This window comes from Biomphalaria glabrata, chromosome 17, assembly GCF_947242115.1.
Source record: "Biomphalaria glabrata chromosome 17, xgBioGlab47.1, whole genome shotgun sequence".
Lineage (NCBI taxonomy): Eukaryota > Metazoa > Mollusca > Gastropoda > Planorbidae > Biomphalaria > Biomphalaria glabrata.
In genome coordinates, this window is record NC_074727.1 from 9030171 (window position 1) to 9101841 (window position 71671).

Genomic DNA, 71671 nt, shown 5'->3' on the forward strand with positions numbered 1-71671 from the left:
GATTCTTTGTTGTTGCATTACTGAACAAGGAAAAGAGCCTATTCTTGCCTAGTGAAAATGCTGTTTTCACTGTCTCATGTTGATCACCGTGGAACGAACAATCATTGCGTTGCCCTGCACACAGATTCAGAAACAAGTATTTTAGGCTTTTGGTACATCCACACAATGTAGGCCATGTCGTCTGAAGCAAGTATATATCAGCTTGAAAATCTTCAAAACTAGCAGAGAAATTGTTTAGCTTAACATAATTCATTTGCCACCCTAGCATCAGATTAGCAACACCTCAATTGCATCACTCTCTTCTTAAAAACAGGTAGAGATCTCAAGATGTTATCTTATCTTATATAATACAGACGTTACTTCAAAAAAGATGATTACGTCCTACGCGTCATGCATTTAGTCATGCATATTAACCAATGACTTAAATTCAGCCAAGTCACTGGTTTTCCTGGCTAGCTCAGGCAACCCATTCCATGCTCTAATAGCAATAGGGAAGAAGGAGTGTTTGTACAAATTTGTCCTAGCATATGGGACGAGGAATGTGCCTTTATCTTTGTGTCTTTCAGAGTATTTTATTAAATTTTGTTTTTGTATTTGAAGATTATGGTTCAGTGTTTTATGTATGGTGTTTATGATGTTTCAACATACATGTAGCATTACACAAGAGGACAAGCAGCTAAGGTTATAAGAATTGGTTTAAAACAAAGTATTGAGTTTGATTTATTACTTTTCAATTGCCAGTGAACTCAAAAGTTTTGCCATAGTCAAAAATAAAAAAAAAATATTATAAAATCAATAATTTGGATAACTTTTCATTAGAAACTTGTGAATTAAAATTTCCAGGAAGATCACTTCATAATTATTGAATTAATAAAAATGTTTCTTTAGTGTCAAAGCCCATTGCTCCATCTATGAGACTCAGAAAAGATTATATTTTATTTTTATCAGCAATAGTTCTTTTGCTTATGCGCCCCCCTTTTCCTAAAACAAATTATCAAAATAAAAAAATATGAATGTTTAGTTTACAACAAAATGTATAATTTTTAGATTATTTGTAATGAACTAAATCACCTAGTTTAATTGTGGTTAGGAATATCACTAACCACTGTGAATTTACTGTGTTGAAATGACAGTTTCTTACAGAAATTTGCTGTATCACATTTTATCCAATTACTTTATATCAAAATGCTTGCTGATGGTGTGCTAGAATAAGATTGTGACAATTTGACTTGGACCCAACATATTTCTAGCACCATCTTTAGCAGTGCTTGTGGAAGAAGGCTATACTTTTTCAGACAAAGATTACTAAAAGTTTGATCTGTAAGTCTAAAGAAACCTCCATTTGATTGGGACTTGCATACCAACAAATCCAGAAAGTTCTTAAATATTGTTTCAAAGCTAATGTTTATTCCCTCCTAATTCACAACTTAAAAAAAAAATAAAAAAAATTCAACTTTCATTTACTACCGGTATGTCTTTTTTTTTCTTAAACTTTATATTTCAAATTTTTAAAAATTTATTCATTTTAAATTGACTTTGGAATCACCAAATGAAAATCTTGTTTATTAAAAAGAGCTGATCTTAATGGTTTTTACTAACGTTAAACAAACATTGATATTGACCACACTTTAAATGTTAACAAAGACATCACAATCAAAGGTTACAAATGTAATTGTTTTAATTCATCCACACTTTCACATTAACCTCATGTTGAAATAGTGAAACAATAAATTAACACAACATTCAAAGTGTGTAGACCAAAGAAGCCTAATCAATGAAACATTTAGAAAGTTCTATCTTTGTTAATTAAGGCTGTTACACAAACTAACTGTAGAGCTATGTACGACTGATGATTTAAAAAGGCCGACCCTTATAGATGCATAGACATCATTTTGTGAAGAAAAAAAAAATGTGTGACAACTAACTTTCTTAATGTCAATCTATTTACACTAAACTCTAGGACAACAGCAAAATAATTTAAAACATTCGTAACATTAAAAACTTTTCAATCATTCATTTAAAAAAAAGCAACAAAAAAACAAACAAACAAAAAAACATTTTTTTAGAATGATACTAAAAGTTTCCACAAGTAATGAAGGAATGTTTTAAATTTGATAATTGACTCTTTCAAGGTTTAGTAAGGATCTCTTAAAAAAAAAAACAACTTTTTTTTTTAAATAATAGGACTGAACATTTTGTTGGTTATAAAATTTTGTAAAAAATAAAAAAGTATATTGTAGGAGACAGAGAACTACACAATCATCTACACAGCTAGAACACACACTGAACTACTAGAATCACATTGATTTCAATGGCTAAGGTCAATATGGTTATTCACATTGTTAGGCTCCATACACCCATTCAAGAGTATATCACAACTTTAAAAAAAAAAAAAAAGGCTTTAAACCAAAGCCAAAGTTAAATTATTATTTTTTTTTTTGACAAAGACTTTTGTCTCTCATCTGGAAAACAAAATGGAAAGTTATCTAGAAAATGGGCTAAAGAAAAGGGCAAGGAAGATACTAATTAAAGAAAAAAAAAAGAATCTTGTAGTTAAGTAAAGTAATGATGATAGTATCTCTACCACTGTCTTTGCTATGGTACAGCATACTATTAAAATGCAGTGGTTAAAAAAAAAAAGGTTGTTCAAACCGTTTTATTAAAGGTTTTCATTTTAAAGAAAACACATTATTTAATTTGAAATACCAGCAAATTAGGGTATATTTGTAATAACTTTTCTTAAAAAACAGGCTTAAATAAGAACATCAATTATTTATGTAGATAGAAACTTGAAGCTTTTAGTTTCAACTGTCTGTAACAGCAAAGGGGGGGGGGGGGGGGAAATTGTAACAGCACTATGTTTATTTTCAAAAATATTTTAAAACAATTTCTCATTTGTAAAACCCAATGCCTCTTTTAGAGCTATGCTATATTTCTCCTTACAGCAACAAAGAATGAACAGGAAGAATGGCTAACTAGACTAGCGCACCAGTGGTGTCTGCTTCAGTTGAAGTAAAATCGACCGGAACCTGGATACATCTTTACTGTTCTTGGAATTTTTGGGGTTGAACTCGCAAAGGCGTGTAATTTTTTCCCACGACTGGCCTGGTATCTTCTCATCCCTGTCTTTCACAAATGCATTTTCCGCAGCCCTTAGATGAAAAAAAAAAAAATGAGAAGAGTTTATTTTAATAAACTGAGCACTGAGATTTAAAGTTTTGTACCAGAGAAAAGAGGAACTGACACATATGAAAGAAAAATATTACTGTGAGCCAAAAACTACAGCTACCAGAACAGTCAACTATCTTTGCTGTCATTCATAAACTGCAATATTTTTTTTTGTTAATCGCTTTAGCTGTTCAAAACATTGTTTCTGCTAATACAGTAGTAAAACGAGTGTGAGATTACAGGGGCTCTAGCAAAAAAAAAAAGAAATCTCTGAACTCATTCATACTTTGGTGAATGGTCACACAGCTGGTGATAAGAGATTTGCAGGTACCATTACATGCTACTGTAGTTAAGTGTAAAAAACAAGAAAAAAAAAACAAAAATAAAAACTCCAGTTCATATCTACAGAGCTTCTAATACTGGACAAACAAATCTGATACAAATGGCAATTTAGTACAAGTTCTCAAGCTAATAAAACAACTGTTTTTAAAAAAATAAAATAAAATATTCAACGAAATAACCCAAATTAGTAATTCTAGTAAGTACATATTTTTCTTGAAAGCTATCTTTTTTTTGACCCACACCTATGTCTCCATGCTTAGCATCATTCAGTTAATCATGTTTGTAAGACTGAGGGGCAAGGGTCGCCTATGAATGCCTATGAACTACCGGTACTTTAACAGTACAGTGTTCTTAAATTACTACACTGTTGACTAAAAACATGTACTTGCATTATTAATAGCATTCCTAGAATGATTCTAGGAGGATAGTGCAAAGCTTCCAGCCCATAAAAAGACTGCTTCAATATTAAGAAATGAAACAAAACAAAAAAACAAACAAACAACACTGTAATAATAGAAAATTTAAAGCTTATGTCTCTTCTTGATGCCTGCAGCAAATCTCACACAACTAATACAACACTAAAAAAGCAACAACAACTGCATGCAGACATCAATTGTGATTTGAAGTCACATGTCTAAAAGAAACAATTTTACATTGAAGCTAGACATTATACATGGAACACTCCAAACATTGATTTAGTTTCTATGTTGTTAATTGACCATCACATTTTCTACAACTTTCTCCCATGAAATGTTTCAATTTTAAGAGGTCAAATGACATTACCAGCTAAACATTTGATATTTGAAAAGCAATATGAAAAATGCTGTAAAATAAAACAACAACAACTTACTAACTACATATAGCATATTGATAAAGCAATGGCTTAGTGAAATATATATTATAAATATTATTTTTGGTGCTCAGCTCAATCTTAACCTACAAGTTCAATTGAATTTCTTTACTGATCAAGTTTCTAGTTTCACGATATTTGCAAAAACTGCGCCAAATCTCTTAATTATTTTAAAACAGCATATCAATACTAATTGTGCATGTGATAGCAAAGAAATAAATAAATTTACTTTTAACATAACTTTTAACATACAGAGAAGCATGTGAGTGTTTCTACCAACAAATTTATTAATATTAGTTTAACTTTTCTATTTTCTAAACAGCGAAGAAATAAGAAGACCTGAACAAAAGTGTCCATCTAGCAAAAAAACTATACCACAACAGAATTGTATATATATATATAAAAATATAAACCAGTCTTTAAAATCTACATGTAAGAGAGACTGGATAAAAAGAATAGCAGTTTAGTAGTATCTTAGAAGTTGAAAAAAGGGAAGGGCTCTGACTGTGCTGCTAGTGCCTGAACAGATAACATGTACCACTACACCTACACCACAATAGAATTATATATATATATATATATATATATATATATATATATATAAACTCCTGTATTATTTAAATGGAATTGTATACTTAAGAACTCATACCCCTGTGACTCAGTAACATCATTATGTTTCCTGGAAAAGTAGACACATGTTAAAAAAAGCTGATAGAAGATGTCAAGAATGCATGAAAAACAACCTACCAAGTGATACAAAGTCTGTCTGGAATGTGTTATGGAGTAAACTAGTTTAAAGTAAATAGTAAACAAACATAAATATATGTCTTTGTCAGAAATTACTTGCTTCATTGTTTTAGATGGCAATAAAATTATGATTCCATATTTAATCAAATAGTATTTAAAAAAAACAACAACCACCAAATATTTTTAAAAGAAAAAGTTCACATTATTTTGTTCAGATCTATAAATCAGCTATGTCTTTTGTTCAGCCGTTAAGAGGAAACTCCTGGCATTTAGCTTGCGAATAACGGTGTTTTGTTTTTGCTAGTCATTTCTTAATTCAATTTTATTACTGCTGTTTTTATTATTTATATATGTAATAAGAACATTGCTATTCAAAACAATAAATGAAGCCAACAAAAGCATGGTGAAAGCCTCAACCAGATATTCACACATAGAAATTATAAATAAGAATATAAATAAGAATATATAATATAATAAAATAATGACGTTAAAATGTTAGACTGTGATCTATTACAATTGAAGCCGACTTATTTTGTTAATTGAATTCTGTCAAATTGTAACTTCTTTCTATTTTATTTCTATTTATAAAAAAAATAAAAAAAAATAACCATTCCTAGTTTTAATGAGAATAGGCCAAGTAAGAGAGCATGGGTAGCGCCATTGGATGCGGTGAAACAAAAGCATAGTAAAGAAACAGACAACAAAATGTGTGTTTGGCGTGTATGTGCATGCCTCGAGGCTACACAAAATGCTGGAAAATAAAACTAAGCAAACAAAATATTTCAAATATTTGATAAAAGACTGAAACTACTCATTCAGAGTATGAATATGAAAAACACTTTTAAAAAAACAAAGCTTATGCTGAATAAACTAGCCTCAATTATTTTGAATCAATCATGTAATTAATTTTAAATAGATATAGACTAACAATAATACATTTCTGCAATTGAAAGTATTAAAAAAATTCTTTTTGCTCAGCGCAACTTCCATGCTTATAGCATGCTGAGTGCACTAAGGTCCAATCACTTTTGTGGATCAATTGGAGGGTGGAAGGAGAGAAGGTTTCTGTACTGCCTTTTCCACAGCAAAAAAAAAAAAGTTGCTCGAGTGTGAATTCAAACTTGGGTCTCCATTATGGTAGGCAGACGTGATTGCCACTGAGCCATTCAAGTAAATAGAAATAGAAGGTTTTATTAGTCTATTGTTATTTAAAAAAACTTTTAGCGCACAAGCTAATTCTCCACACAAAGCTAATCTCCACTCAGCTCAGCACATTTTCTCTATATAAAATAAAATAAATTAAATTAATTACGACTGATTCACTAATTGGTTAGATTTTTTTTATTGATTCATGTGTTGTTTTTGACAATAAATAATTGTTCAAAGTTTCAACTTGATCCAAGAATGGCAAGTGGGAGAAATAATGTGTACAAGATTCTCAACCCAGACAGACAAAGTGAGTTCATATAAGCTTTGAAAAACACAAAAACATCACCAATTTTCAAGCAATAATTCATGTTACAGCAAGGTGTTGAGCGAGGTACACAAACTTTGCACTTTTATATTTCTTTGTTACCAATGGCCTGATAGTAAGACAAATTTCCACAAGGAGAATAAAGATTATAATTATTATTGAGAAGAATAACTTCACTGTGAGACCCTGAATTTTTTATTAGTAAAGTAAAAAATTTAGATAAAAAAAAAAAGGTCCAGCTACCCAAGAGAACCCAAACACCCAATAAGTACCTGTTATTTTCTTTGGTCTTCTCCAGTTGTTCTGCATGATGCTTGTACCAATCATCTAACTCCTTCTTTGCTTTTTCTTTCAACTCTAACTTGCGTTTTTCCTCCTCAATATCTGTCACAGAAAAAAAAACAATATCGACATGAATTGGGTGTGTATTACATAAAACAAAAAGATAAAAAGATGAAATATGATACAAAGAGAATATGCAGAATATCTTAAAAACTTGTTATCATTTAAGAAAGAAAAAAATAGTGTCCATACAAATTTTTGTAGATCACCAAACCAAAAATATTTACCTTTTTTTTCAAGTCTGCTTTTTTGTTCTTCTCTCCAGATTTTGATTTTTTCAGGCACCGCCCGCAATGTGTCTTGTTGTGAAATAGCTTCATACATATTACTGGGGCCATTTTGCTAATGGTTTTAAAGAAGGAGAAATAAATAAATAAATGCATTTCTCAAATCTGAAGATTACAAAAAAAAAAAATAAAAATAAAAACAATATTTAAAAAAATAAAATTCAAAAGCAAGCAGAAGGGTTAATATGTGGCATACCGAAGTCTAAATTAATCATATCATAAAAAAAAAAGGGTCTATTATCTAAGAAAAGACAACCCTAATATCCTGTTAGAAAATGAAAAAGCCAAATGCTATAAAAACTAACATATTTTATATAAAAAGTTTAATTTATAATTTTTGATAACCAAAGCACTAATAGCCCACACTATCTTGTTTAAAAGAAAAATGTAAATGGTTCGTGTATAAAAACATAGATATTACATAGGAGTCCAATAATGTGGTACATTAAGAGGATAGAGGAATAAAAGTAATACTTAATTATTAAATAGGGATGAGCATGGCTGACTTAATTAACAGGGATAGGCAATGTGCTAACTTATTTTATACAGGAATAAGTAATGCTGTGATACCTGTCAAACACTCTATAAAATTACTATGGCCACTACCACACATAAGTTAAGAAACATAGCTAAAATTTCAACCTATATGTTAAAAGTAAATTTGTCTTCCTTCTGTCTGTGATAAAAAAATATTTCTAAAACAAACAAACAATAAAACCATCCCCAAGATGACAAGAACTACAGCCCTAAGTGTCAACATTCAACTAAATATTACATTAAGCCTATCTAGACTAACCTAATTGTGCATACAGTAAAAAGCAGACAAAAAGCTACCGTTAGCCAATAAAAAATCAATACCCTTGTTACAAAGCCTTGACAGAGAGAAGTCATATACATAAATATAACATTTCAGTTAAAGAGAAAAACGACATGTCACTTGCATTGCTTAAATTAGGATTTTTTCCCTCTAAACTCAGATTTAATGATAACATTTTCAACACGTCAGAATTTTACTAACAACATTTGGGAGAAAGAGCCTAGAAAAAAAAAAAATAAATAAATGCCAAGCAGGATAAATGTGATACATTCTTTCTGTATAGTGTGTATAAAAAATTTGGCAGGAAAAAAAAAAAAAGACAAAACAAAACATTAATTGCTTCCTCACAGAAAGTTCATTTTGACTGATGTTCTCATTAAAACCCATGTATTGCTGGGCTCCAGAGTCTGCGCCAAAGCCATCAATGCCACCACCTCCTCCTAATATTTCAAAATCACCCAATCCATCAGAAGTATTCTGGAGCGAAAAGGTTTTTTTTGTTGAGGGGGGGCAATGGGCCAAAATATGTACAAGTTATTTCAAGACGAAAATGAGATAAATAATAGGGTAAACCTTATTTTAAAAAAAACAACAATATGTACCTTTAACATTAAAATAAAAAAATAAAAGCCCTTTAAAATGTAAAGAAGAAATATCTTAAAAACAAAAAAGTTGTTAATATCTTTGAAGTAACTGTAACTAAGGAAGAAGAAAAATAGAACTGATAGTACTAAAAAAAAAAGTTTTCTTGGCAATCTTAAAATACTTAAAGCCTGTTTCAAAACAAGGTTCTGCCAGAGGGTATAACAGAAAACATACCTGTTGCAAAGCTAATGGTTCTTGTCCAAAGGAGTCGAAATCTTGACATAAGAAATAAAAATTGTTAAAATATACACATTTTATTTACAATATCTAAACTAACACAATTATTTTGGTACAATTGCTTAATTACATGGCATGAAATATCCTAGAAGTCATATTTTACATCCTTCCCCCAACTCCCATGAATTTTAAAAAGGCCCTTCTATTATTCACTGGAAGAAATACTTGAAATTTAAATTAATTTATAATATATTTTATTTTGTGTTTTTTCTGCAATATCAGAGTATTTAACAAACTAATTCTATGCTAGCAGAAGGAGATCTCTTTCAAAGACTGAGGGGGTGCACATTTGAGACCAAAAGGAAATCTACTGGCCAAGGACAGGTGTGGATGGGGATAGAACTTCAACCAATGATTATATCTGCGCTGGATTAGGCAAAATATGATCACAGCTAGGACTATGTAGCCATGTGAAATACAGCATCCTCCTAAATTTGCCTAGTCAAAGACATGCCTTATTAGTATTGTACTGTTTTATATATTCAAGATTTCTACATTATTTTTTGTTGTTGTTTTAGAGTAATTTTTATTTTCCCACTCTATTAAGCAGAATGAACTAGACCATAATACCAAGGGTACTTAGATTTAATGTCTAGGTGTTAGACAATTTATTTATTTTATATACAAAAATATAGTATGGCCTTCTTTAAAACTCTACATCTAGTCATAAGGATATAATTATATTGTCTAGAAATGTTGTAATTCCTCATTTGATTGAACACAATTAGAAATTATAAGATCTATTAAACACAGACGATCCTCAAATTACTGCATCCTGTGAATTAATTAAGTAATTATTTGTAATTATTATAATATAAAAATGTTTGTAACATATAAGAGATACATTCTAAATTTATTGATAAACTTTAGATCTAGATTTATCTCTTGATACTTTAAAGTTATGAATAGGAATTTGATGCACAAAAGTTAGGATTTGTTTGTTTTGTTATTTTGGGTTACTTTCTAAAGCGTAGCGACTATAATTTCATAATAAAAACAAAGATTAGAGTTATATATTATATAAAACAGTTTTTATTTTAGCGTAGTTAAGAGCAGTATTGTTCATTTAGCCGTTTTTTTTATTTTACTTAGAATCAAGGTATTTGTTTAGCGAAGACATATGGATTTATTCATTGTAGAATTTAATGTTCTGAATTGTCACCACTATTGATTGTCTCATTTTATTGTACTTATCTGGAATCTAATTATATAGGGAGGTGAAATTCCTGTGCCCAAAAATGGTGTAAAATCTTGAGACAGTGTTTTCCTTACTGCTACACAGGTCTTTGTTTGAAATCGATTATGTTCAGTATATGTAAAGATATACCATTGCTAAAATTTTGTCAGTGACAATTTTTTGAAGACAAAAATTTATTTAAATATTTTGCATTGAAAGTATATACATTTTTATTTTTACTGATACTCATTACTGGTAAGCCGTACAATGTTTATTTTTTTCCTGCTAATAGTACATGATGTGTCTGGCTATATCCTACCAATTGTTAGATTGATTCATTGCCAACATCGTACAAACTTAAAAAAAAACAAAATAACACTGACCACAATGGACATTTCAGTTTTTTTTTTATTTTATAGAAGATGTATGTCACCAGCAAGTGAAATTATAATCTTGTTTAAAGAGTTTTTACCTTGCAATTTAAAAAAAAAACGCATTTGAAAAAAATTGTTTCAGGCGATTTTGATCCCAATTTTTAAATATTATGGTATTTTTTTCCATCACAACCCCGCTATTTTGTCCACGCCTCTCTAACATTTCTTGTAGCTCTAGACCCGATAATTTGTTTATTTTATCAATATTTCCATTTTAAACAAGTGAAGTTCACAAATATAAATGAAATCAGATTTAAGAGCTAGAAATTTACTACGAATATTGGCCTCCTTCAGTCGTAGACAGCTATGGTTTAGCTTCCTCGTGTAGCTGTGGAGCCCTATTTTCTTATTTAATAAGTAGATTTATTGTCTCAACTCAATTTTAACTTATTAACTTTTGACCTGGGGGTGTGTCTCACCCGGCTGAGCCAGCAACAAGCTTTCTCCTCACTTATTCCATGTCAAATATGTTAGGTCAAAACGCCACAAAAAAAAAATCATAACTTTCTAACTGTTAAACATACAGTCATTTTTATATACCATTGGAAAGTTCTTTTAAATTATTTTAATGATGTACAAATGAAAAATTGTTTTTTCAAAAATATTTTTTTTGATTTCACTTCCCTAAATTGTAGGCTTTTGCCTTGCCTGTATTTGTGTTCAAGACATTCAAGTGTTAATTAAGTTGGAAGTTTAGAAAAAGTAGTTATAACCTCCGCTTGAACATATAGTAGATATGTGAAAATCCGTAAGACCGGAAGTAAAAAAATGGCGTCAAATTTTGAGTTCCCTTTTTCTTACTTTCTGTTCATAGGCCCCTGATTGAAATCGTTATGATTTTAAATCTATTGAAATCGTTGCTAAAATGGGTGAATATGGATACATTTTGTATTGAGGAACATTTTTTCATGTGGACTTTAAAAAGAAAAGGTGTATTTTCTTACTTTTTTTAAACTTGAAAGTATACGTATTTTTATTTTTACTGATACTCACTTCAGGTTACGTTTTAGAACTTGATTTTTTTTTGTGCTAATAGAATATATATCTGGCCATATTTCTGCCAAGTTTATCACGATAGCATGCTCACTTTAATTGTTATCGATTATAATGTTGATGCATAAATTTGCACTGCTCCCTATGGGATTTTTAATTTTTTTTAAAAAACTAAACTATTTTAAGAATAAAATCTTGCATAGGCTAGTAGATATAGCAATTATGTATAGGTCTAAATAGATTTTAAAAAGTTTTTTTGACCACTTCTATTTTTTTTAAATTTTAAAGCGCATTTGAAAAAAATTGTTTCAGGCGATTTTGATCACACTTTTTAAATATTTTTTAAATTTCTCCCATCACAACGCTGCCATTTTGTCCACACCCCTCAGACATTTCTTGTAGCTCTAGACCCGATAATTTGTTTATTTTATCAATTTTTACATTCTAAACAAGTGAAGTTCATAATTATAAATGAAATCAGATTTGTGAGCTAGAAATTTACTTATAATGCTAGATCTACTATTTAATTTCTTATTTAATAAGTAGATCTATCGTCTATGAAACTCAATTCCAACTTTTTAACTTTTTGAGCGGGGGGGGGGGGTGTCTCACTGGCTGAGCCAGCCAGACGCTCTCATCTTCATAGTGCCATGTCAACCAATGTTAGGTCAAAAAGCCACAAAAAAAATCATAACTTTCTAACTGTTTAACTTACATTCATAATTTATACACCATTGGAAAGTTCTATCAAAGTATTTTAATAATGTTACTAATGATCTAATGTACTAACGAAAAATTGTTTTTTCAAAGATAATTTTTTTATTTCACATCCCTACTCCTACATATAGGCTAGAGCATACTCAAGGCACAGCGGAGGTTTACAATAATTACAACAAGACTCTAAAATCTAAATCTTTCTAGAATTAGTCCACATCTGGATCCAGATACATACTGGCATATAAACAAGACCTAGTCTAGATCTCTAGATCTAGGCCTTTGGCTTTGGTGGGCGTGTCATGCGGCGACAAAATAAAAATTGTAAATTTTAATTTGAGATGATCCCTGCTTTAATACAAAATTAAAAAAAAAATAAATTAAGTACCCTGGTTACCAAACTGCTGGCCTGAATTGAAATTCTCATTATCATCTTCTAATCCAGCTAATTCTGATTGTTCTCGAGCAAGAAAATCTGCAGCAGGATCCACTTCTTCGCTTGGAGCAGATTCGAAAGCATCAAAGTCGGCCATTCTAGATTTGCGTCACTCACGGAAATGAATGAATCGAGAACTAAATGATATCCGCAGAAATAATTTATTAACGTTTAAAAACAGTACTAGATCCATATATTAAAAAACTAAAATGATATAAAGCTATAGCTTTTAATTAAAAATGTACTAGGTATAATAATTTAACGAATTTTAAAAAATGTGTAAAACATTTATCTAACGTTTATTTACTGCGGCATTTAACAACAAAAGCGCTTGATAATAACAACAAATCAACGCGACACAGTTACTAAAAATAGTAATATTACCTCAAACCAGTGACCTCAAAAGCATTCTGAAAGAGTAAAACGAATCTGCAAAAAGATCAGCTTGAAAGCAAAAAATAGTTGTAGAGCAATATCAAAGTTAATCAAAGTTGCATGATTATTTTGTAAATTATGGAATGCATTAACATAACAAACATGAGAGCCAACGATAAAAGAACTCGACGAAGAAAGAAGTCATTTACAGAAGCATTAAAAGAAAAGTACTGTGCGGAGAATGAACCAACGTTTGATTTCATAATAATAAGTCCCAAGCGAAGAAATAATACGACTGCAGAATTGGGCCATTTGCAAACAGTGGTAAGACAATTTACTATTTTTGTTCTAATTCTAGATCTACATCTAGATTTAGATCCATCTTGATTTAAATATATAGAGTTCTAGTACAATATCGAATCTAGAAATTTTATTAAATTATTATAATGATTGTGTAATTATGTAGATTTAAATCTCTACTCTAGAGTATTAACTACTCGGGGCTACAAATAAATGCATTCAAGAAATGACGGAGAGTCTAGACAGAGAGGCCCAATTATTGTAACGCTTGAAATTAAGAACTTCTGTTCATGATGTAGGTTGTCAACAACTTGTCATCTTTCTGCTAGTCTGTGTGTTTATATAAAAAGATAAAAAGGATTGAATCTGATTGATAGATTAAATGCAATTGCAATAAGCAACAGATAAGAACTCTGACATTTTCATCTGTTAGGCCAATGCCTGTGGGACTGAGGATTCGACCTGAAAAAGGAAGTTTGTGTCCTTTTGCAAGATATCTCAATATTAATTTTTATAGATTTTATATAAAAATTAAAGATATCTATTAGTTTAAATCCAGTCTCATTAGTATGCACTACTCAACAAAGCACTGGTTTGCCAAAGGAACTCTTGCCTATATAAGCTCCAAAATATCTCTCTCTCTCATTAATTTTGTGTCTCTCTGTCAAAGTATGGTCATTCCTAACATGTAGCCTATAAACCCAAGAGTCATTGTCCCGGCCATACAGTGTGCTTGTTGATGTTTCCTTAGCCCTATTGTTGTCTACTCTCTACAGCAGTGTTTCCCAAACTGTGTTTCACAGAACACTAGGGCTCTGAAAGTCTTGAATACGTGTTCCATGAACTATTGGAAAAAATAACAAGAATAACAAGTAGGCCTACACATGAATTATTCCAAAGTATATTCTAGATCTATCTAAATTAAAAATCTATATGTATATTTTTTTCTTTTTTTTTTTAAGAATACTACTTTTGCATGTGCCTTTGTATGATGTTATATGAGGAAGGGTATCTGGGAAAGACTTTTGTGATGCTTTTAGATGCTCAACAAAGACAAGTATCTCAGGATTTAAAATTCCAATGATCTCATGACTTTCAGCTCAGCAGCCAAAGGTCCCCTTAAGTTTTTGTATGACTCATCTCACAATGTTTTTCTTTGTCTTGGATCTTGAGGCCTTTTGAAAGTTTTATTGCTGTAAGAGAACATGACTGTGTGATTCTAAATATAAAATATACTAATCCTGTTCTTATTGTTTAATGTTGATGTCAGAGCTAAAAATAAATGTCTATTTAAAAATGACTTAGAGGAAATCAGTTCAAATTTTGACCTTTCACCTTAGCCTCTCAGGTTAATCCTTGTTGATGGAATGAAAAAAAAAGAATGGAAATGTACTATTAAAATAGGCTGAGTTAATCTTGGAGTAGTATTTTTTTTTTTTGTGTATGCATTTTCTTTATATTTTATCAGAGGTTATGATAAAGCTCAATACTCTGTCTTGCTTGTTATTTATTGCAACTTAATTGACCAAATCAGAACATACAATTAGTTATGGTAAAAAGTATAGTAACAAATAAGGGTTTCCTTTTAAAAGGAAGTAGTTTCTTTTTCCTTTTTGAAACAAAAAATACAAGAAAAACTATATCTCTATCTTTTGCTTGGATCCACAACTCATGTCCAGAGTTTCTGAAGTCTGCCTACTTCATTTTCAATCTGTTGATCTCACTCTCCCAAATCTTTTCTTAAGTGCTATGTGAGGCTGGGTGGCATGGCCACAGAAACATGGCTCTGTACTGTTTTGATTAGTAAAAGTAAAGTCCCCCTTTAAATCTGTATGGCAGATGATGTTAAGGTCATCTGTTTCTACTACCAACGGTTAACAAGCAGGGTTTCATGTGGCTAGCACAACAACCAACAGCCTTTACTTCCCCTCTACTAAAGTCAGGTACCCTTTAGAATTGGGTTGACTCAGGGGCACCCTAAAAATCCCAAAGTTCAAAATTCCAGTCTTCACAGAGATTCGAACAAGGTTTGGAAGCCAAGTGCTTAACCACTCAGCCACAGCGCCCCTGTTTTGATAGGGTTAAGGTTAATTTATTGTTTTTTGCTACAGTGATGCAGAATGTAATGAATGTAAGTGTGGGGCTGCACATAAAATCCCCATCCCCCTCAGACTGTATAAAGAAATACCATGGACTTCAAAAGTTTTAGCTATTTAATGTCCACTTTTTTTTTTACCTTTCAATCAAATAAAAGTAAATACAACTCTTAAGATTTAAAAAATAAAATTTAAAAAATTTAATTGGATAGATTAGAAGTTTGCCGTAACATTAATCCCATGTGAAATATTTCATTCCACAGGTTCTGAATGAAATGAATGTGACCAGAGCTGATATACCATGTCATGGACTAATGTCATTGTGTCCCAATATAGTTGACCTTGACCTGGCCAACAATCTGCTGGACAAATGGACTGAGCTCTTGGCCATCCTCAGTAACCTGCCCAAAGTCAAATATGTAAATGTCAGTCGCAACAGCCTTCGCTTGAATCCGGTAGGATATATTATTGTTTTGAAATGAATAATAAAATTCTACAAGTGTGTTTGTTACATATTGCAAAATACATTTAATCCTTATTAAAAATTCTCTTGAAACATAAAAATGCATAAAGTCAAGAATAAAATTAAGGCAATATTTTTTTTTCAGTATAACAACATTAACATAATAAAGAAAATATGATGCTATTTCAGTTTTTGATTAAAATTTCTTATAGGTAGCCAAAGAAATGTTACTATAGATATGTTATCAATTGCCCTTTGTCATAAATGTTCAACTTATAATTTTAATATTGTACAGTTAACACAAGAGGTTAAACTTTTTTTTTACTAGTTCAAAATGCTGGTTCTTAAATATATAGAATTTGTAGTATTATTAAAATGACTAATAGAAAAAAAAGTGTTTTATTCTTGTGATGCGATAATGAACACAATAACAGATTCTGATAATTTTATCTCAAGAATACACTAAAATCTGCTACTATCACTTTAAAGCAAATGAAGACCAGCTTTATATGTAAATATATATCTAAGGAAATCATAAACAAAATAGAGTTGATTGCAAATTTATTGGAAATTTCATTTGCAAAATTTCAGACAAAAGGATATGAAAATTATTTTGCCTTTAGATTAAAACTGAAGGTCACAAGTTTTCGTTTAGATGAAGACTTGATTTCTAGAATTCTAAGTAACCATTCTGTTTTCACTATCATATAAATTATACAATAGATAGCGTATTAAAATGAACAAATAAAAATTGTCTTGTTTACAAAATAGCATTTTAATAAGGTTTGAATGTAAATCCTGTTTTCAAACATTGTAATTTTATAGTGACAGATTATAGAGACTTAAGCTGTAGGGAAATATGTGGTTAAAATCCAAAAAAAAAAAAAGTAATGATAAATCTTTTTCTTCTTTTCAGGATGATCCTCTTCCAGAGTCAAATTTGTCAGTGGAAAATCTAGCCCTTAATGATACCGGTGTCTCCCTAGATGAAATAGCAAAGCTGTCATCAATTATGCCAATGCTGAAGGAGCTCCATTTATGTGGAAACAGTAAATTAGCCACTTTAATATCATCTTTTTAAACTAGCATAACTGAATAACATGGTAAAATAAATACTAGAAAATAGTATTGCTTCTTGATGACATAAAGAAATAGTATTGCTTCTTGATGACATAAAGAAATAGTATTGCTTCTTGATTACATAAAGAACTAGTGCTGCTTCTTGATTACATAAAGAAATAGTATAGCTTCTTGAGTTAGTCGCAAAGAAGAATTTTTAAATATTTACTTTTCAAACTTTTTTTTTTCTGTATTAACTCAACTCATCGGGTGTAGGTAGGATATGACCATAGATGAATTGGATTTTCAAGTTCAGTTTGTTTAGTTGAAGTGAATTGTAAAGTTTTATAAATCTCAATGAGCTATCATTACTTTAAAAAAAATTATTTAATTACAAGACATATTAAACTTAAATAGTTATAGTTATTATTTGATGGAGTGTGTGTGGTCAACATTACTCTTAAGTTAATCCTATTTTATTTCAGACTATGAGAACCTGTCAGATATTGATGAGAGAATACGACATGGTGCCTTCTCTTCCCTGGAATGCCTGAGACTTAACAATAATAGCCTCACAAGGTACTTTCAATCAGGTCATATGTGGGGCACTTTTGTGTGGGTTCTGGGAACAAAGTGAAGAGGTTTCTGCTTTTTCATGAATTGGGCACATGATGGAGTAATGTAGCAAGATGAAGCCATTGAATGAAATATATTGGCGAGATTTAGGAAAACTGCATGAGACATATTTTGATCATAACTGTCAGGTTTTGTTTGTGTTTATAATTAATGGACCCTGACAGTCTAATACATACACTAACATCTTGTAAGAACCAGTGAACAATTTTGTTAAACTTTGAATGCAATGATATATTTACAAAGCATGATGATTGACAATCAGAAACGTGTATTAAAAGCATATATCTATGAATCTCTATCAGTCTCTCAATAAACACTGTACAACATGACACAACCAACTCAAGAACTTGAAAATTCAGGCTCCAAATAACCTCATTCTTTATTATCTAAGAAATTAGCAGCCAATACTGTAAATTGGCAACAGGAAACACTGAGTGTACACATGCTTCACTGAAGATGACCATACTGCTCGACTAAACTCTGCTGGAGTCTCTGCATCATTCTGGACTAGACTAACTACATTGGCCTGTCAAGCTGTACTGAGCTCAAACTGATTGAATCATCTTGACCAGTAGCAGTAACACTCTCATTCTTTATATTGCATCCTTGAAGGCCTTCTTAAAAGTGATACATATCTTGGGTGAAGTCTAGTCATATCACTAGCTTAGAGACACAAAGTTCTTGCAACACTACCAAACAAAATATGGTGAGGAAATGAATGTGTAAACAGTAACAGTTTAATTATTCAAGCTCAACAAAACTGCTCTACAAAAAGGCCCCAAATACCAAAGAAAAACAAACATCTGCCAAAGTGGGGAAGAAACCCAACACAAATGGTAATGGAAATAATTGGCGTTTTCCCCAAGTATATTGGATGCTCATATATATATATATTAATCACACTCTGACAATAACTAAATTGGGTAGTTGGTAGATTAAAATGCTTTATTGTATTCTAAATATAATCTACATAAATATCACCATTTCTGTGTTAGTTAATGTGCACAAAAAGAGACCTATTTATGCAGGGAAATAGAAACATTCAGTGAATTTCTGTCAGGACAGAAAACTAAAAAGTAAAGTAGCAATAATACATTATACAGTGAATCAGCCAGGAAAGCCAATAATTAAGCAAAGCATACATTTCTAATTAACATGTATGACTAGAGTAACATAACACTTTTTTTGACAGAATGTCTGCAATTTATAAGACACAATTTAGGAAAAAATTACAGATTTGGTATTTTAACTAGTGTTTTACAATTTTTATGATAACTTTAATACGTTTTTAGTGATAATAATATCTTTTCCATAAAGTCCTTTCCAAAAATAATAACCTTTCCATAAAGTACCTGCACATGCAATTACACAATGTAGTAATAATAATAATAATCTTTATTATCCTTGAGGAAATTTGTCTTACAATTGTGCATTTCACATTGCATAAAGTTATAAGATAGCAAACAAATTCTATGATAGAAAATGAAATGAACATTTATACTACAGTTTCACCTAAATATTGCATGTGATGTTTACATGAGACAGTTGGATTTTATTCAATGATATAATGATATATTTGTGATTGTAAAATGTTACAATTGTAACCCAGTTTTTTTTAAAAATCGTTATAGCTTTCTTAAGAATGCTTTTCTTAAGTTGGTGTTCTGACTGGGTATAGTTATTGCCATTGATCGTACTAGCAGCATTTAGGATTTTATTAAGTTTATTGTTATTTCATTGAAATAACTAATTAACTTTAACTAGCTACATTAAATTAGCACATTTTTCATTCAGATTTTTTCTTAGAAACTTATGATCATACAAAATCTTATGTTAATATACATAATATTTTCTTAATTTTTCTCTATAACTTAAATCTAAATTAGGTAACATTTTTTTTATGAATTCAAAATGTTTACAATAACCTTTTTGTTTTTTTTTTCCAGTTGGTCTGAAGTTTGGAAACTCCGCCATCTGCCACACCTAAAGTTTCTTGTATTATCTGGCAACCCTATCAAAGATATTTTTTATGAATGTAGCTCACCATTAGAGCAAGATGGAAGGGGTCTTTCAGAGCAGAACAACACAATACTGAACATTCACAAGACTAGTAGTTTACCACAAGCTGATCTAAACAATAGTGAACCTGCAACTTCAAATGTGACACAAGATAAAGACTCCATGAAGTTTTCACACGCATTTTGTGGTCTCTCCTTACTAGACACAGCAAAAGAATGCGTTTCCTATCCACCATTCTTTTCAACTGAGGCATCAACAAATGATGATGTTGCAGAAGAGGCTGATGTTTTTGATGATGTTGAGGACTGCAAATTTCTTGATTCCAGACAATCTGACTCAGATGACATCAGTGACAAAGATCGAACCGACAGTGACAGTGATGATGCTTTGCCTCACATGTTTGACAGTGACTTCTCTGCCAACAATTCTAATGTCAGCAAAAGCAAAGCTATTGCCTTTGCAGTAAACAGTGGTTTTGACTTTAGGATGTCATCTTATAGCACTTCTGATTCTTCTAAAAATTCATCAACTAGCATTCATAGGCCAGTGCAAGACTTGAATTCTAAACCAGATTTTGAGCAAAATACAAGTGACAAAAACAATCATTCATTGATTTCTGTAGAAAATATTCAAAATGCTTCTTCTGAATTTAATGTTTCCATCCAGCCTCATCATCCTCTTGTTACCAGTAAAGGCTTTGATGCCAATGAAATTAAAACCTTACTTTGTCGCACCTTACAGGACCAGAAAATGTCAAACATCATGCAGGATTTCACTGCAGATTCTTTCACACCACGAGCTGTTCTTCTGAATGATGAGAGTTTCATGCTTGCACCCCTTGATGGGGATAGAGCCCTTGATTCTAAAGTCCAGCGTTGTTTATTCAGAGATGCGCCTGAATGCAATGAACATTCAGACCAACCGAAATGCCTTAGGCATTGTTATGATTGCATCGACTCACTACGCCCCCACAATTATTCTGAAAGTGACTCATGCTCTGACATTGAATCTGAACAACAAAAGTATAAACATGCTAATCACCTAACTGAATGCTTGTATGCTTGCGCCTTTGATAAAAAAGGGACTTCTGAAAATGTTTCACAGCATTCCTGTTCTTGCTCACATCAGCTTCAACAGACGAGCAGTGTTGACAGCTCTGACTTGACCCCGCCACAACAGAAAAATGGTAATCAAAAACAGATTCCTTGTAATCATGGTAACACTGTTTGCCAACAAAGCATTAGTTCTGGTGGCGCTGTACATTCTACAGAAACACAAGGGACACCTTCAACAGCTGTCACAACTGCTGTGAGTTGTGCAGAGACAAAAAAATGTCCGAAGCCATTTGAGAATCTACAAATACTGTGCCTAAGCAATGCAGAACTGTCCCACCACAATCACCTGAAGCCATTTATGCTGTTTCCCAAGTTGACCAACCTGAGGTTAAAGGTCAGTAAGCATAATTATTTACGGACTATGTGTGAAGGCTAATGGTTTTTGTATCCCTTTTTTGTGTGAATTTTTATGTTGCAATCTCTCACTTGGAGGTGCAATGGCTCAGTGGTAAAGCGGTTGGTTTCCTAACCGGAGCGCTCGAAGTTTAAATCCTGGTGAAGACTGGGATTTTAAATTTTGGGATCTTTAGGGCCCTTCCGAGTCCATCCGGTTCTAATGGGTACCTAACTTTAGTTGGGAAAAAGTAAAGTTGGTTGGTCGTTGGTCATCACCCCCCTTTTTGAAAAAGGAGAAAAATCTGACCCAGGAAACTACAGACTAGTATCATTAACCAGCATCACATGTAAAATCCTAGAACACATAATATGTAGTAACATCATAAACCACTTAGGCATTGTTCTCACCCCATACCAACATGGCTTTAGGAAATTTAGATCATGTGAAACACAACTAATAGGACTAATTGATGATTTTTCAAAAGGTTTAGATAATAGTGAGCAAATAGATGCTATCTTACTAGATTTTTTCAAGGCTTTTGACAAAGTTCACCATCATAGTTTGTTTAAAAGATCAAAATATTTTGGCATTGATTTCCATTGCATCAAGAATTTTCTGATAGGGAGAGAACAAACAATAATAAATGGCTCTAAATCAACACCAATAACAGTTTACTCAGGTGTACCTCAAGGAACAGTCTTAGTTCCACTACTATTTTTATTTTACATAAATGATTTACAAAACTGCATTAGTTCAGGAACAAAAGTCAGATTATTTGCAGACAATTGCATAATATATAGAACAATAAAAACAATACAAGAAACAGAAATTTTACAAAGAGAATTAAAGGAATTACAAAAAATGGGAATCAAATTGGAGCATGTCTATCCACCCAGAAAAATGTCAGTTATTAAGAGTAACAAAAACATTAAAGCAAATAAATTCCACTTTTTTCATTCATGGTAAACCAGTAACACAGACTAAAAACGCAAAATACCTATGTGCTATAATAAATGAAAAACTATCATGGAATCCCCATATTGATGAAACTATCAAAAAATCAAACAAAGCATTCAAAGAAATTTTTTTGAATCAAATATGAACATAAAACTAAAATGTTTTTAACCTTGGTTAGGTCAATAATAGAATATGCATCCTCTGTTTGGGACCCCTCAACTCAAGAAAACATTAAGGAACTGAAACAAACACAAAATAGAGCAGTGAGATTCATAACAAATGAATATTCACATTTGACTAGAGTAACACCTTTAGTAAAATCACTAAATTTAGAAAGCCTTCAGGATAGAAGACTCAAAAGTAAAGTAGCAATTATAGATAAAACACTGAACCATAAACTTCAAATACAAAAACAAAATCTAATAAAATACTCAGAAAGACACAAAGGTAAAGGCACATTCTGCGTTCCATATGCTAGGACAAATTTGTACAAATGCTCCTTCTTCCCTAGTGCTATTAGAGCATGGAATGGATTGCCTGAACCAGCCAGGAAAACCAGTGACTTGGCAGAATTTAAGTCATTGGTTAACATGCATGACATGAAGGATATTATCATCTTCTTTTTTGAAGTAACATATTTATTTTATAGATTTAAAACAATGCCCCATTAATTTGTAGATTAAGCTAATTTATAGCTGAGTTTTAGTAGAGCCATTTGCTGTTAACTTGAAGATTTCAGGTAGATATCTTCTGTTGGGTCACTTTATTTCTTATGTTTCTCATGGGAAAAGTATCACAGCAGCTTGGCTGATTGTACTTGTGATTTAAATCTAATGAAAACATTTCAGGTAGAGCTCCTTATTCTATTATTAATAGATTATAGTATGAACAAATAAAGTTTATGGTTTAAAAGCACAGAAAGAAATTTACATTCTGCCTAGAAAATTATATTCTATTTCCATATCACCCTTCATATAGCCACTGAATACATGTTTCACTGTCAAAACCATTTACTATTACTCTCAGACTTTCAAAAATGTGTGTTTGTTGGTGCTCATTGAATATTGTTGCACATTGTTGTATTTACTTTAAAACAATTGTGTATGTATGTGTGAACTCATTATATATATATATATATATCTTTAATTTTTTTTAACATATTAGAACAATCCTTTATACTCAAGTGTCAGTGGTGAAGACAGGAGGAAACTGTACATTGCTAGGTAAGTTTTGAAGCTGTTAACATTTGAGAATGTTTTTGTCATTAAAAAGCTTTTTTTTTTTCGTATTGCCTCTCTAACTTGTTTTTAAAGACCTTAAAACCTCAATGGTTAACACCTTACTGCAATAGTTTGTAGCCAGTGTCATGACTTTCTGCTATATTTTGATGTTAAAAAACAAGAGTAAAGTTCCCCTTTAAGACCTTGTGGTAATTTGTTTCTTTGGCCTACGGTTAACGAGGGTGTCCTGTGGCCAGCAGAACCACCAACGCCTTCACTTTTCCCCAACTAATGTCAGGTACCCAATAGAGATCAGCTGGGCGGACTCAGAGGCACCCAAAAATACCAAATTTAAATTTCCAGTCTTCACCAAAATTTGAACCCGGGACCCCTGGACCCCAAATTATTGCAAATTCCTAGCTACGCCCCTGGTTCGAACCCTGCTGGATGCCCTCCTTTTCTCATTGTGCAGGAGTTTTGGGCTAGGATGTTACAGTCTTCATTTCTGAAGCAATGTCCAAAACTTAATAACAAACAAATACCCAATAACAGGTGTCTGAAAAGTTGCTGTGCAGTGACAGAAAACAAACTTTTTGATGTACTTTTAAAAAAAATTATATCTGTACTGTAGTGCAGATTTTAATACATACCTAACACTTAGCAATCTACAGTCAATGTTAAAAACTTTTAAGTAAGTTATTGTTCTGTTAATGTTACAGATGTTAATGTTACAGACAAGGAGTGTCTACCATTACAACAAAAACTTACCTAAACATTCTTTACTACACGCCCCTTTATTATCTTATTGTGCTTCTCAATATAACATTTTTTTTTTTTAGAATCATTTTATAATATACCGGTACACTTCATTTCAGCTTGCCGACAGTAAACATACTGAATGGAAGTGAGATTTCAAGCATGGAAAGAGAAAAGGCAGAAAGACATTATCTCAGGTACTATATGGACAAGCTGGAGAAACCAGATTTCTATCACACTCTGGTGAAAAAACATGGTGAGTTATCAAAGTGTTTCAGAATTTTCACCAGTAGTTAGTTCCATTACTCACTGAAACACTGAAATTCTTATTTACCATTTTCTAAATGTTAATAGACATTTTGGATTAATACATATGCATAAAAAATTTTAAAAACAAAATTCATCAAGTATGAAGTGTTTGGGACAATGGTCAACAAAATAATAAAACATATGATAGATTGAATACATGTATTTGTAAAGTGATTATGATTACCTTTACATCAGGGTAAATAACTCTTTCATTAATTTTTCAAAAAAATCAAAATGCTTCTTCATTCATATCTCAATAAATATAATTTACAAATTAATTTATAAATGAAATTTCATGCTAATAAAGTTTTTTAAAACAATGTTTAATTCTGTAAGAAAGAAAAATACAAACACGGCTCCAGTTTGACTTTATGTTGACTGGGAGAAATGGGCTCAGTTGACTTCCCTTTCGAGCTCATGAGCCATCATCTAAACTAAAGCACCAACAAAATAAATCCTCTAAAATAATTTAAACCAAATTTATCATCCTAAGCTGTAATATATATTCAGCACTTAATTCTAGCAAAATCCAAAAAGTGAATGTCTTGTGGAATAGCATAAAAATGTTTCTTGCAAACATGAAAAATTAAAAATCAGCTAATCAATCATCAAATAAACAACAACAGAAAATGAAATGCTTTTTTGTGAGACATATTTAGCAGTTTCACATTTAGCACGGATTTTGAAGAAACGTTTGAATGCAGGGGAAATTTATGATTAATGACAAATATAATATTTGAAATATTTGATCAGTAACTATAGTCACATAATAGCATATCTTGGAAAGTATGTTTATAACTTCAAAATTTTAAATGCTATAAAATATTTCATGAGCAGTTCGTATGGATAATAGATACACAAATACTGCAGCCTCAGTTTAATATCAGAGATGGAATGTTTTAGTTTAATTTCAGTTTTGAATTTTTGGCACATCCGCACAATTCAGGTCATGTCGTTCCCATAATCCCTCAATGGTTATTTCCCTATCTAGATCAAGTGTTAAGATTTACACAACTGAAGTATTAAAAATAAGGTCCACTCACAGCTCAAATAGTAAATATTTTAGTAATCTAATAAAAATCTGTTGTAAATATGTATATACTTATAAATACTTTTTTGCCTGATCTCAGGTAAAATTTTAGTAGTCAACCCCACCTCCCGGATAAAGCCCACTATTTCCCATGATCAACATAATCAAACAGTGTTTTGAGTTTGTCTTTTCTTAGACATTCCAATATATACTTTTTGTAAACTTTTTATCTGATTAATTATATTGTAATAACTGAAGTGAGGCAACTCAACGAGACACATATATGTTTATTTACACGACATCACTTGTACACAGACCAACATCTATCTTAGGCACAGTCTCTCCATATTGGCTCTCTACTTGGGCAGAAATCGTTCTCTTCTTCTAATGTTGACATCCTTTCCAGTCTATTCTATAACAGTGTGCACCTCTGTACTAGCCTGGATGGCGGTGCGCATGGCAGAGTTATAACAATATGTTTGAGTATTTATGCTTAAAATAGTAATTGATGAAAAGAAGAAATAGCACATCACATTTGACTTATTAGTTTCTGTTGAATCATTTTGGATTCTCTTTTGAAATGTAACTTTGTAAATGTTCTCACCAATGAATGCTGTATCACACCAGGTCCTCCCGTGAAACTAGTGGACATAGATCTCAGTGCTGGCTATCAAGAGTGGGCCACCCTGAAGTTTATATGTGATGGGGCTGTAAAGTTCACCCGCAGGATTCACCTGGTAGACCCTGTCTCAAGGCTCAGGAACCTCATTGCTGCACAACTTGCATTGCCAAAAAGGTTGTTTACAGTTTTGATTTTGTATGCTTTCATGACAAATTAAAAAAAAAAAAAAAAAAATCACACAGGAAGACGCGCAGTTATCAAACTTTTTTCACCTTTGAGAATAAAGAAATTTTGTCATTGAAGACTGGATGTAGCATATATTTAGTTATTTTCAATTACTCACCCATTAAGTCTGATCACTAGAAGCACTTCAAAATTAGATTACCTGTACTTTTTTTCCTTCTCCAATTCCTGCTAAAGTACTTATAATTTAAAAGTGTTGAGCAGTGAAAAGAAGCCACCAATCCTTTTTTTAGCTATCTTGTCATGAAAAAAGGAAAAACACATCTAAATATTATTTTAATTAATTTTACCCACTAGCTATAGCTTGGCTCATTTAAAATCATTTCACCCATAAGTTGACAGCCTCAAATAACTTAGTTATTGTATTGCCAGAGTATATTACTCTTTATTAATGAAGTAAACATTTTTGGTGGATAGACAGGATACGAAACTCTTTATGTGTTTTTGTTTATTTTACCTTTACCTATCCCTTAGTCTATTGGACCATTGGGGCACCATGCAAGATTTGTCGACCCTCTTTCTCCATTCCTCTCTGTCTTATGCTTTAGTTAGAACCTCTTTCAATGGCAGGCCCGTCCATTCTTTTATGCTGTCTTCCCATTGCTTTCTCTGTCTGCCTCTTCTTCTTTTTCCTGGTACTGTTCCCTGAAGGAAGGTCTTTGCGAGCCATGAAGACCTTGTAATATGGCCATAGATTTTAAGCTTGCATTTTTTTATGATAGTTAGCAGGTCATCATGGGGTCCAATCGCTGCAGTAACCCTGTCTTTAATCCCATGATTTGTGATGCGGTCTTTAAATGTGATACCTAGGATCCTTCTGTAGCATCTTTGTGTTTATAGGTCAACTAATTGACAATTTTTTACACATGCTCTGTCTCTGTCACTCTACTGAAACAGCTGGTTTTAAAATAAGTTTTTTGTTGAATGCAGGTGTTTTGTGCTATACCATCATGCCTGTGGGCCAAGTCACCCAGAGTCTGAGAGGGAGTTGACGGAACTGCGATGTGAGTCACTCCCGATGTCCAGGTTTGATTTTGCTGAAGGTGATGAGATCCACATTGATGTCCGTGGGTAACTCTAAGAGTGGACAATGGTAACTTGATCTGCATATGCAGACAGGAAAGCCTTGCGGCACCAGATTTTTATGTGACCTGCACTTGGTTATAGGTTGAACTATTATCAGATCTGTTGGTCAGTTTTGTTCGGTTAAAAACAGTATGTTCGTGCATTTATCTTTTTATTGATGATGCAGATTTAGCTGGATTTAGGTTTTAGGTTTTGTTTGCACTCATGTAAATATATATATGTCAGTATGGCATTTAGTTTTTTTACATTAATACCAATGCAGAAGAACCAACCTAAAGATTTTGTATTCTGTGTGTGGTAGATTTGTAGTTTAACACTGAGTGCTGCCTTCTTTACTGGCAACTAACACAATGGTTAAACATTCTTTATATTCATTGTCCACATTGACATTTTTGTGAATATGTATATACTAGTTGGCTCATGTTGAACATTTCATCACTAATGCATAATGTGATAGGGAGTGGAGAGGTTAATGCTTAATCCTCACTTGCCTTTAAACATACTTTTTGTTCCACACTCTTTTCATTCTCTCTTAAAATAAAATATCATGTTTACTGTATAGTACTGTAACAGGGAAAGTTCATTTGACACCAAGTCCTACATGATTACTGAAAAAGGTTTTAAAAGCAAAATAAAAATTCATGATCAAAGTCTTCAGAAAAATAGAAAATTGCTAGGAGCTGTTTTTTTTTTTTAATTATAGGAAGTGTTTAAAAAATCTTTCCCAAAATATTCTGAAACAAAAAAACAACAACAAATCCTGTAAGTTTAACAGTACTTACCTATCATATTTTATTTTGTCATCCTATTTGTGCCACATGTTAAAACTTTTATAAAAGAATCCATATTTTGGCTGTCATTGAAATTGATCTATTTTTTTTTTTTTTTGTTGAGAATGTGAATAACTGTGATCTCACTCTGTTGTAAAACATTAGTGCTATTGATGGGATGATCAACTTCAAAAGAAAATGTTCCTTATGAGTGGAAGTGTCAGTGTATCATCTATCTCATGATACTTTACTCTCCAGTGGCTGCTTATTCTGGTTATTCATGGCAGCCAAATATTATTTGTTTCAATGTGTGACTTCTTTTTCCTACAATTCTGGGATCACATTTAAAAAAAAAATCTTTGAACTGTTGATCTTCTCTGGGCATACTGGGAGGCTAGTGGGGGAGGGAAATGCATGGTTTGAAATCATGTATGTGCTCAGAAACTCAGGAAAAGCAGGGTTTAGTCAAAGTCTTGAAATTGGTATGTAAGTTCTCAGAAAATCAGGAAAAGCAGGGTTTAGTCAAGCCTTGAAATTGGTATGTAGGTTCTCAGGAAAAGCAGGGTTTAGTCAAAGTCTTGAAATTGGTATGTAGGTTCTCAGGAAAAGCAGGGTTTAGTCAAAGTCTTGAAATTGGTATGTAGGTTCTCAGGAAAAGCAGGGTTTAGTCAAAGTCTTGAAATTGGTATGTAGGTTCTCAGGAAAAGCAGGGTTTAGTCAAAGTCTTGAAATTGGTATGTAGGTTCTCAGGAAAAGCTGGGTTTAGTCAAAGTCTTGAAATTGGTATGTAGGTTCTCAGGAAAAGCAGGGTTTAGTCAAAGTCTTGAAATTGGTATGTAGGTTCTCAGGAAAAGCAGGGTTTAGTCAAGTCTTGAAATTGGTATGAAGGTTGTCAGGAAAAGCAGGGTTTAGTCAAAGTCTTGAAATTGGTATGTAGGTTCTCAGGAAAAGCAGGGTTTAGTCAAAGTCTTGAAATTGGTATGTAGGTTCTCAGGCAAAGCAGGGTTTAGTCAAGTCTTGAAATTGGTATGAAGGTTCTCAGAAACTCAGGAAAAGCAGGATTTAGTCAATTCTTGAAATTGGTATGAAGGTTCTCAGAAGCTTTTCACTCAGGCTCTCTTGTTTGTTCTATTTGTTGTATATCTCTTTCAACTGTTGCTGTAACTGAGTCTATAGTACACTTTACAAGTTTCACTACATAAGTCTGCAATATGTTATTTAAAGGAAAATGTGTTCAGTCAATTTTACATCAAACTTTATTCCCTGCACATGTAAAGGACTTGTTGCATTGAAATGTGATTTAACCAGTTTCCACTTCCCATTCTAGGGACAAACAGCATGTTTATAGAACTATGAATTCAGTTTGGCTGTAATGGGTTAACATTAGAAAACATGACAAAATGGAAACATTATAAATATGTATCCACAAACGTAATAATTTGTATGCACAGATTTTGAGAATTTATTATACATAAAATATTGGTGAGTATATAGTATGTATTCAGATATGAAATTGTATTTTGATTTTTATAAAATAGTTAATATACAATTGTAAATTGCTTATATTTTGCTAAGTCCTAGTTATTTAGGAAAGACATTTTTTTATACTGTTGTGAAGATTATTTTGATGTTATTTAGTTTTACATTGACATTATGATTTGAATCTATCTGGTTGCTTTCGTTGGTTGAGATTACAACCAAACTTATTAAAAACATTTACAGGCCAGATTTTTTTTTGTTGCTTTTTGTTATTGGTTGTTTGTTGTGTGTATTTATGGCTCCTTGTGTCTAGGAAGATAAACGATGCGCCCAGATGAAGCACTGGTTTCAGGTTTTTATTGAGACAGGGCAGAATCTAGTGTGACGTATCAATCTGATTCTGGAGTGGCTAAGTTTGCCACAGTTCGTGCATGTGAATGCATCTGTTTTAGGGCTAGCCGATAGGGCAGCTTTCTTTTTATTTCTCTTGGTTAAAGCCTCTTTGCTCTTGGCAAGATTTGAACCAGCCCGCACAGTCTCTCTCTTTGCTGTCCGATCTTGTGGTATTTCCCTCCACATAATTTCATTGATGTCTGATTGTGTGTAGTTATGCAATGTAGATTGCCGCCAGGATTGTCCCAGGTTTTAATACGCCCGCAGGAGCAGTGCCGTCTCAAGAGATTTGGGGGCCTGGGGAGGGGCCCCTGCAATTTGACATTCGACACCATGACATGAGATAATGTTCTTATATACAAGCTAGTGTGTGCAACACATGGGCACTAATTAACATTACAACACGAATAGCTAGATAACATGGCATTGGCTTAATATTTAATGTAAAAGAAAGTAAATAAATTCAGACACTCAAGTGATGATCCAGGGAAATTTCAATTATGGACCCCCTCTCCCTCCACCCTAGCTACGCCACTGCGCAGGAGATTTATGACTCTGGTGTAATCCTATATAATTATAAATAATTTTCCAAAAGACTTCACGACGTTTTATGATCAATTAATAAATATTAATCTAAAAGCTGTGTTTAAGAACGTATATCAGAGGCTTCTTTTAATTTCATTACAGTTTCAAAGCCTATTTCTGACTTAATTGAAACGTATCTGTTGATAATAAGGTCTAAGATAAAGAAGATAAAAAATGAGTGCAGTGACTCACTTGACCAAACAGGCCCAGTTGCCACTTGCATATTTTGCCAAATAAACTTTTCTTTGGGCCTCAATGTGTGCCCTGCGACCTTAATGAAATCTCTCCAGCTGTCTTTGGCAGATCCCAGCTTTACTCCAACAAGGGCCAAAAAGCGACTTTATAGCGCTTCTCACTGGGGAGGGGGTCTCTGTTACGCCGCCCTCCTTTAAACAAAAGGTCGGTGTTAAAAAGTTGTACAAATGACTGTACTTCTATTTCTTTGTGATATTTTCTGTCTAACACAAATTTTTTTGTAGAATTAACAAAAAATAGATTCTAAGATGCTAAACAGCTATGTAAAATTGCCATTCATAGGTAAGTATAGTTGTCATGCCTTCGAACGATGATAGCTTTGTGCATACTTTCATTTTCTAGTTGACCAGAGAGACCAGGGTCTCTAGCTTTCTTACCTTAGTGCAGCGTCTGGATGTAAAACGCGCCCTGAGCCTGCTGTGGGCTATGGTAATACCAAGTACGTTGCAAGTATTGCGGGTGTAAGAACATCCCGCTGACATAAAAGAGAGCACCTGGTTACAAGTGGCTTCATAACGAGACAGCTGGAGGTCACTCACAAAGGCCGCGGGATACACATTTGAGACCAAAAGGAAATCCGCTGCCGAGGACGTAGATGTCGAAAAGAAAATCTTAATCGACCACCGGCGACAATGGTTATGCTTGCCCTGGAAATGGCAAAATATGTAGGTCACAGCTGGGGCTGCGTAGCCACGAAAAGTACTGCATTCTTTTTTGAAGTAGCGTCTGTATCATATAAGATAAGATAAGATTTCTCATTAATATTTGGACTCGAAGACAAGCCTTATTATTATTAGATTTTGTTCAAAATACCATTTTATATTATTACTAAAGTCTGCTATATTTATTTCATTTGATCTCAGGCTGATTTTGTCCACATTGTAATAAAAGTTATACTTAGAATTGTTCACAAAGAAGTTATTGAAGTTATTTCAAGTTTGACAAGTAAGATATAATACGCCTACAGCGGTTTAGTTGTCTACCAGCAGATTGGTGCTACAAGTCAGCGGCCGTCAAAAGCAATGCGACCTTTATGACAATCGTGAAGAATTACGTTTGAAATGTCGCCTTCAATAAGTTGTGAATCGATGTTCGAGCAGACGTCTCTCGGAAAAAACGATACACATTTTTAAATTTCATACTTTAAAAATGTATCATGTTGAACTATTGTACTTAATATTTTACTTGGTCAATATTCAACCATGGATTTGTAACTACAATGAAAAAATACAATTTTCTTTTATTCCTTGATATGTAGACGCTAGAATACATTTCCCCTTTCCCGCCTCAACGTTGTCAGAACGTCACGCCCCCTAGAGGTTTGAGTTTGAGAAACGCTGCCCTGAACAAAACTGCAACATTTACATAACGCTTTGTCGTCTAAAATGTTTTCTATCTAGGACACAACAAGGCATTTCATGTCACATTTCAATTTATAATCGCTGATCCACAGAATTTGATCAAACGATAACTGAAAAGGGTGCATAATCCAGAAATTAAAATGTTCCTATTTTTCTAGTGTTCTTATAATTCCCTCCCTTTCATCACAATTCAATAAACAAACAAACCATCAAGAAACATTGATAAGGATAGGTTTGTGAGTTACATCTCGAAACATTTAGCCACTAAAATCAGGCACCAGAACCATGCTTGCTTTTCCCTTCTATATCTAAGTAGTATCCAAATGAACGAAATAAAAAATTCAAATGACCACCAATCTTTCTCTCTCTCTCTTCGATCTGCTTATTGTGCCGCATCAGATGCAATCAAATCTATTGTCAGCCGGTTGTCTATTTTAGATTCGTTTTTAACTTCTGCGCTTTTCTTTATCAAAGGGCTTTCATATTGGTCTCACATGTTTCTCTGGCGATCTTGGAGAGAGCTGTCCAACTGTCTCCTTCAGAGGGGCATCTGCTGCCAGCTGCTTATCTGGATGCTAATGTGGTCAAGATCAGGGGCGTAACTAGGGATTTGGGGGCCCGGGGGGATTGACCTGTTTGGAGGCCCCTTGCATTTTGACATTCGACATATGACATGAGATAATGTACGCAAAAATAAATAAGCCCCAAATCAAATTGGTTCAGTATATCAGTAAACTTAACAAAAGTAATCATCAAGACTATTTTAATGAATAATACCGTTGTTTATTAGTTAAATAATGCACAAGTGACAAATCTAAATTGATATCGCTTCACGTTGTGCATTCTGTGCAGCAAAGACATCTAAAACATCTACATCGATACTTTCTAGTATTTGTGACTTCACATTAAAACCATGATAAGCCTTTCTTGTGTCATTGTGCTCCTGAAATAGTTTTTGATGAACTTGAGCTTTGAGAATGATCTCTCACATGACGTAATGGAAGTGGCCTGAGTTAGCGGTATTCGGAGGAGGTTGCAAAGTTTGAGCACACGCAATTCCCATATGAAGCCTGTTTCCTCAATATGTCTATTGGTAATTGTATTACTGGTTTGTTAATGAAAAGTGCTCGTGCATCAATGACATCATTGAAAAAGCGATTTTCCATTTATTTCATCATACAAACAGGAAAAGTAGCACAGTTTGTCATAAGCGTGTCTTCAACTAACAGGTGTCTTGGTTCAAGAAGAAACCTAAAGGTATTCATTTTCTTTCCAGCCTTTGGAATCTGCCCTTCATCTCCATATGAAATCTGTCCAGCACTTCTGTCGTATTACGTTTGAATTGCAGTTCTATTGACAGTCCTACATTAGAACTCAACTTCCCATCAAGTCTTTTCTTTCTTCTGGTTGTTTTGATTACAGGGAATCCATAGTATTCACTACCTTCTTTTGCTTTTTCGATGGATTGGGTTTTTATCAGTTTGTCATCATTTTGCAGAAAGCATGAAAGGGTACTAATTTCTTTAGCAGCTTCCCGTATATGCAGTCCAGACTTTTGTAGCTTCTTCCGAACTATATTAATTGGGCGCAGGAGCTTTGACCAGAATTCAAGATAGGCAAAAAATTCTTAATTTTCCACTGCATGAAGAAGATTCTGTGCTAATATTATATGGTATTACGTGATTGTTGGTTGTTTATGTTTTATGTGAAAGCAAAAGGATTCAGAGCATACAAAAGTGGGAAAGATCCATATCTCGTTATGCTCGAGTATAGAAATACTCCAATAAGTAGACTGCTGTATTCACCATCACAACTGCTGACGAGTAGAAGACTCAGGGAATGATTTCAACTGATCACAAACTATTGAAACCATCGGTAGCTGAAAATGCAGAGACATTACTCTACGAATGACAGATGAAAAGCAAAGTGAAATACGATGCAAAAGCAAGACTACCTAAAGATTATTCTGTCGGAGGATAGTTCGTCTAGGACAAACATGGCAGAAAGCAGTTGTCATAAAAAAAAACATTCAGCACCCAGATCTTACATCGTAAAGACAAACGGTGGAAAAACATACAGAAGAAATCAACGCTTTTTTAATAAGAGTTTCGATGAAGACATTTCTGGGTACTATGATACCGATGGAGACAATGAACTGCAAACTGTTGGAACAAACGAAACAGACAGTTATAGACCAACGTCTAGAGAACTTGTTGTGTCAGTCAAGACAACCAGAAATGGACGAATTGTTAAAGTTCCTAGTAGACAGGGCCGGCCTTAGGCCACTGCAGCCTAAGCAGTCGCAGTGGGCGCCGCGCTTTCATAGGCCCCGCGCTAATTCCAAGTGTACATTATTAAATTAAACCAGTATAAAAAATAACAGGGTTTTCGCGACCTCCTGATTTTCCAGGGCCTCCGGGAAATCTCATGAAAAGGCAAAATATACGATAAAGTCCTCAACTTTTTTGAATTTATTCAAATCTCCTAAAGAATAGACGAAATTGACATTTTGGGGTGACAATAAAAGTGGCATTGCGAGCTTTCATTTGATAAAAAATTTATTGCAAAGACGAAAGTAGGCCTATTTTCTAATTCGAAAAAAAATTATTTTGACATTATGCTTATCCCTACCCAGACTAGGCCCCGCTCGATCCGTTTCGCATAGGGCCCCGAAAATGCTAGGGCCGGCCCTGCTAGTAGATATTACTCTTAAGAACTTTAAAAGGAAGGGTGTGATAATAACTTCAAAAGGAAGGATGTGCTAATAGTATATGATATTACGTCGTTATTTTTTGTTTATAATTTGTGCGAAATCAAAAGGATTAGATGGAAACAAAAAGAGAATTTCCATTGGAATGAAGAAAGATGAATAAAGGGGTAACTCGAGTGTGAAGTTTAATTCTGAAATTATAGACGCCACACCCAAATAATGGACTATTCTAGCATTATTAAGAATAACTTTTAGATCTGTTATACTGGATTCTGTAAATTTTGCTTCAAGGTTAATTAGTGTAGCCATATAATACTCGCCATTTAGATCTATTATTAGTAAAGGTAACAAGATACCTGGAATTCGCTGTATATCATGCAGTTTTATTCGTGGCAACAAAGTTTAAAATGTAAGACTAATTTTTTTTTTTAATTTGATCTCTGTGGGAAAAAATATTTTTAAAATGTCAACAAAGTCAACTTACTGATAGACCTAGATCTAGGTTTAGTCTATGTGATAAATTTAATCCATAAATGTTGAAAAAAAAGACACCCGTTGACACTATTTGTCAATCAAACATATTAATTTATGTATTTACAAATAAATTTCGGACACCCATTTGGGGGCCCCCCTAGGTGGGGGCCCGGGGAGATTTTAAAATTCTCCCCCCCATCCCCCCCTTAGTTACGCCACTGGTCAAGATGGCGCCTGTGATCTTTACATGACATTTACATCGCCTCCGAGGGGCACCTCTGTTTCTCTGTCCTTCTTTATGAAGTATATAAATCCTAAAGTCAAACTAATTTATTTATTTCAAAATCATTCTTTGTTATTACTATAGTTTATTATAACTAAGTTCAATATTATACATTATACAAATATATATATTATATATATATTATACATCAAGTTTATAACGTTTTATCTTGTTAATAGCTGTAACCATTTCAATTTTATGTTTTGCCCAATCTTATCCACTGCTTGTAGTATTTCAATCATACATTAAGCTGCAACAATCAGAATTATACATCAAGTCCTGTATAGACTATTGTAACCAGACATCAGGTCATTTTTGTGGCTTTTAAAATGTTGTTTTTCTGTAGAGCATCTTTCACTCATGACACAACAATCTTCCCATCTGTCTGGACCTCATACATTAAGCAAAAGATGACGTTTAGAAACAGATGCTTTACTTATAACCCATCACGCATTTCTCTTTACAATTTTTGCTACAAGAAGGCAAGTCAAAATTTTTGTTCTCTCCGAAGTTTAAAGTAATTGGTAAGTCCAAGGTTAAGATTTAAGACTCTTTTTGTTTTCTTTTTTTTTCTCTTTCATTATAGAAACGATTTCAGTTCGATAGTTTGAGAATAACGAATAACATTAATTTGGTCAAGGTGGCTTTCGCTTTGGTGGTAGAGGAGCCGGCCATTTTTCGTATGGCACACTATTCTTTAATAGCCTTAGCTTTCTTGGTCACCGCCTCTCTCCAACTAGTGCGATCTGCATAATATATATATAGAACAATAAAAACAACACAAGATACAGACATTTTAAAAAGAGAATTAGATGAATTACAGAAATGGAAATCAAATTGCATCATTTCTTTCCACCCAAAAATTGTCAGCTATTAATAGTAACAAAAAAACAACAACAAAAACAAGCTAAAACAAATTCAACTTATCTTATTCATGACGATGTCTGTTGAATGTAAAGATGCTGGGAAGGCACGTTCGCGCAAGGATCTCAGTAATGCACACTCTCTCTTGACATGTGATATTCAAGATCCTTCGGAGGCGGTGCAAGTGGAATGAGTTTAGTTTTCTCTCTTGCTTTGTTTAGTTAGTCTACGACCAAGAGCAGCAACTGCAACGACAACAAAAGAAACTACAACTTCTTGTTGGATTAATAAATTAAGCCCAGATATGTCAAAATATTTATCTGATGATATATTATATGTTCTATTTTTTTTTTTTCACTTTGTTAGCGGCCCCCGAAAGGGAAATAGACACTATTCGTTTTGTGTGGTTTGTCTGTCCGTCTGTCCCGTTTAGATCTCGTAAACTAGAAAAAATATTGAAAATCCGACATCATAATATTTTAGACCTTTGAAAGTTCTGATGCAACGACTACTTTTCTCTTTTCTGAAAGCGAAAAATTTAATTTTTTAAATCCACTATGCAAGCAGTTTTTTCATAAAAATACACCATTTGTACAACTATTCACTATTAGTAGTAACAAAAACAGGAGGCTATTTAATAAAGGAGGTAACTGTTTACCATGATTCAAACAAATTTATGTAAACGGTTTTAGATTTTTATATAAAGAAATTTATTTTTTTACATATGTATTGCTAAGTTAAGTAAGTTCGGTCATACTAACTTTTTTTTTTAACGGAAATTTTTTTTCTTGAGGCTTTGAATAAGAAATTGACCCTTTACAAAATAATTAGATCAATTAGATGATCATTATATGACTTCAGTTAGGACAGGTCCACATCATTTGGAGGCCCGGGGGGGGGGGCTTGACCTCTTTGGGGGCCTTTGCATTTTGCGTAATATTTAATGCAAGAAGATTTCGAGCACTCATTTGGGGGCTCCCTTCAGGTGGGGGCCTGGGGGACTTTCTAATTCTCCCCCCCCCCACTAGCTACGCCACTGTTTGTACATTTGTTGAAATAGTCGTGAGTTGAGAGTCCATTCCCCCCCATCCCCTTTCCGAGACTAAGAGTTAAAAAAGAACAACAAAACAATTCTTTTATTCAGGACAGTTGACAGATAGCTGATTTTGAAGCACTTACCTGAAAAACCTGATATCCTCGGGCCACGAATTGTGTGCCTTACAGTGCATTTTTTTCTATAAACTTTTATTCCTCACTTTATTTTTTATTTTGACCTCTTTTTTTTATTTCCTGTTATTTGAGATTCTCACACATATCGGAAAACTATAAATAGTAAGCTCTTTGGTGAATCCGGTGTAAAAAAATAATTAAAAAAATGACGTCAACAATGTTGTTTTACTTCAATAAGAGTTCCTATTTCCTATGCATTAGACTTAGCTGAAAAGAATACAATTGAATATGAAAACTATATCTAGAAAATTATTTGCATGTTATTACAAACATCTTATGACAATATATTTCTTTGTATTTTAATAAGTTTCAACTTTCAAATAGTAAATATTTGTACTTCCTAGTCGGGACTTCTGACTGCCGTTTGAAAAACACATTCCTTCAAGACTGTCATAAGAAGTCTGTCTTGAAAAACTTGATACACTCACGTCATAGTTTGATCGCTTGTCAAGTTTATCGACAGAACGTTTCATAGATAATAGATATCTCTGAAATAGAATTTGTTAATTAAAAAAAAAAGATAAGCCAGAAAGAAGTGGGCGACACTTATATAACAGATGATTTTTAGAAGTGGATCTACCAATCTTTCACAGAAAGAATAGAACCCGAATAACGCCCAAAAAAAAAAAAACAACCTTAATGAGAAAGAGAGAGAGAGAGCATTAAAATATTAAAAAAACAACATTTTACCTTAACTCTTTCTCTCCGTAAGTATTTCCCACTTCCCGATGGAATTTTTCATTACGCTCATTTGTGTTTCACAAACCTGTTATGATTTAACTTCAATAACTTTTTTGTTTAAGTTATCGGGAAATATTATATTAGGTATAGAGTTATAGGAGAATGCGTGCTCTTAATAAATAACACATGTTAAAGTTTATAAAAGCAAAAAAAAAAGTATTTCATTTATGGAGTCTGATCAGCGTTGGTGGTATCGTCAGTTAGGAGAGAAAGAGATGTTCACTATAAATTGAACAATGTCAAGGACTCTAGATGGAACTTCAATGCTGCCAACAAAATGAACCTAATTCACTTATCAAACAACATTTAGTCACGTGATTCTCTATCTCTTCTAGACAAATTACGTAATACACACATGCTGTCACGTGACAGTTTTTTTCCCCATTGTTTTATCAATATTATCACGTGGCTAAATGTTGTTTGTTTACGATTGGTGAATGAGGTCCATTCAAGCTACAAACGTCAGAGCTTAAAATTTGATTCAGACTTGCTAAAAAGCTCCAACACATCATCATCAAACCGGATACACCAAAAAGAAGAGCTTTCTATTTATAGATTAGCAGCCATGTCTGAAAGTCTTCAAGAAATTACAAATGTCCTTTCAGACGAGAAGATAATTACAACTATGTGTTCATCTAGTCGTGCATGTTCAATAATTTGAAACTCAGCCATGCCGTTGGTTTTCCTCGTTGGTTCATGAAACCCATTCTCTGCTCTTATGGAACTTAGCAAGAAGGACCATCAAGACTAATTTTTCCTATCACGTGGAATAAGAAATGTGCTTTTATCCTTGTGTCTTTCTGAGTATTTGTATTACGAAGTTTATATCAACTCACCCTGTCTGTCTGCCTGTCTCTCTGTCTGTCAGTCTGTCTAGCTAAAAGTTTGTACACGTTATTTCTCCGACACCCAATCTCGGATCAAGCTGAAATTCTGCACAATCATTTCTTTTACCTGACAAGACACGAATCAGTTTAAAAAAAGAAGCCAATTATTTAACTATTGGGTAATTAATTATTTTGTTTGGTATCTCAAACAAGGGTTGTAAGTCTTTCAGCTATTGCTTTGTCTTAAAATGCAATCTTATGTTTGAAGCTGACCATAGTTTTAAATTAATGTACAGTTTGTCTTTTTAGGTTGAACTTTTTAACTAGCAGCAATTCTCATATTTGTAATTTGTCAAATTCGCATAAATATATATGCTGACATAGATATAAATATACGCGGAGAAAAATATAAACTTAGATAAAAATGTTATGTTGACATAAATTTACGTCGAGATAAATATACTCTGGCATAAATATGAGCTAATATATATATATATATATATATATGTGTGTGTGTGTGTTTGTGTATGTGTGTCTTGAAATAGGGGAACATTGATCATCATCATTATCTAGCTCCATTAAAGTAAGTCAGAGTCTAGCAAACTGCGGGGCATTACCCCTTATGGGTCGTGACATTCTGACAACGGAGCTGCGAAGCCCTAATAAAAGGGGGGGGGGGAGGTGATCAATTTATTTTTTCATGTTGTTAACCCTCGCAAAGGGGTTACGTTGACATCAGTCTATGCTGAAGTAAATATACTTTGCTTAGTTTTTTTTTTTTTTATCATTTTAGAGTCTCGCAGTTAATTTTTTTTTTGGCATTGTCACAACGAAACTTTCCTAGAAATGTTTTGGCTGACTAGATCTAGATCTATCCTTTATATACAAATGTAGAGACTGATTAGTTATTGTAAAAAAAAATAACAACTAATCTTCAAATATACGCTGCCTTGGCATTTCTTTAATACTTTTGTGATATCTTCAAATATACGCTGTCTTGGCATTTCTTTAATACTTTTGTGATATCTTCAATTTCTTAGAAAGAATTTACAAACTTGTCGAACAGGAATTTTGTTTCGTATTCATTCTCTGATAAACGACTTTTTGACAGTTCCGAGTTTTTGATCAAATTCCCAGTTAAAAAAAAAAAAAAGAAGGTAAAACCTTTCAACTATCTGGTATGAACAAACCAGGACATCTTGTCTTGAGAAATAAACAACATATGTAATAACTTATTTTTGACCTTTCATCTCGAGCTAAATATAAAGAATTACATCTGCACTAGCGGGACATAATTTAACTTCAAAGTGGCGTGGCATTAACAATCATTTGTTAACACGCATGACAAAATCAATTGCTTAGTATTTTTAAACTCATAAATCAACTTTTTTTTTTAACGCCGCGTTGTCTTTATCAATACACAAAGAACTATTTAAAATTGACCCCCCCACCCCCAAATAAGTAAATGCAGTTATGGCATACTGACTTATGATACGCGAATCATAGGCTTTAATCTTGTTTCGACCAATTTTCGAAATGTCAACATTGTATACATTTTAAGACATATTATAAGAGAAATTACAAATAGAAAAACTAAACCTAATGAAATACTCAGAAAGACACAAAGATAAAGGGATATTTCTTATTTCATACGCTAGAACAAATTCGTACAAGTGCTCCTTCTTCCCTTGAATCATTAGAGAGTGGGATGGGTTGCCTGAATCAGACAGGAAAACTAACAACTTGGCAGAGTTCAAGTCATTGATTAACATGCATAACTAGATTGACACATGAAATGCGTAAGACGTAATTATCTTCTTTATTGAAGTAACGTCTGTAATATATAAGATAAGATTAGAAAGAATATTTTATGCTTAGTTATGAAGTTTATTATAAATGTCGTTTATTTACTTTGATTGACTGAGTTTCAGTTGTAATAATAAACTCCGGCGGAACTGTGTTTTCATGTAATACACTAGGACTTGGAATAGGATATAGCGCAAAACCAATCAAGGAATAGAAATTTTGAGTATAGCTTCAATAAGAATGACTTCACAAGTCCACATCATAATGAAGAAACACAATGACTATGATGGTAAAGATAAAGCAAAGGTATTGGATATGCAAAGCAAACAGCCCCCCCCGCCCTACCTCGTTTGAAAGATTGCGTTCCTTCGATATTGTTTGTTAAGCCTAGTACCTAAGAGATAATTCCAGAATTGGTCTCACCCCATTTCTCTTTATTGCAATTTTTTTAAAGTAGTTGTACTGTATTAATTATTATTTTTTAAAACATCAGATTAGTGAATGACATAAATATTTTTTTATTTTTTGTCTATACCACAGTAGGTTATACATCTTTGTTGACGCGATGAAGCAAATCGCACATTTTTCCATTTCTAATCTAAAAGCTTACAGTGGCTTACATTCGCTTCATGGGTGGAAGAAAAAAAGTTGTAAGTCTAGAAATTCTTGATACTGGCAGCGAAGTTGATAGAGCGTCGCACTAATAACGCGAATGTCATCGTTTCAATCCCATACTGGACAATGCCGATCAGATTTAAAATTGAACATAAAAAAGAAACTGTATGAATTGCTTCCTCCAGTAACTAGTGATAGCCCAATCGCAGGTGTTCCCACTAAATCATACAACCAATAAGTCTCTTTCTTTAAATCAGTTGTAATGCCCTATGGGGATTTCCAAGAATGGAGGCAAATTTAAAAATAGAAAACTCTCGCGTCGATAAGCTATACGTTAAGCTATACGTATTTTAACAAGAAAAAAAACCCAACAAATCTTGTATTAAGAATAATTGTATAAATTAATTAAGATTAGTCATGTAATTAAATTTGTAATAGATCTAGACTAACAGTAATGGATCTGTGCGATTAGAAATATTTTTACCAATTGTTTTGTTTAGCGCTATTACATGCTTTTAGCTTTTCTCAACGAGCTTAGGGGCCTATATCCTATTACATGCCAGTTATTACCAGTTGAAAAAAGAGAGGGGGAAAAAGGGGGGTATCTGTGTGAATGTTACCGTAATCGCTTTTTAAATGCATAAAAAAGTAGTACGAATTGAATTCGAACTCAAGCCTCCCCAAGCCTATAGAATATAGATAAACCACTGTGCCAGCGAAGTGCTTATGAAAATAGAAGGTTTTATTGTTAGTTTCCAACTTTAAGCCGACCTAATTCTCTACACAAAGGGGACTAATTAAACTTATACCACCACATCTGTCAAGTACAATTTTTTTCCCTCGTTCTATACCAAACAAAATAATTATATACTAATAGCTAATTAAATAATTGGTTAATTTTTTAATTCTTGTTTTGTCGGGTATAAGAAATAATTGTGCAAAATTTCAACTTGATCAGGGATTGGGTGTGGAAGAAATAACCTGTACAAATGTTTTACCAGACATACATACATACAGACAGACAGAGTTGATGTAAGCTTTGAAAAAAATCAAGTGTGTGTGTGTGTATGAATTTTAAGTTCTGAAGAATCAACTTTCAAAGCTCGTTAGCTTATAACGCAAAGAATTTCTTTCTATTAAGTTGACAATAGGGAGTTTTTCAATAGAGTGTCCTTGACATTGTTTTTTTTTCTATTTCGAAAGCTGTCACAAATATCCTGTTTTTGATTACCCTACTTCGCTTTTCAATGAGGAATTTCGTCTCACCCCAATATTTCTCTTTATCGCTTTTTTTCCACCTTAAATTGTTGTCTTTTATTTTGCCTTAAAATGATGTCTTTTAAATGTAATCCGGATGTAAACAAAGAGCAGATTACTGTGATTGTTATGAAAACAGAGGTTTCAAGAAAAAAAAAAACATTTTTTTTTTCCAGGAAAAATATTTTTGGGAACAATTTCTGTAGACATATTTACATAGGGCGTTGCCGGGATTTGACCAGGAATTGAACTTTGAATTTATCTTAATGTCTTTCTGCATTCCAACCTCGTAAGTTTTTGAGAGTTAGTTTAGGATCTTTCACGCGTGCAGTGGGAGAGGGTTAATGGCACATGTTGACTACGTAGTAGAATATAACCTAACCTAAATGCTGAGATTATGTGATGTGTGGCACTAACCGCTGGGGCACCTAACAAGGGGGCTTGGAGTTCGAATCTTGTGGAGTTGAGTTGTATGGGCTGAGGCTAAGTTGTATGTGTTCTGAGTTGTGTGGTCTGAGTTGTGTGGTCTGAGTTGGTGGTCTGAGTTGTGTGTTCTGAGTTGTATGTGCTGAGTTGTATGTACTGAGTTGTGTGTTCTGAGTTGTGTGTTCCTAGTTGTGTTCCTAGTTGTGAGTTCTGAGTTGTGTGTTCCTAGCTGTGTGTGCTGAGTTGTGTTTGCTGAGTTGTGTGTTCTGAGTTGTGTGTTCTGAGTTTTGTGTTCTGAGTTGTGTGCTCTGAGTTGTGTGTGCTGAGTTGTATGTACTGAGTTTTGTGTTCTGAGTTGTGTGTTCCTAGTTGTGTTCCTAGTTGTGAGTTCTGAGTTGTGTGTTCCTAGCTGTGTGTGCTGAGTTGTGTTTGCTGAGTTGTGTGTTCTGAGTTGTGTGTTCTGAGTTTTGTGTTCTGAGTTGTGTGCTCTGAGTTGTGTGTGCTGAGTTGTATGTACTGAGTTTTGTGTTCTGAGTTGTGTGTTCCTAGTTGTGTTCCTAGTTGTGAGTTCTGTGTTCCTAGTTGTGTGTGCTGAGTTGTGTTTGCTGAGTTGTGTGTTCTGAGTTGTATGTTCTGAGTTGTGTGGTCTGAGCTGTGTGTTCTGAATTGTGTGTTCTAAGATGTGTGTTCTGAGTTGTGTAATCTTAGTTGTGTGTTCTGAGTTGTGTGTTCTGAGTTGTATTTGCTGAGTTGTGTGTTCTAAGTTGTGTGTGCTAAATTACTCAAGACAGCGAGAAAGCCTTCTCTCCCTTACGCTCCACACTTTCGCAAAAGATAATTAATTGGTCGTGTGGTTTGTTGCTTTGGACTGTCGTCAGGATAGTCATGAGTTCGAATCCTGCCTGTCACGATCCCTGCAGTGTTACAGGAGGTTTTGGCTTGGAGGTAGTAATCGTCTTTCCTGACTGAACGTCCAAAACTTATAAATAGAAGCAAGTTGTTAGGGGATGTAACCCTTTCTGAAAGAGATGACAGAGTTGGTGGCCAAGTGGTAAAGTGCATGGCTTCCTAAATGTTCTCGAGTTCGAATCCTGTTGAAAACTAAGATGTTGAACTTCGGGATTTGAAGGACGCCCCTTATTCCTCCCAACTTTAATGAACACTAGGTCATTGTGCTGGCCATAAGACACCCTCGTCAACCTACTGAACCATGAGACTTACATCATCTGCCTCCATAGATCGCAAGAGCTGAAAAAGGGTATCTTTATTTATTTATTCGGAAATTCTTTTTTTCTTGTCTTAACAAAATTGAAAAAAAAAGCCTAAAGCTTGTCGAATGTTTAAAAAGATTGTTTTATTATTATAGAATACATTAAGAGTTGGATGAAGCTGTAAGAGTTTGGATACAATCATGTAACAACCACTCTTCATATACGTTTTATGTTCTTTCAAGACAACTTCTTTAAAAATATGCAGCAGTTTAAAAATAAATCATAATCTGCAAAGCCACTTACTTGTTACAAAGTTCTAAGACTTCAAACATGGCTATTGTTTTACAGACAGTGGTTCTCTCAACTCGTCTATATTGGTCTGAGACCTGGGTATTATACAGAAAGCAACTAAGCTACTAGAGCGCTTTCACCAAAGATGCTTGCGCTCCATCGTGGACATACGGTGGTAAGACCGCACTACAAACAACGCCAGTATGGACTGTATAGACTCAGCATAGAGGTATAGAGGGACTTCTTATGGTCCATAGTTACGCTGGGCAGGGCACGTATCCCGTATGGTAGACGAACGTATCCCGAAAGCAGTCTTTTTTTGGTGAGCTGAAAGGTGGTCGACGTAACAGGGGTGCCCCCATGGAAACGCTTTACAGACCAGTTTAGGCTTAACTGACATTAAAAGAGAGCACCTGGTTGAAGGCGGCTTCAGAACAAGGAGACAGCTGGAGGTCACTAACAAAGTCCGCTGGATACACATTTGAGACCTAAAGAAAATCTGCTGCCGAGGAAAGACGTAGACGGCGAAAAGAAAATCTAAATCGACCACCGGCGGACAATGGTTTTGCCTGCTCTAGATGTGGCAAAATATTTAGGTCGCAGCCGGGGCTGTAGAAATACTGCATTCCTCCTTAATCTCCTAACTCGAGAAGACAATGACAAAGTCGTATTTTTGTTATGCCTCTCATTATAAAAACACCTATGAAAAGACTTACATTGGCGTGAATCTATGTTGAACTAAATAAACTTTGCTAAAAAAATATTTTTTTCATTTTAGAAACTCGAAGTTATATATATATATATTTTGGCATTGTTACAGCGAAACTTTCCGAGAAATTGTTTGACTGACTAGATCTAGATCCATTATCTCTATACAAATGTTGAGGCTGATAAGTTCAAATATCAGATGTTTGTATTGTATATCTTCGGACTCGAGAAGACCAGCTATATTTTATTAACGCAGAAATATTAAAATATAGTTTAAAAACAAGCAAAAGGAAAAAAATACTAACCCCCCCAAAAAAACATAGCTCATTTAAGGAGAAGAACGGCACAATTACAGCCGCATTGTCCCAATACTGTAAAATTTATTTCCCTTTTCATATTTAGAAAAAGCTTATTAATTACCACTATAGAATTATTATTACGTTAATTTTTTGATTGATTCATTATGTTTTGTCAGGAATAATAAATAATTGTGCAAAGTTTTATTTGATCCGAAGTAGGAGAAATAAGGTGGTCAAAATGTGTACCAGACAGACAGCCGGAATGCGTTGATATCATCTTTGTAAAATTACTTTAAAAAAAAAACAAAAAAGCTTTTAATGAGTTCATGAAGACTACTACAAACTTCTGTATATATAGGTGGTAGTGCAGGTCTCTGTCTGGGGGGGGAGGGAGGCGCAGGTAGTATCTAATCACTCTAGTTCCGTCTTTGCCAACAGGGTGACAAGAACCTCGTTGTAAAATGGGTGTTGACGTTTATGTTTGTTTTAATAAAGTTATGATGGTAGATCGCTTTTTTGTCGGGGTGATACTGTGCGTGATTTTTGTCACTGGTTCGCCCTCAGCCTATTTGTGCTCATGTTTTTTGTGTAGCGCAACTTTCGTGTGTATAGAATACTCAGTGCTCTATGGTCAGATAGCTATTGTGAACAAATAGAGGGTTGGGGTTTTCTGGGAGAAGGTTTCCATGCTGCCAATTCAACATCAATTTTAAATAAAAGTTGCTGAGTCTGAATTGGAACTCGGAGTCTCTGACACGCTAGCCCCTACGCTATACAAGTACTTATAAAAACAGAAGTGTTTATGGTTATCTTTTGTTTCTTTCAAATTCTCAGCCATCGACATAATTCTCTACACAGGACTTATCTCCCCCTTTGCAAGTACTGCCTCTTTATAAAACAAAATTAATTAATAACGACTGATTCATCAAATAATTGGTCAATCTATCGATTAATTTATGTGTTGTCATCGACAATGAATAATTGTGTAAAGTTTCAACTAGGGGCGGACTGTGCGGGAAATTCGGTCATGGCATTAGTATATCATCGCGTACGATGTGATGGGCATCCCTTCGTAACTTTTCTACAAAAAAAAACAAAAAAAAAACAAACTCAAGTTTAAATCACGGTCTGTTAATCTCTTTGTGTGACTGAAGCTCATTAGGAACTTGCTCTAGGGCAAAGGAAAATGACGGGGGCCCCGGTGTACGGCCGCGTCTCTAGTCCGCGAGTCCGGAGTGTCCGTGCCACCGGAAGTGAACGCAAAACTAAACTTCGGGTTTAACCCCGAGTCTCACCCCCCCCTCCCGTCAGACAGAACGGTGTATGCGAGGTGTACACCGTTCATTCAGGTCTGTAGAATGGAGCTCTTATTCGCGTTTACTGGCCATAGGGTTCCAAGTGCGACTGCACAACTGTACATGACAATTTCTAATGGTCTACATCTGTAGGCTGACAAATTTCTAATGGTCTACGTCTGTAGGCTGACAATTTCTAATGGTCCACGTCTGTAGGCTATAACAATTTCTAATGGTCTACGGCTGAAGACTATAACAATTTCTAATGGTCTACGGCTGTAGACTATAACAATTTCTAATGGTCTACGTCTGTAGACTATAACAATTTCTAATGGTCTACGTCTGTAGGCTATAACAATTTCTAATGGTCTACGGCTGTAGACTATAACAATTTCTAATGGTCTACGTCTGTAGGCTATAACAATTTCTAATGGTCTACGTCTGTAGGCTATAACAATTTCTAATGGTCTACGGCTGTAGGCTGACAATTTCTAATGGTCTACGGCTGTAGGCTGACAATTTCTAATGGTCTACGGCTTTGGCTATAACAATTTCTAATGGTCTACGGCTGTAGGCTGACAATTTCTAATGGTCTACGGCTTTGGCTATAACAATTTCTAATGGTCTACGGCTGTAGGCTGACAATTTCTAATGGTCTACGGCTGTTGGCTATAACAATTTCTAATGATCTACGGCTGTAGGCTGACAATTTCTAGTGGTCTACGTCTGTAGGCTATAACAATTTCTAATGGTCCACGGCTGTAGGCTGACAATTTCTAATGGTCTACGGCTGTAGGCTGACAATTTCTAATGGTCCACGGCTGTAGGCTATAACAATTTTTAATGGTCCACGGCTGTAGGCTATAACAATTTCTAATGGTCTACGGCTGTAGGCTGACAATTTCTAGTGGTCTACGGCTGTAGGCTATAATAATTTCCAATGGTCTACGGCTGTAGGCTGACAATTTCTAGTGGTCTACGGCTGTAGGCTGACAATTTCTAATGGTCTACGGCTGTGGGCTATAACAATATTGCAGGAAACGTGTTGTCCTTGTTTTACAATGTAAGGTTTATAAAAGGCAAGAACCAGTCACAACTCTCCGTGAACCATTTTAATAAGACAATATAAAACTCGCGTATGAGCCATACCGCATTAAAAGCGGCACATACGTCGAATAACTAAGTGGCAGACCCACCGGCCCATGTGGTGCCATACGAATAATTTGCCCGAATGCCCACATAGCCAGCCTGCCCCTGGTTTTCAACTTCATTTGAAAATGGGAGGTAGAAACTTAAATTGCTTGTTCAAATTTTGTACCAGACAGATAAAGTTGATAGGAGGTTTGTAAAAATTTCCCCAAAATAAAATCTTTTATTCTAAGATAAGCAATGGGACAAAAATACTAAAAGAGCTTAAAAAAAACGCCAATGGCAAATATTTTATTTCTTCTTATAGTCAATTGTGACCAATACATGACAAGCTTTATTTATAGAAATGATCTTTCTGAGAAGTTGAGCGTCTGTTAGCTTATTGTGTTCTCTACAAACGTATAAATAACGCCGAAATGAAAGCTCAGAGTTTGATACCGCACGGAGACAGAACGAGTTCTTTGCAGTATTCAAGACAGACGCGGTGCATTTGACTTTGTTGCTCTTTAGAGACATCATTTCTGTCAAGAAATTTTCCAAAAGGTTTTATATCGTTAAGATTCTTCTAAGGTTACGGCCACAGAGCAGCGTCAGACACTAAAACAATTTGGTACAGGTAAGGATAGTTTAAAATTAAACAAAAATTATTTACTATCGACTGCAAAATAATAATTCTATATTGTATAGATGTATCATCACCAAAATATGAAGGACATGCCAAATGAAGTTTCTTTAATTGTAAAAAGTAACCCTAAATTATTGAAATGTAACTTCATTGATATTTTATGAAATGTAACTTGATTTTGTATCTCGAAATGATGACTTCGTAATTATGAAACATACTCTTTTATTATAGTTTTGAGTATCAACTACATAAATGTATATTTTTCTAAGATCGCAAGAACTAATAAAATTAAAACATGATACTCGCTCAATAATAATAATAAAAAAAAAGAATGTAGTCGGTTGGACTTCACATTATCCGCTCTACAATGTAAAGTAAAACTTTTGGCTCCGGTGAACTAAGAGAGGAACTAGGAACAATTCTGGTTTTACGATCATTCAGAAATCTGAGATCTTGGTTCTTTGATGATAAACATTAGAAATTGATCTGGTTCTGACTACTGGCTTTATGCTCCTACATCTGCCACGATGAGTTTATAATTGATGAACAGCGGCGGGTCTATTACAATGAACAGTGGAAATGATCATGAACTATTTGTATCGATTTTAAAAGAAAAGTATGTTGGGAACATTATATGTATGTATGTATAAAGCGATCTTGTCTTGCATTAGAGCAATATTTTTTCTATTGTATTGATTTCAAATTACTTGTTTGACATTTGGATAGGAAAACAATACAAGGCAACACAAAAGACAAGCAGTTCCTCATTGGTGCATACACGATAGAAGCTTTATATATATATGTTTTGTTACGAAAATTCTTTAAACACAATGTATGTAGATCAATACACCAACACAAACTGACATGTAAAGTTTATCTAAACTCTAAACTGTTTGAGCGATAACCCTCCAATGCCAAAAAAAAAAACAACAACATCAACAACAGAGACCAATAAAAGGACCCAGTTTCGGGGTTGAAGGGTCACAGAGTTCTATATGCATACAAACCAATTGAATAAGAAATGTCGGATCTAGCTCGAGTTTACGGACTTACCCCAATCCTCTCGTCACACACGACTGCCAACTTTGGATGACCTAATACATATTCAACTTCTTCCAATGATTTCATTGATGTTCTGTGAACCGAATTCGTGGACACCGTGACTTTTTGTGTTTTAATCGAGAGCTGGTGTCACTCCCAAAAGAAATACTTCTAGAATCGATTGTTGGTTTTGAAATGCCAGATTTAAACAAAATGTTTTTCCTAAGCCTTCAAAACAGATGTGTTGAATTATATCATCTCCATGTTGTTGACTGTATGATGTAAGTAGCATATCTAAAATCTATCTATCTATCTATCTATCTATCTATCTATCTATCTATCTATCTATCTATCTATCTATCTATCTATCTATCTATCTATCTATCTATCTATCTATCTATCTATCTATCTGTCTGTCTGTCTTTCTATCTATCTGTCTGTCTGTCTGTCTGTCTGTCTAACTGTCTGTCTGTCTGTCTGTCTGTCTGTCTATCTATCTATCTATCTATCTATCTATCTATCTATCTATCTATCTATCTATCTATCTATCTATCTATCTATCTATCTATCTATCTATCTATCTATCTGTCTGTCTGTCTGTCTATCTATCTATCTGTCTCTGTCTGTCTGTCTAACTGTCTGTCTGTCTGTCTGTCTGTCTGTCTATCTATCTATCTATCTATCTATCTATCTATCTATCTATCTATCTATCTATCTATCTATCTATCTATCTATCTATCTATCTATCTATCTATCTATCTATCTATCTATCTATCTATCTATCTATCTATCTATCTATCTATCTATCTATCTATCTAATCTATCTATCTATCTATCCCTAACCCATCATTCTCTCTCTCTCTAATTATTTATATAAGGTCATTATGAGTAATAAAAAAAAAACTTTTTATTTATGCCCAGAACACTTTGACAATAAATTATAAAAACTAGAAAAAATGTTTTTAGACGTTTTTGTTGATTTTTTTTTGTTGATATAAGCTTTGTAAAAAGAATGGACTTTGTATACCGTCAGACAGACAGACGGACAGACACACAGAGTTGATATAAGCTCTGTAAAAAGAACGGACTTTGTATACCGTCAGACAGACAGACGGACAGACACACAGAGTTGATATAAGCTTGTAAAAAGAACGTACTTTGTATACCGCCAGACAGACAGACGGACAGACAGACGCACTAACAGAATCAGATACAAATGAATTCACAACAAAATCGCAACACAACTGTACCCATCCATTAACTCTTTCTCTCCTAACGGACGAAACCAACGTTGATTCTACCAGAATGTGGTAAATAATTACGGAGAGAAAGAGTTAACCAATGAGCCAGAGAACACAATCTGTAAAGAGGAAATAAAGAACTCTTGTGTGCCAAAGTGTTCTCTTCTCTCTTTGCATTGCCACGTATTCTTGGTCCACTGATGAAACTGTATGGAACATTATAGATATAATCGATTAAGACTGACAGACAGACTGCACAAACATAATAAAACACAAATATTTCGTCATCAGAAAAAAAAACAACGTTAAAATGTGTGTTTGCGTATGAGAAGTGTAATCAGTAAATTAAGCCATTGATTCTCAACCTTTGGGGCGAGATCCCCCAAGGGGGGTGCTAACAGCCGATAAGGGAGGCACATCTCAAATCGGTATATCTCAAAATAGTTGGCTATTTGGTGTATCCGGCGTACAAAAAGAATTGTTAATAACCTATGTTTTTTTAAAATATATTTTATTATTATTATTATTATTTGGCACATTTCGCACAGCATAATCAACTTATCTAAGCTCTTACTTTTGTGGCTTAAGGTGATCTCAACACGAAGGAGACATTCGACTTTCAGTTTAAAACAGTGGCGAGACTTCAACGTTACTTGAAAAACAAATGAGCAACACCCGGATATCATTCTACATTTTAAATTTATAGGCTAGTGCACTCAGAAACAGAATTACACTTCGAAATTTAGCCTAATTTGTAAAATGTTTTAGATGTTCCTTCAGAGTTGAAGATAAATCTATTTCCTTATCCAAACCTCCCGCAGGGAGGAAATTAGCGTTTATTGTAAAATCATATATCCTAAAATCAAGTATCCTAAAATCAAGTATAGAAGAATTCCTAATTTCGATAGAAGACGTGTATTTGTTTCAAAATGAGTCCAGATACGCATTCAAATTTGTCATCATTTATCATTTCAAATACACGTCAGTGCGTTTGGTATATTTTAACAGGAAAATTTCAGAACCAGGATAAAAATCTGTTAAAATCTTCTTAATTAAATAAGTGGCAGATTTAGAAGACATTTCAATACGTTTTCGTCAAAGCGATTCTATCGTCTTTCTCAAGTCAGAACATATCTAAATTTCTTCCGAAATATTTTAAAAAGCCCTTCTTGTTTTGTCCCAACTAAAAGATTGAGGAGCACTACGGTAAATGAACCCGAATTGTTATTTCTCGTTAATTTGTTTTAAAGTTGGCACGAAAACCAATCCTTCAAAACCGGTTTTTGGGAGAACGAGTAAGCCAGAGTAAAGGAACAAAGAGAAGTTAACTTAGTCAATTTTTTCGAACATTAACATTGAATCCATTTTGATTCAACTTTTTTTTTTCATCAGCTTAAGACATACTTACTATAGGCAAGAGCATTAGTTGATTTATTTACTGTGTCTTTTCACATACAGGGTTGCTGTCTTAAGTCTGAAAGCTAGATGTCAGGAACTATGGCTACACACAGAAAGACTGTCGGTATCATAGGTGTCCCATTTAGTGACGGACAGGTACAAAGAACAGGAGAATCTCATAGTATCAGCTTCTCTTTTAGTACATGTTTATAACTGGCATAAGTAAAACGGTTATAGTTTATACTTCACTGTGCATTGACTTGTGCAAGACATGCAAGCAGTACTAAATAGAATATTTCTGCACTATTTAGGACATGCAAGCAATATATAGGACTTGCAAGCACTGTTTAGGGCATGCCTGCACTAGTTAGGACTAGTAAGCACTATTTAAGACACGTCCAAACAATTTAGGACTTCTAAGCACTATCTTATCTTATCTTATATAATACAGACGTTACTACAAAAAAGAATATGATTACGTCCTACTCGCCATGCATTTAGTCATGCATATTAACCAATGACTTAAATTCTGCCAAGTCACTGGTTTTCCTGGCTAGCTCAGGCAACCCATTCCATGCTCTAACAGCTCTAGTGGAGAAGGAATATTCAGGACATGTCTACACTATTTAGGACTTCTAAGCACTATTTAGGACATGTCTACACTATTTAGGACTTCTAAGCACTATTTAGGACATGTCTACACTATTTAGGACTTCTAAGCACTATTTAGGACATGTCTACACTATTTAGGACTTCTAAGCACTATTTAGGACATGTCTACACTATTTAGGACTTCTAAGCACTATTTAGGACATGTCTACACTATTTAGGGCTGATAAGCACTGTTTGGGGTATGCATGCAGGTTAAATCTTGCCCATTTTTTTAAAATTTCAATTGTATTAAAAAATAATTATCGTATTTTTTTAAAAATTCTCATGGTATCAATCAACAAAGTTGTGACGTGTATATTTATTTTTAAAGTTTACTTCCACGTATATTGCCCGCTAGGCTTTTTGTGTCATAGAGTTTCGACTCTTAACTTAAACTCGTGTGCTTCAGAAATTGTTTAGTTTTGTTTTCAAGGTTAGAGATAGTTGATATTCATTCTTCTCCCCCATTGTCTCTCTCTTTACCTATCTCTTTGTTTCTTTAAGTTTTATGTCTCTTCCAAGGTCTCCTCCCTCTGTTTCTCCCCCTCTCTCGTTCTCTTTTTCTCGGCTTTAAGTTTCGACTCTTTCTTTTCATCCTCTTTCTTTCTGTCACGAACATTCACTCTCATTCGATCTTTTCTCTCTCTCTCTCTCACTCTCTCTCTCTCAATCACTCATTCTCTTTCACTCTGTGGTTTACAAAAGTTATGTACTGTGAATATTGATGGCGCGGTGGTTGGGGAAAGTAAAAGCGGTTGGTCGATGTGCTGGCCACATGACACTATGCTCGTTAACCGTAGGCCTAAGAAATAAATGACCATCACCTCATTGCCCCATAGATCACAAGGTCTGAAAGGGGAGCTCCATTTATCTGTTACACTTCATTGACACAGCCTGACCGAACACACCCTTTAAAATTTGTCCATCTTTTTTACTTATTGGTTGAGATCAATCTTTCTTTAGTAACAATAAAGGGAGAGAAGCGAAGGGTCTGGAGCATTACCCTCATGTTCACCAATTCCATATTCTGCTAGGCCGTAGGGACATCAATAATCCCTCTCTGACTTTGTCCTTGACTGGAGTCTTTCATTCCCTGATGTTGTCTTCCCTTCGATTTCTCTGTCTGCTTCTTCTTCCTTAACTTCTATTGTTCCCTGCAGGAAGGTCTTTGCGAGCCCCGATGAAAAGAAAGAGAGAGAGAGAGTCTGAAAGACAGTTTTTACAATACTACTCATATTCATATGTAAGCCTGTAGCACACCACATAGCCAACATCTGAATTCTAGATGAATGAGTATCTACCAAAATCACCCATGCAATGCTTGGTATTATAGGTTTAATTATCTAGGTATTTACTCACCATATTTAAGGCATTATTAATTTCTACAAACCTCCATCTAAAGCTTAATTATATTTGTAGCCCAAAGCTGGTACAGAAGATGGACCCAAATGTCTGAGAGATGCTGGTGTTGTTGCTACGCTTGAAAAACTAGGTCAGATGTTGTTTTTTTTTTGTTTGTTGTATTGAAGATTTTCATTAAATAGATGACAAATTCATAATTGGCAAGTTTGTGTGTGTGTGTGTGTGTACTGAGTACAGAATGCGAAAGTATTAATAAAAATAAACATTTCTATAAACAAATAAAAAGTTTGTGCTCTTTTTGGCACTGAAGAATGAACTCAGAATTGAAACAAAAGAGTAGATAACTGAGAATAAGCTTTAGTATGAACAACTCCTAAAGGAAGTTTGTTTAACACCATATGAGCTTCACTTAAATACAGTAAACTACAATGCCTAGGTCAGTGCCGATTATTACTACCATTCGGCAGCATGAAATTTCGGTAACAATTAGAACTCATTTTAAGAACTATTAAAGTAGAAGAATCTCATGTTGCTATACTGTAACATTTACGATACCGTGCAAGGGCAACCAATCCAGCCAACGGAACAACGATGACGGCCCCTCTTATGGAAGGGCGTGGACTTGTTGGACTGTGTAGTCATGTCTCTGTTCTTTCTTCTGTCCAGGCGCCTTTGCAAAAATCCTGCCCGAGGAACTACACTTATTAAAATCCGGAACTGATGATATATCATTCATAAATTCTGGCATATTTAGTGTCGCCCAATTTTGTCGAGAAATTTCGCGCTACTTTGTCGGCCATATATGTCGCTCGGTGTTTTTGTGTGATAACCGTGAACATTATCTGGCAGACATCTTCGTGATCCAGAACATTCTTATGAATATTTGCATTACCTGTAAGAGTGCCATACTGCTACAGACCTGCCTTAGCTTAAGAATATTTATATCCGTGAGTTTTATTAAAGTGGGATTATCTGCCATGTTTCATTCTGTAATAAATCTCGATCCTGGCAGCACCAGAGAATTTAAAACATAATCTTTATTACACTTAAGGAAATTTGCATAATGATTTTTAAATTATACACAGCAAAACATTTCAGCGAAAGCTAACGGTAAAGAAACACCAGTTTCACTCCAGCAGTACATTTCAAGTTTACATCAGAAGGTTGAAGTGTTTTAATTGCTAAGCGAACAAAAAAAGTTGTTCTGCGTCCGTTTGTTTTTGTGATCGATGTCTTGAAGCTCTTCCATTATGACACGCGCAACTTTAAATTATTTTCACTAAACTGGAATCGACGTTCATCAACTTTTATTTTGCGAAATGAGCGCAATGTAATTATTTTGTTTTATACTTAAAAAAAAAAGGTCTTTTAAAAATGTATCACTTTGTATTCTAGCGATTCTATATTTCCAGGCCACACTGTTGAAGACCATCATGATATTTTGGTTGACAAGAATTTACTCGGCAAGTCTAACTGCCCAAAGACTAAAAATAATCTCTCTGTTAGTGACGTCAATCAAAAGGTAAGTTTCGAGCCATGGAAGTGTGGTCTGGTGTCATGAATAAATAGATTATAATAAAGCTAGTCTTCCAGTTCAGATAAAGTGGAATTATGGCTTCTATTTAGCGCTACTTTTGTGCTTATAGCATGCTCAGAGCGCTTTGGTCCAATTTCATTAGTGGACCAGTGGGTGGAGGGGGTCTCTGGGAGAAGGCTTTCCGTACTGCCTTTAGGCACTCAGTAAACACAACTCTGCTCGAGTCAGGTGTCGAGTCATAGGTAGTCAAGCCAAGCCAAGTTCAAGAGTACTTAGCCTCTCGACCACGCTTACCATATATACATACATATAACTATGTAACTAATCTGTCTCAGTTGTTACATCCCTTTATTTAGCTTTGGCTGTTGGTATTATTTAGGTCTCAAATTTGTATCCTGTGGCCTTTGTAAGAACTCTCCAGCTTTCTCTTTCGAGAGTTTAAGTTATAGAGGCAGATTAAATTAAAGTATATGTTTTGTTACCTGGCGTATACAAACAAGCTTTGGTAATTATTAATAATTAAAGTCTTACCTGAGGCCTGAGATTATTTTTCTGTTGCACATAGCAACTGGATTTTCGGTCTCTATATTTTTCCTGTAATTAGTTCTATTGATGTAGGCATTGCCTCTGCGGATAATGTGTTAGTCGAAGCTTGCTGTTTACCTTTTTTTTTCTTTATTGGAATATTAGAATTTACCAAATAGTTATTAGGGAGCACAGTCGCTGAGTCGTTAAGAGCTTGAGTTCCGAACCTGGGTTTCTTGGTTTAAATCTTCAGTGAAGATTGGGATTTTGAATTTCGGGATATTTAAGGGGTTGACTTAAGTTGGGGAAAGTAAAAGCAGTTGGTCATTGTGCTGGACACACGACACCCTGCTCGTTAACCATTGCCCTAAGAAACAGATGACCTTAACCTCATCTGCCCTATAGATCTGAAAGTGGTACACATTGTTATTATTATTTTTTTTTGTTAAAGATGATTATATCACATTAAAACTTGTATCATTGAAGCTCTCCAAGAAAGTCGCTGAAACAGTCGCTAAGAAGCAGACAGCCGTTGTCATAGGAGGAGACCATAGCCTAGGGATCGGTTCGATACAAGGGCATGCTAAAGTAGAACCGCATCTGGTAGTCATCTGGATAGACGCCCACGCAGACATCAACACGCCTAATACCTCAACAACCCACAACATGCACGGGATGCCGCTGTCGTTTGTGGTGAAGGAGCTTGAAAAGGAGATTCCCGGAGACGTCATGCCATGGTGCAAGCCCTGGTGAGTTCAGTCTAGAGACCAAAATGGAGTCTGGTTAATTGAACCAGCCGCTTATTCGGACCGAATACGAAAGTAGCGAAACAAATCCTATTATACAGTTCAATTCGGTAATTAGAACCAACGATCGGGTTCCGATTTGGCCCGATTAGCCGGATTCCACTGTCCTAAAAAACAAGTAACAAAATAAAATTAACAAGATTACAAAGAGAGTTTGTGTTATCAGTTATTAAGAGTCAACAAAAAAACTAAAACAAATTAATGCCACTTATCTTATCCATGGCAAACCAGTAACACAGACTAAAAACGCAAATACCTAGGTGTTATAATAAATGAAAAACTGTCATGGAATCCCCATATTGATGAAATTTTCAAAAAATCAAAGAAAGCATTAGGGTTTATTAAAAGAAATTTCTATAAATCAAATAATAACATAAAACTAAAATGTTATTTAACCTTGGTTAGGCCAATAATAGAATATGCATCCTCTCTTTGGGATCCCTCAATTCAAGAAAACATTATGAAACTGGAACAGACACAAAATAGAGCAGTGAGATTCATAACAAACGAATATTCACATATGACTAGAGTAACACCTTTAGTAAAATCACTAAATTTAGAAAGCCTTCAGGACAGAAGGCTCAAAAGTAAAGTAGCAATTATACATAAAACACTGAACCATAATCTTCAAATACAAAAACAAAACCTAATAAAATACTCAGAAAGACACAAAGATAAAGGCATATGCCTCGTTCCATGTGTTTAGATAAATTTGTACAAATGCTCTATTAGAACATGGAATGGGTTGCCTGAGCTAGCCAGGAAAACCAGTGACTTGACAGAATTCAGGTCATTGGTTAATATGCATGACTGAATGCATGACGCGTAGGACGTAATCATCTTCTTTTTTGAAGTAACGTCTGTATCATATAAGATAAGATAAGAATCAATAGTAAAAATTAACCAATTACTTAATTAGCAATTGGTAATTATATATTTTGTTTAGTAACGAACAAGGGAACGAAATCGTGCTTGACAGATGTAGTGGTATAAGTTGAATTAGTTCCCTTGACAAGTTACATGATCATGGCGCATTAAGAAAGACAAATATAATTGTTAAAAATATTTCTAATCGCACAAATGTATTATTGTTAGTCTAGATCTATTACAAATTTAATTACATGACTGATTCAAACTAATTGATACAATTACATGACTGATGTAATGGATACAATTTAGCTTAATAGAAGCTTTGTTTGTTTTTTTCAAACATTTTTTTAAACTTGTTTCTTATTCAATCAGTATTCTCTATCTCCGTCTCTTGTCTTTCAATAACAAATATGTAGATACACGATCCCAGATATACTAGATATAGATAGAAAAGATAGTTATAAAAACAAAGCTGTGAATCAACATTCACGCCCACTCTTCATGCCCTATTTACTGAACCAGGTCAGGACTCGAACACAGCTTCAAGTTATTAAACGAGGTCAGCATAGCGGAGGTGTTTCTAATTTCACCTGATGTGAAGAATCGATTTCTTTATTCATATATAGAAAGGAAAACGCTGACACGACTTATATCAAGACATAGGCATTCATTACGTACTTGTATACTACACCAGATGTTCTTAAACCGTTTTTGACCCGGGGATCCCCTTCATACACTCAAGAATTGCACACAGGCCCCTGAGTGAAAGAGCTACATAGATGCATATTCTATAAGTAACAAATCTTTAAAAAAATATTATAATAATTTTGAAAAAAGAAGTGTTTGTGGGGATTGTCAGGTTCTTTTCTCACATGGCTCAAGGGCTTAAAAAAAAAGTTCCCCTTTCAGACCTTGTGGTCTATAGGGCAGATGATGTAAAGGTCATCTGTTTCTGTGGCCTACGGTTAACAAGGGTGTCATGTGGCCAGCACAACGACCAACCGCCTTTACTTTTCCCTAACTAATGTCAGGTACCCATTAGAGCTGGGTGGACTCAGAGGCGCCCGAAGATCCCGAAATTAAAAATCCCAGTCTTCACCAGGACTCGAACCCCGGTCCCCGGTTCGGAAGCCAAGCACTTTACCGCTCAGCCACCGCGCATCCTGGGCTACTATTAAACTCCACAAAGAAACTCCAGCTATCTAGGAAAAAAATAACCTAAAAACTAATGAGGGAGATGAGATTGAATGAGTGTAGTTCTGCCCAGCTCAACGAGCGCGAATGTCGAGTCGATTTCTTGTATTTGTGATTAGGATCATTACGGTAATTGATCCACGTTCTACTGAATACGAAGAAGGGAAAGCTGCAAACTACTCCTGTACAATGTCCCATAATGCAGGATATAAATTGGGAACATGTTTTTTTTTGTAACTAGAATTTGTGGTCTCCTTGTTCAAATATTGTTTCCTCGTTTTGGGATATTTCAGTAAGCCTATGGATTCATCTGTGATTGTGATCTGAGTTTGTTCACGTGCATTAGGATTCAATACCCAGTCGGGAATATCCAAGTGAAAAATGTTTTAAAATCGTTGGTTTAGGTCGTCATAGAATAGTTAGTTCCATAGTGCCTAATCAACATATTTATCAGTAGTGAGTATTCAAACTATCCGGATAAACTAGTTTTCAGCGAAGAAGTTATTTTAATCGTACACAATTTTCATTTTTCTGCTTATCCTCTTTGGACGTATTGCGGACCCGTTGGAGTCCGCGGACCACAGTTTGAGAAACACTGTACTACACGGTACATGGTACTTTTTTTTTTTCTAACTCCTATACCTGTCAATAGATGCACTTTGTCACAAATGTATAAACTGGAAAAGCCAACGGCATTCAGTCAACCGACGAAATTATTATTTAAAAAAAATTAATAGAGCTATTTATCAACCAAGCGTAACGAATGTATTCAAGCGCTGCTCCCATTACTGCAATGGGACTTATGCTTCGATACAATAGTACAGTCATAGTACAGTCCTACTAAATAATTAGGTGAACAAAATATTGTGCATTTTAAAAATTATTTGTAGCATTTCTCTGCGTGTGTGTGTGATAGAATTACTTTTATTCATGAATCATTTAAAATTGAACAGGTCGATTTATCTTTTTTTTTTTTGGCAGAAAAGAATGATAGAAAGAAGGAAAGAATTAAATAAAAAAAGATAAAGAAATTAATTACATTCGAAAATTATATACTCATTTGATTAGAGTAATACCATTAGTAAAATCACAAAATTTAGAGACACTTCAGGACAGAAGAATAAAAATAAAAGATGCATTGAACCGTAATTTACAAAAAGGAAAAACAAAACCTAATAAAATACTCAGAAACACAAAAACAAAGACACGTTTCTTATTCTTCTTGCTAGGACGAATTCGTAGAAGTGTTCCTTCTTCCCTGTTGCCGTTAGAGCATAGAATGGGTAGCATTGTTGAAGAGGATGATTAACATGCATGACTGACACATGAAATGCGTAGGACGCAGTCATCTTCTCTTATGTTGTAGCGTCTGTAATTTATAAGTTAAGAGATATAAAAGGCAATGAAATAGATTTAGAAAAAAAAAAAACAAAAACAAACCCACTTATATTTAGTGTAACTGTATCAATTAGTTTGGATCAGTTTATTTAATGTAGTTTTAGTTATTATCAACCTAGACATAATACATGTGTGCAATTTGAAACATTTTTACTAATTGTTTTACTTTAGCTTTTAACTTTCTCAATCCGTTTGATTGTCTAAAGAGCTGAGCCGAAGGTTCTTCGAGCTCTAAGCATAGCCTTAACAACACTTCTGTCTGGAAGAGATCCAAGTCAATACCTATGTAAAGCATTGCTATTTCCGATATATCTGGCACTCCGGGCGCATGAACTAAAATGCATGGCCATTTTCCTATGTTGTACCAAGCTAACCGTGCAGGACTCGCCATTAGTGTAACGGTCCATTGAGGAACGGCGCATGAATTATCGACAGGGACGTGGGAGCTCTCTTCAACTCGCACCGTGCAATGGAAAAGCTCTCGAATTCCCTTGGACACTCCTAAAGGAGTTTTGTTTTGCTATTCATTTAGCGTAATCACTTCCTCAAATGATCTTTTCCACCCGAGTGCCACGTTGAGGCAGAATAGCATACCCGGGACTTTCTCAATCCTGGACCAGTTGGGAAAGGGGAGGGGAGAAAGGGGATTTTTATATGATCGTTTTTTTAGTTGCATACAAAAAATATTCACTCAGGGTTCAAGAGTCCTCAAATGGAATAATTCATCTTATACCACCACAGCTGTCAAGTACGATTTCTTTCCCTTCATACCAAACAAAATGTTGAATTACCATGAGTTAATTAGCTAATTGATTAATTTTTAAAATTGATTCTTGTGTTGTCAGGTAAAAGAAATAATTATGCAAAATTTCAGCATAATCCAAGATTGGGTGTAGGAGAAATAAAGTGTATACACTTTTTTTACCAGACAGACAGACATACAGACAGAGTGAGTTGATATATGGTCGTGCGGTATGCTCTCTGCATTGTCTTTAGGTTGTCTCGTTGGTCCCATGTTCAAATCCTGCCCGCTGCCATCCCCCGTCATCCTGCGGGAGGTTTAATCTAGGATGCAGATGTCTTTAACATCCGAAACTTCCAGTCATCATTTAAAAAAAAATTAAATTACATTTTCACCACAATGTTAAGAAATTCTTATCATTGTTATTCATATTTTGATATTTATTTCAGTATATCTGCTAAACAAATTGTCTACATTGGACTCAGAGACGTGGATCCTGGAGAGAGGTATGACCTGATATACTGATATAGACACCAATATTAGGACTAGAATCTTTCATTTCATAACGCAGACAAAAACTAAAAAAAAAAATCTAACACTCTCATTGCTTTTAAAATATTTTTTTTTAGAAAAATTATCGAAGATCGAGGAATCAAAAGTTTCTCAATGCAAGAAGTCGATGAGCTTGGAATTGTGGAGACATTGAGACAAGCTTTGGAGCACGTTGACCCTAAGTAATTCTTTTTTATCAAACTTTTTGTTGTCTCTGAATAAATTCACTGTAGCTAACAGCTCTTTTAAAACTAGAAACCATATTATATCGTTATATTTAATGAAGGCATGGTGCAGAGACATAGCTTCCACCTTACCAACCGAATTCGAATCCTGGTGAAGACTGGGATTTTTAGGTCATCTTTGGTAGACCTTGGAACAGACGAGGCATTAACACTAGTAATAAACTAGGGTTACATCTGGCTGTTATCCTCACCCGATGCTCTATGCTTCAGAAACGTGAATAGTACACAGATTGCATGAAGAAAACAACAACAACAACAACTGAGCCACATCCACATGTTCTGCCTCAGATAAATACTGAATGGTAAGGCACATTACCTGACACTGAAGTTATCACAAGAGCGGGCCCGCAAAGCATCCACACAACCTTGATGCAGTCTCAGTTAAGTTGGGCAGCAATGTCCGCAGGAAGGAAGACTCCCGCATCATGGCGTAGCGCTGTGAAAACTAGCGCAAAAATCGCGCTGGCCGAAGAAAAGTGCTAGAGAAAAAAGTCAAGGCAATTGGCACAAGATACTGCTGGAATAGCCTGACCAGTGTGCAGCCGTACATTCCTGGCTCACATAGGTCTCAGCAGCCACATGAGAAGACACAAAACCCCCAGTGCATTGCCTTCAGCCCCCTGTATGTGGATATCCCTTCTTGCTTAGAGCCTTTCAACCACTAACCTTGTGCCAGTCAGTTCATAAAAGTACCTATACTTACAAAAAGGTAATAATTTTTACTTTAATGGAAAGTATTCCAGGATTTTCTTTAAAAGGAATCTTTTTTTTTTCCCTTTATAAGAAATGGTTTCTCTAAAACCCCAAAACTCCAGAGGTCCATCTGATCATTTTTTTTTGTTGAAGGTAAAAGAGGTTTGCAGCAAAACAAAATCAGTCTGTTTTTTGTTTATCTAACTGTCTGATTTAAAACCAGATGACCAAGAAGTTGGGCCCATGTCCAGCACTCTGTATCCTAGTCTTTATAAAGCTTCAAAATAAGCAGTTTGGCAGCCAAGACAGTCAATGAAGTAAAACAAATGAGAAAAAATAGTACAATGGACCTCATTCACCAATCTTAAATAAACAACATTTAGCCACGTGATTTTATATATCTTCTATACAAATTATGTAATCCATAGTGGCTGTCACGTGATACGTATTTTTCATTGTTTTATCAATATCATGACGTGGCTAAATGTGTTTATTTACGATTGTTGAATGAGGTCCATTACAAGGCCGGAATCACGCAAATAAAGGAACAATAAAACTGAGCATGAGACTGAGCGCAGAGAGCAAAAATCTGTTCAGAACTGGCTCAAAAATCACTATAGGCCTCTAATTGCCACCTCTAATTGCCACCTCTAATTGCCACCTCTAATTGCCACCCACATGTAGAAATGTGGATAAGCAATTTGAAATAGATTAAAATAATATTCTTGGAATTAAAAAAAAAATTTCATAAAATATTTTGGATTTTTAAAATGTATATTTACATTCTCGGTGAAATGAAGTACAAGCTCATGTGTTTCTAAGGCCGACACTAAACGAGAATGCCATGTGGCCACCACAACGACACGTCATTCTTAATTCCCCAAAGCTACTCAGAAAAATCCTCAATTTTGAAAATTTTAATCGTCTCTGTGATTGGAACATCCTCGTTCGGTGGCCAAGCGAATCATCACTAATTGGCCCCAATGCACTCTGCCCTTACATTAGTTGGAGTCAATTCTATGCACTGTAGAGTATGAAGGATTCGCCATTAAAGCAAAATAGTTTGTATTCATTTTGAATTATGAAACAAGGTTTTAAAATTGAATACTTTTTATCGAAATAATCTTAAAACTAATATGAATTTAACAACCTTAACAATGTTGACTTTTTTGAGATATGGGACCCTTTGTTATCAACATAATATAATTTTACCTTTGCCCTTTTTTTCAAAATGATTGAAGATATCCCTGGAACCATTTAATCGAAGGCCCCAAAACAGTGGGGGCCCTAAGCTATAGCTAATGTTGCCTCTGGGTAGATTCAGCAAAACACTTCTACGTGTGGCCTTTTCAAACGTAATGGCAACATTGTATCAGAAGCTTCTTTACTATGAACGAGATAGTGATGTCTTTGTTTTGTGGTTTCAGGCACAAGGCACCCATCCACGTCAGCTTTGATATAGACTCTGTTGATCCGCAGTACACACCGTCGACTGGAACTGCAGGTGAAGGAAGTTTATATTGAATCTATGTGTATGTTTATAGATAAAACTTTCTTTCTGTTTCGTGTTGGTATTTGTGACTCCTATAATGCAGTGATTTATATTGACTCTGATTGTAACAAATAACGGTTAGGTTCACAATGAATACAAACTTTGTTCCCCGTAGATATACAGTTATACATTATTGAAGCTTAACTCCTTAAAAAAAATTAAATATTCAACAAACAAATAAATGAAAGAAAAAAAAAACACTTTTTAAAGAGACAAATAAAGCAACCACCAAACTTTTGAACTATATATACATCCACCAAACATTTCAGATATTCATCGATCCACCAAACCTTTCAGTTATTCATCGATCCACCAAACCTTTCAGTTATTCATCGATCCACCAAACCTTTCAGTTATTCATTGATCCACCAAACTTTTCAGTTATTCATTGATCCACCAAACTTTTCGAAAATTCAATGATCTACCAAACTTTTTCGAAAATTCAATGCTCCACCAAACTTTTTCGAAAATTCAATGATCCACCAAACATTGCAACCATTCTAGATCAAGTGATTGTTAACGTCACCAACTAGGTAAACATTACTTTAAAGCGAACTTTATCTTTTTAAAAATAAGTTTTTTCGAAGTAGCATGTCCACACCAACGTCTCTCTCTGTCAACGGCTTATCATAAATTGACATTCTGTTCTTCATTGCTCTTTCATGTTCTAAAGTTAGCGGTGGTTTGACACTGAGAGAAATGTTTTACATTGCGGAGACAATCTCAAAGACAGGTAAATATGACTCTCTTACCTATTACATACAATCCTATAATACGCCTCGATGCACTCGTATATGTATATATATATATATAATAGGCAATAACTGAATTATGTATGTCTCTACAATCTGTTCAATACACCAGGCAATAGAAAAAAAAAAAGAATACTATTTAAAACAAAGGTTATCTAAGGGAAGGAACCGTTAAGTACTGTAATTTATTTGAAAATTAGTGGGCTTATCTCCCTTTCAGCTATATAAGCAAATTAAAAATGATTAATTAATTGGTTAATGTTTCGATTGATTCATGTATTATTATCGATTATGAATAATTATGCAAAAAAATCAACTTGATCCGAGAATGGGAAGAGGGAGAAAAAACTTGTCAAATCCATGTATATATCCACGTAGCTCATTAAGTCCCATATTTTAAAATCAAACAAAATAATTAATCACCAACAATAAATTAATATTTTTTTTTATTGATTCATGTATTAATGAATAATTGTGCGAAGTTTTAAATTAATACGAAAATGGGAAATGGGGAGAGAAAAAAAAAACAACAGACAGACAGCGTGAGTTGATTTAAGCTTTGTAAAAATGGTTAAACTTCTTGCAAAACGACCTTTGAAAGATCCTTATTTAGTAGGATGGAAAAAAAAATTATTTTTAAACTAATGATTGAAGTAAACAAGAAAATGACATCATTTATTTTTTTTTAAACCTAATAATATCCTTCCGGTATGCTCTTTGTTCAAGATGATGTCGCACGGGTAGACTACTCATTATAACTTACATACTCATGACTAAGTATCAGTGGCGTAGCATCCATGGCGCGAAGGGGTTCAATGAACCTGGGATCACGACCAATAGGGGCCTACTGCGCTTGGCCCCTGACTCTTGACTTGTTGAGAACTTGGGGATGACACCAAAGTGAACAAATAAATTCACTTTTGTCAAAAACGGATAAAAAAATAATTTAAAAAGTTCCCTCAAAATATCCTCAAAACCAGTATTTTTAAGCTTTAATGCAGCGGTTCTCAACCTTTTTAGCTTCGCGATCCCCTAAAAAAATTTTCAACTAGGTTGCGACCCCCAGCCATAAAAAATGTTCGTTCAACGGCCTAGATAGAAGGTTCCCTTGTCACCGTTAGGTTCGAAACCAGACCATTTCTAGGAAACTAGGACTTATTGCTCAATATTTCCTGGCATCTATATGATACCAATTACCATGTAAGCTTTTAAAATGACATTTTCGGTTTCGAAATAGCGGCGTTCAGTTTCGGTAGAGTTGTGTGGACTCAGAGGCGCCCTAAAAATCCACAAGTTAAAAGTCCAAGTTTTCACCGAGATTCGAACCAGGATCCCAGGTTCGAAAGCCAAGCGCTTAACCACACAGTACCTTGCCAACCCCCCCCCCCCCCAAAAAAAAAAATAAATAAAAAAAAAACAGCGCATTTCGTGGGAGAACAGCGAAAATGTATGCGCCAAACAACGGTCAGTGATAGTTGAGATGCTTGAGATGCCTGACCAATTCGACCCAACCGTGCAACATGATGCAAAAACATCTTCAGTGAATTAAGAACGCTGAGGCTCAGGACCAGTACCTCGAATATAGGATTTAAAACGAGCCTATAGACCTCATCATCCTGATGGCATATTTTCACGTCATCCTTGATTGCACGCTTGATGTCAGCCCCAAAGAACAAATGTCTTTTACATAGCGTTTTGTGGGCGTATCAAATCCAGAAGCTAAGGTGGAGAACACTTCGGGTTTATGTGGTTGAATGGCCAATAGCACAGTACTTACGTAAGATGTTATGTTTTGTAACTAAAATTAGGCCTTCAGCGTTAGAGGCGGACGATAGCGTTAGCATGACGTAGTAGGCCTACTATATATATATATTGTTACGTTCTCCTCCAATCAGGCCTTCTGTAAACACTGCTAAACACAACACATCAACACATCAAGAACTAAAGATCCCGAAATTTAAAATCTCAGTCTTCACCACGATTCGAACTCGGGACCATGGGCGCCTGCAAGGGGGGAGGCACCAATTTCTTTTCTTTAATATTCTCTGTAATAAAAAAAGTTGAAGCTACGACTTTGAGCCATAAATGGCAACCTGCACCCCCCTGCAAAAAATCCTGTGGGCGCCCATGCTCGGGACCCGTCGGTTCAGAAGCCAAGCGCTTTACCACTCAGCCAATGTAACATACAGCCTACATTTTTTAAAATGTATTTACTATTTTTTTTTTTATAATCTTAGTAAAGTCTTTTCTGTCGATAATTAATTTGTGTTGTTAAAAATCAAACACAATAATTCACAGGACGTCTTTCTGTTCTGGATGTGGCCGAGGTGAATCCAAGGATCGCTGAACAACACGCCCAGAAAACTGTCCAAAACACCATGGACGTCATCGCCAGCTTCTTCGGCAGACGTCGTGAGGGCAACTATATAAAACAGTAGCAACGCCACCTACATGGGGTCGTCATGGGAACAAGAAACAAAAAAAGCGACCACTTTTGTTTCCATGAGACAAAAAAAAAGATATATATTTTTAAAATAAAAAAAAAAAGCTTCCTGTAGTATTTCTCTAGATCTTTAAGTTTTACATTTACACAAACAGAACTCGACTAGCGCAGTACGAATGAAATGGTACCAGCTACAGGAAAAGAAGCTACAAACAAAGTTTTCACGTCTGGGAAGGTTTTAAGTGATAAGTGAAAATGATAGTTCTTATTGCCCGCAGTCAGATGTTTCTGTAACTAAATATTTTTTATCTAACATGTATATTTCAATATTAGTGTACTAATTTTGTACCCTAAGCATTACTTGTTAACTTGAAATAAAATTGATTTTCAGAATTAAATATAACTTGTTTGGCCTTAAAAAAACAACTAAAGTATTAGTCCTATGTTGTTGGTAGTTGTGTGAAGGTGTTGTTGAGCAATCTGTTTACTTGAGATGTTGTTAATTGCAATATGCGAGTTCTTTAATGTCCAAAACCAACTAAACGAATGAAATAAAATAAGTTAATCCTACTTTAAGAACACAAAATCTTCCTACAGAAAGAAGGGCACAGTACTCGTCCTTGAATCCATACAAGCGTTCTTTCCTCTTGTCTTCCATTATCTGTCTCTAACATTTCTCCGATCTAATTTTTTAATGTACTGTCGCGTCACTAAGGAAATATCTAATTAAATCAACCCAACTTCTATGCGTCTTACTATTGAGTAATTATACATTCTATTGCCATAAAATAAACATGTCTGCCAGTTGTATCGAGAGATTATATTATGAAATGTAAAAATGTTTGACACCATATACAATAATCCCTATAATTTATCTTAAAAATGTATTAATTCTTTATTATATTTTATTATAAAGGTATAAAGGTACATTTCCAAACTAAATTAATAACTTATTGTTGAACAGTACCACCAAAAACCAACCAACCAACATACATTCGAGAGTAACTCATAATATTTGAAATGTCCTTGTTAGATGACGGAAGGAAAGTACTCGAACTTGTAATTATAGGAGAAGTCAATGTGATAATTGGAAACGTAATGGCTGAGTGGCTACCCAACCGGGGGTCACGAGTTCGAATCATGGTCAAGACTGGGAATTTTCATTTCGGGATCCTTAGTGCACCTCTGAGTCCACCCAGCTCTAATTGGTGCCTGACATTTGTTGGGGAAAAAGTAAAAGGCGGTTGGTCGTTGTGCTAGCTACATGACACCCTCGTTAACCGTAGGTTGCAGAAGCAGATAAAGTTTACACCATCTGCCCTACAGACCGCATGGTCTGAAAGGGAAACTTTTTTTTCTTTTATAACTTATATTAGTGATAGTTTTTGTTTTTTTTTTCCACATTTAACTGTCATTTCTCCAGTAAAATATGCCCGCCCCTCTCCCCAAAAGGAAATAATTTACCGCCCATTCCACGGTCCAACCTGGTACCGACATGGCTACGACCCTCTTTCATTATATATTTACAAATGACAAGTTCACTTACCTTGGCAGCATCATAACAAATGATGGGAGTGCCTACCATGGTGTAGCGTGCCGAATAGGAAAGGCGGGGAGCATTTTCCAAAGGCTGCAGCCTATTTGGACAAACCAAGCCATTGGACTCGAGACAAAAATGCACCTTCTCAACACAATTGTCATCCCAACTGCAACATATGTGAGACATGGAAGTCAGCTGTCAAAATTGAGAAAAGGCTAAATGTGGCTCAACAAAAATGGCTGAGACGGATTTTGGGAGTCAGTTACACAGATCGGGTCTCAAACAAGGAAATCCTTTGCCGAACTGGAAGTCAAACACTTAGTGAGGTTGTGACAGAGTGTCGCGTGAGGTTTGCGGGTGATGTTCTACCACAAAATGAACTACGCACACCAAGAGTTGCGATAACATGGAAGCCAATACGAGGAAAGCGCAAACAGTGACGTCCTCGTATAACTTGGCGACACACCTTCATGGATGTCCTCAGAACAGTGGACACCAGGTGGGAGGAGGCTTCAAACATTGCCAACGACAGATCTTTATGGAGACAGCTTGCTGCCCAATGCGCCGTACAGCGCGGGAGGACCTAACTCTAAGTGCGTCATAAAATACAAATAGGTTAAAATATGAACAATTAGCAAATATCATATAGAGTATTTGCGCGTTTCGTTTTTAAACTGTTATCTCTGTACACGAATTCACCCCCCCCTCCTCTCCTCCTACACTTCACCCCATAGAATATGTCAATATCCCAGCAGATTGTAGCGACCTTATATACAGATGGGTTAAAATTTAAAGTAGCAAGAGATATTGGACTAAATTTCGTTAGCGAATTGAAATTTTATTATGATTACACTATTTATAGTTTTATCATCCTCGCCTGTAAAGATTCAGTGAGTCAGTGGAATTTTGTATTATATATATATATATATATATTGTTACGATTCTCCATAAACCCTTGACAAAACAATGTGGCTAAGTCAAGAAGCAGACAACTTGGGCTCTGATATAACGAGACACTTTAATGAGTGCAATAAATAATGAAGAGAAAACAACCCAATACTTTACAAATGGGCAGAAGTCAATGTCTGAATATAACAGTTATATACAACTTGTTCCTCTCTCAGTCCGCCAGACTTGACCCATCTTTGTTTTTATGAAACAACACATAGTTCATAGTCAGATAACAACAAAAACCGTTGACCTATTACTTTTATTGTATTTTAACGTTCAATATTAATTTATTATTATTGTTAATTTATTAGTAGTTAAAAGTAGTTAAAGGTTAGGCAATCCATCACTGTGTACCGGCAACTATTTGTTTCACAGATATACAATAGTAGCGTGTATTATTATATAATATATATATATATATATATACCGGGTATGAAGTGACCGGGGATGAAATGACCGGCAACCATATATATATATATGGGGATGAAGTGACCGGGGATGAAATGACCGGGAACCATATATATATATATATGGGGATGAAGTGACCGGGGATGAAATGACCCCTGGTCACTTCATCTCCGGGGATGAAATGACCGGGAACCATATATATATATATATGGGAATGAAGTGACCGGGGATGAAATGACCCCTGGTCACTTCATCTCCGGGGATGAAATGACCGGGAACCATAAATATATATATGGGGATGAAGTGACCGGGGATGAAATGACCGGTCACCATATATATATAAGTATTAGGTTATTGTTTATAGCAGGATTGAAGATTTGAGATTTTTAGTTAAATATAACTGTAGAGACAAGTAGAATTATTTAAAAACTCTGAAAAAATAAAAAGTTACTGTTTTGTTTTGGTGATTCATTTTAATCATGAGACTATGTCTGGTCTTTAAAAGATTTCATATAACTAGAAAATTTGAAGTATAATAATTATAAACACACTACTTATACTTGTTCTCCCCTTTTCTGTTAAAAAAAAACGGGAAAATCCAAGTATTATTAATTCCGACAATGAAATTTCCCCAAAAAACTCGTTTTCATCTTTTGTCTGCTCACTCTCAGTTTTCGTTGTATTCATCAAACAAATATCTGTTTGTTTTATATAATCTAGAAATTCTTGGAAGCCAAGAATCCCTTAATATTGTCCTGAAAAGATTTTCCCATGTGATTAAAAACATTTATACCAGTTTGGTACAGAACATACCGTTATACAATTACACG

General features: G+C 34.5%; 4 protein-coding genes across 8 annotated transcripts in view; 3 read left to right on the forward strand and 1 right to left on the reverse strand.

Annotated features, from left to right (window-relative positions):
• Window positions 1-1653: 1653 nt before the first annotated feature.
• On the reverse strand, window positions 1654-12800 carry LOC106074973 (clathrin light chain A-like). 3 transcript variants are annotated; one of them, XM_013235877.2, is made up of 7 exons: window positions 12616-12800; window positions 8847-8887; window positions 8376-8504; window positions 7151-7265; window positions 6854-6965; window positions 5010-5039; window positions 1654-3152 (listed from the first exon to the last, which is right to left on the reverse strand). In XM_013235877.2, the coding sequence occupies exons 1-7, from the start codon at window positions 12758-12760 to the stop codon at window positions 2981-2983; spliced, it is 744 nt and encodes a 247-aa protein (XP_013091331.2). In that variant the 5' UTR covers window positions 12761-12800; the 3' UTR covers window positions 1654-2980. The 3 variants fall into 3 exon arrangements, with proteins under 3 accessions (XP_013091331.2, XP_013091335.2, XP_013091334.2); XM_013235881.2 differs by lacking the exon at window positions 8376-8504; XM_013235880.2 differs by lacking the exon at window positions 5010-5039.
• Window positions 12801-13023: 223 nt separating this feature from the next.
• Window positions 13024-29780, forward strand: LOC106051230 (uncharacterized). Of its 2 annotated transcripts, XR_008775702.1 has the most exons (10): window positions 13024-13362; window positions 15698-15889; window positions 16814-16946; window positions 17442-17535; window positions 19539-21060; window positions 23185-23243; window positions 24116-24252; window positions 25963-26131; window positions 27131-28546; window positions 28603-29780. XR_008775702.1 is itself a non-coding variant. In XM_056016062.1 (9 exons), exons 1-9 carry the CDS (start codon window positions 13177-13179, stop codon window positions 27273-27275), a joined length of 2637 nt encoding a protein of 878 aa, XP_055872037.1. In that variant the 5' UTR covers window positions 13024-13176; the 3' UTR covers window positions 27276-29780. The 2 variants fall into 2 exon arrangements, 1 of the variants encoding a protein (XP_055872037.1); XM_056016062.1 differs by having other exon boundaries at window positions 27131-29780.
• Window positions 29781-48732: 18952 nt separating this feature from the next.
• LOC106071794 (arginase-1-like) lies at window positions 48733-68345 on the forward strand. 2 transcript variants are annotated; one of them, XM_056016034.1, is made up of 10 exons: window positions 48733-48931; window positions 52681-52776; window positions 54691-54763; window positions 56046-56155; window positions 57182-57444; window positions 62155-62211; window positions 62335-62439; window positions 64623-64699; window positions 65421-65480; window positions 67798-68345. In XM_056016034.1, exons 2-10 carry the CDS (start codon window positions 52708-52710, stop codon window positions 67935-67937), a joined length of 954 nt encoding a protein of 317 aa, XP_055872009.1. In that variant the 5' UTR covers window positions 48733-48931; window positions 52681-52707; the 3' UTR covers window positions 67938-68345. The 2 variants fall into 2 exon arrangements, with proteins under 2 accessions (XP_055872009.1, XP_055872010.1); XM_056016035.1 differs by lacking the exon at window positions 48733-48931 and adding an exon at window positions 50122-50262.
• Window positions 68346-71466: 3121 nt separating this feature from the next.
• Window positions 71467-71671, forward strand: part of LOC106077058 (uncharacterized) — a 16051-nt gene continuing 15846 nt past the window's right edge. The window contains exon 1 of the mRNA XM_056015497.1: window positions 71467-71671. The gene's annotated coding sequence lies outside the window, so the exon portion shown is untranslated.

Coding starts and splice junctions, on each gene's coding strand:
- LOC106051230 (XM_056016062.1), top strand. CDS start 13,177: ATGGAATGCATTAACATAACAAACATGAGAGCCAACGATAAAAGAACT. Junction 23,244..24,115: donor AGGAAACTGTACATTGCTAG/GTAAGTTTTGAA, acceptor ACTTCATTTCAG/CTTGCCGACAGTAAACATAC. Junction 24,253..25,962: donor CACTCTGGTGAAAAAACATG/GTGAGTTATCAA, acceptor GTATCACACCAG/GTCCTCCCGTGAAACTAGTG.
- LOC106071794 (XM_056016034.1), top strand. CDS start 52,708: ATGTCAGGAACTATGGCTACACACAGAAAGACTGTCGGTATCATAGGT. Junction 62,440..64,622: donor TTGGAGCACGTTGACCCTAA/GTAATTCTTTTT, acceptor TTGTGGTTTCAG/GCACAAGGCACCCATCCACG. Junction 65,481..67,797: donor GGAGACAATCTCAAAGACAG/GTAAATATGACT, acceptor AATAATTCACAG/GACGTCTTTCTGTTCTGGAT.
- LOC106074973 (XM_013235877.2), bottom strand. CDS start 12,760: ATGGCCGACTTTGATGCTTTCGAATCTGCTCCAAGCGAAGAAGTGGAT. Junction 5,040..6,853: donor AAGACCAAAGAAAATAACAG/GTACTTATTGGG, acceptor CTACTTTTCCAG/GAAACATAATGATGTTACTG. Junction 3,153..5,009: donor GATGTTACTGAGTCACAGGG/GTATGAGTTCTT, acceptor TTTTCATCTAAG/GGCTGCGGAAAATGCATTTG.